Source organism: Rutilus rutilus (assembly GCF_951802725.1).
Source record: "Rutilus rutilus genome assembly, chromosome: 11".
Taxonomy (NCBI): Eukaryota; Metazoa; Chordata; class Actinopteri; order Cypriniformes; family Leuciscidae; genus Rutilus; species Rutilus rutilus.
Window position 1 is genome coordinate 13681726 of NC_140216.1, and position 72089 is coordinate 13753814.

At 36.3% G+C, this 72089-nt stretch overlaps 4 protein-coding genes across 10 annotated transcripts; 1 reads left to right on the forward strand and 3 right to left on the reverse strand.

The window, feature by feature from the left end:
* Positions 1–13010: 13010 nt before the first annotated feature.
* LOC311299113 (XK-related protein 8-like) lies at positions 13011–16556 on the reverse strand. Its single transcript, XM_084422499.1, has 3 exons — positions 15902–16556; positions 15245–15438; positions 13011–13974 (listed from the first exon to the last, which is right to left on the reverse strand). Exons 1-3 carry the CDS (start codon positions 16543–16545, stop codon positions 13247–13249), a joined length of 1566 nt encoding a protein of 521 aa, XP_084278625.1. The 5' UTR covers positions 16546–16556; the 3' UTR covers positions 13011–13246.
* Positions 16557–18882: 2326 nt separating this feature from the next.
* LOC311299363 (XK-related protein 8-like) lies at positions 18883–24587 on the forward strand (the record flags this gene model as incomplete). Its single annotated transcript, XM_084422879.1, has 3 exons — positions 18883–19025; positions 23727–23770; positions 23860–24587. 3 exons carry the CDS (start codon positions 18883–18885, stop codon positions 24585–24587), a joined length of 915 nt encoding a protein of 304 aa, XP_084279005.1.
* Positions 24588–25578: 991 nt separating this feature from the next.
* Positions 25579–46872, reverse strand: eya3 (EYA transcriptional coactivator and phosphatase 3). Of its 6 annotated transcripts, none has more exons than XM_084422896.1 (19): positions 46734–46872; positions 39587–39710; positions 38931–38980; positions 37741–37844; positions 36653–36739; positions 36476–36545; positions 35201–35310; positions 34840–34977; positions 34519–34598; positions 33743–33923; positions 32806–32975; positions 31838–31921; positions 31632–31721; positions 31493–31551; positions 31143–31303; positions 30634–30748; positions 29723–29844; positions 28974–29074; positions 25579–28116 (listed from the first exon to the last, which is right to left on the reverse strand). In XM_084422896.1, the coding sequence occupies exons 2-19, from the start codon at positions 39617–39619 to the stop codon at positions 28036–28038; spliced, it is 1836 nt and encodes a 611-aa protein (XP_084279022.1). In that variant the 5' UTR covers positions 39620–39710; positions 46734–46872; the 3' UTR covers positions 25579–28035. The 6 variants fall into 6 exon arrangements, with proteins under 6 accessions (XP_084279022.1, XP_084279024.1, XP_084279025.1 ...); XM_084422898.1 differs by having other exon boundaries at positions 36476–36542; positions 46734–46865; XM_084422899.1 differs by having other exon boundaries at positions 36476–36542; positions 36653–36736; positions 46734–46856.
* A 3501-nt stretch (positions 46873–50373) lies between these two features.
* LOC311299829 (serine/threonine-protein kinase Sgk1) lies at positions 50374–64203 on the reverse strand. Of its 2 annotated transcripts, none has more exons than XM_084423692.1 (12): positions 64050–64203; positions 56107–56182; positions 54952–55059; positions 54779–54836; positions 54605–54688; positions 54391–54522; positions 54180–54292; positions 53937–54060; positions 53287–53382; positions 52848–53003; positions 52676–52765; positions 50374–52101 (listed from the first exon to the last, which is right to left on the reverse strand). In XM_084423692.1, the coding sequence occupies exons 1-12, from the start codon at positions 64081–64083 to the stop codon at positions 51934–51936; spliced, it is 1239 nt and encodes a 412-aa protein (XP_084279818.1). In that variant the 5' UTR covers positions 64084–64203; the 3' UTR covers positions 50374–51933. The 2 variants fall into 2 exon arrangements, with proteins under 2 accessions (XP_084279818.1, XP_084279817.1); XM_084423691.1 differs by lacking the exon at positions 64050–64203 and adding an exon at positions 56859–57092.
* Positions 64204–72089: the final 7886 nt, after the last annotated feature.

Consider the following 72089-nt stretch of genomic DNA (forward strand, 5'->3'; position numbering starts at 1 on the left):
CCGACTGAGTGTTTATGTCAGAATGTTTATTTTTAAACCAGCATAGCTGACTTACAGAATCACTCAACATCCACAAATGAATAAGCGCGTCGATTCAGGGAGCAGTGCAAAGTGCCCGTGCAAAATCAGTTTTTGTGAGCTGATTGCCGTCAAAAAAGTTCAGAAGATATTTCTTAGCGATGGCTGATTCCAACAGTTTCAATATGATAAAAAATAACTTTTATATGTGAAAGTTTGAAACAGAAAATAGTGGTTTTCATCTTGCCACTTTCTTGGTAAAGAAAACACATTTTTACTCAAATTAATCAAAATGGATTTATCATGTTCTGGAACCAAACTATAATATTCAGAAGTAAACAGTGTAGCTGACTGAGTGTTTATGTCAGAATGTTTATTTTTAAACCACAACCTTCTTGGGGCTTCTTTGACCGATACAACCCTCTAATGTCAGAATGTTTATTTTTAAATCACAACCTTATAAAAATGATATATTTAACAATATCTTTTGCATTTCTCATCCAAACAACATCAAACTTGGCACTGCACTTACTCATGCCCGTAGCAAGACACCTGTCGAATTTGAAATCCATCGGACTAACGGTTCGAGAGATATGCGGTTAACAGACACACACACACACACACACACAGACAGACAGACAGACACACAGACAGACAGACAGACAGACAGACGTTTCTGTAATTTATAGATTGATTGAAATCCATCGGACTAACGGTTCGAGAGATATGCGGTTAACAGACACACACACACACAGACAGACAGACAGACACACACACAGACAGACAGACAGACGTTTCTGTAATTTATAGATAGATAGCCTATATATATATATATATATATATATATATATATATATATATATATATATATATATATATATATATATATATCTTAAGGTCCTGCCCTCACTCCCGCAGAAACGGTTAATAACAAATTTACTGTGTGAAATAAGTATAAATTAAAGTTGAAGCTCAATCTCTTCCCGAAAATCCCCCAAAAAGTCAGTTGGTGCCTCAGTGACTACTTCGTTTAGAGAAGCTGTCAATCACAGCTGTCAATCATGATGTCACATTTCCGTTTTTATAGCATTAAATAACTAAGTCCAAACTTATTTTCCCCCCAAAAAAAACAACAAAAAAACGAACACTTAAACTTAAATCAGTGTGATAAAAACTATCTAAAATGACAGAAAATATAAAAAATAAAATAAAAAATAAAATGTATTTGAAGTGTAATTTGATTGTTTCGTTTCCAGCCACCGGGGGGAGATCGAGACTCTTTGGCTTCACTTTTCAGCACTTGTGTGGCACGCTTGGTTCCAAGCAGTCTAGGGGGAATACCAAAGATCATGGTGGTTTAGAGGTTTTTAGTTTTGATGCTTTGAACAATGTATTTAAAATAAATTGGCTTATTCAGTATTTAAAAAATAAAGACAGTATTTGGAATTCCTTTCCTAACTATCTATTTAAACGATTGGGCGACCTCTCATTTTTATTGAAGTGTAATTATTAAATTGAAAAAATACCATTTAAGCTTGCAAAATTTCATAAACAAGCTGTCATGGCATGGACACTGGCCTACAAACATAACTTTACACCTAGGAGATATTATATTTGGAACAACAAAGATAAAAATAAATCTCTCTTTTTTGATTACTGGTTTGAAAACAATATTATATTAGTTAGTCAGCTTTTGAATAATGATGGAAATGTATTAACATATAGAGAATTTTTTAATAAATGTAAAACACCAGTTAGACCTAAAGACTTTGCAGTTGTAATGGATGCAATTCCCAGGAAAGTATTGATCCTTCTTAGAAATGCATCACAGGAGGAAGATCTAAATTTTACAGATATCATGGGTGGAATATTTCTTGGTAATACAAATATTTTACAAAATAAAGTCTCAAATAACTACATTAGGAATATACTTAATAATATTGTTTACCCTCCAGCTTGTGGTCATCTGTTGTTGGTGTAAATTGTAAATCATGTAAATTGGCGTAATGCTTGGCGAACAGTAGATAAATTCTACATTAATAACAAAGTAAAAGAAGTCTCTTTTAAAATAATGCATAGAATATATCCAGTAAAACATGTGCTGGAACATTTTAAATTAGATATTGATTATTCCTGCAATTTTTGTAAAGGTGAAAAGGAAACAATTTTTCATTAATTTTTCCATTGCATAGATACAAAAATATTTTGGATTGATGTGGAGCGTTTAATTAAGAAAAAAACGGAACATTGATTTACAGCTGAGTGGATTTGACATAATGATACACTTCAATGATAATGGGATTGAGAAAGATAAGGCATACTTCACACAATTGTTAATATTAATGGGGAAGTTTCATATTCATAAAATGAAATGGTCTGACTCCAAACCTAATTTTTCTTGCTTTAAAAATGATTTCAAGCTTTATTGTTCTGTTTTGTGTAATTGCAAAAGTAAAAAGGCAATTAGAGCTTATTGTAAGCAGGTATGATGTTGTATAAAGTAGCACCCTTTTTCTGTTGTTTGTAATACTTTTTTCTTGTCCTCTGGCACTGTTCTTATTTTACTTAACTTTATTTACTTTGTATTTGTTTTACTTTGAATGATTATGTCTCATTGTATTGTTCTGGTTCATGGCATTAATAAAAAATAAAATAAAAAAAACAGTCTAGAGGAAGCAACATTAAAGTTAATACTACTGCCACCTAGTGGACTGACAACACGACATGACGCTTTCAAAAATATAAAATAAAAACAAACTACATCTTAGGACGTAACACCCCCACTCTTAAATTGCAAACCAGATGTTTGTATACCATACAATACAATACAACACAGTACTCCAATACTTCACCATCATAAACATGAGACAGGGCGTCTGCAATAACATTCTCAGCACCTATCTTATAATGAATGTCTAGATTGAACTCCTGTATAATGAGCGACCCCCTCATTAAGCACTGGTTTGAGTGAGACATCAGAGACAAAAAAATAAATAAAACCCAAAGGATTTTGGTCATACACCACAATGGGATTACAACTTTGCCCAACTTCAATGTGTACTACATATACTTTATATTGTCTTTGACTCTTTGTAAACTTTTTAGAAAAGTAACCTTACAGGGTGTGTTCAATACCAGAGTCATTATCCTGCAGCAGTACAGCTCCAGCTCCTCAAGCACTGGCATCCACTTGTATCTTGAAAGGAAGTGAAAAGTTAAGAGCAGACAGCACTGGTGCATTACAAAGGAGTGTCTTTGCAGAATTAAAGGCCTGTTTACATTCAGGACTCCACACAAATTTTCTGGACGTACTAAGTAGGTCTGTCAGTGGGACGATATTAAGTGTCCCAAACTATAAGCAAACCAAAGGCGACAAAGGGGGAGAAGCACTTGACAGCTGGTGTTTCACACCCTTCTAATACATGTATGAACACGTTAGAAGTAAAATTGGTGCCTCTATCAGTTTACATGTATGAACACGTTAGAAGTAAAATTGGTGCCTCTATCAGTTTGGATTAGGCAATCCAAACATAGAGCAGAATTTCACAAGCTCATTAACAATCACCAGCTTTAAAGGGGTCCTATTATGCTTTTCCACTTTTTCAACTTTAGTTAGTATTCCGCCCACTGAATACACAAAAAAGCAACACAGGCTCATTGGAAAACCGTTGCATGTTGTAAAACTTGTTGTAAAACATTCGATTTATAACTCCTAAGTTTTGAATGGCCTTCAGTTATAATGTGTAAATATTATTTGTAAATACTCAGTTTAAGGTTAGGCAAGTAGGGAGTGTGACGCCATTTCTTTTGCATGTTTATTCTAATGTTTTGGGTTAAGGAGTTAGGGAAGTTGCGTTGTATTTTTTGTTTTATTTCTTTCAGGGAATTTAGAGGGTACTAAAACTAGTTATTTTTGTTTGTTGGCCTTGTCCACTCCTGAATTTAATCCCTTTGTTTCTAGTTTTCACTATATTTTGTAATAAATAAATAAACAAGTACATAAATATTTGTTTGAACATCATCTTTGTGAGTGAGGGCATTCATTTATGCTGTGGCTCGATTTGATTATATTTTATGTACATTATATATTTATTAATGTTGATTTTTTTTAATTTTCAGTTTTTAATTTTTGTTTTTTAATTTTAGAATTTTCGATATGTGCTTTTGTTTTGTTTAACTTTTGTTTTATCCTGTTAAGCTTTATTTAATTATTTTTTTTCACTTTTAATTTTAGTGATTTTAGTGCTTTAACTTATTTTATTTGAGTTATTTGCCAAGGCAGTATTTGTACTTTTCATTTAGGTTTAAGTTTTTCATCTAATATTTGTATTATATTTTAAGGTTTATAAAAAAATAAAAAAATAAAAACACGAAAATGATTTTTAATGGATTTAGTTTATAATAACACATTGCTAAACACATTCATGTTAGTTAGACTTTATTAAATGCATTTTGCATTGTTTTTTATTTCTGTCTATGACCCAGCAGTAGAAAACCACTGATGTGAATGGAAGAACATTTTTTAAACTGAGATTTATACATCATATGAAAGCGGAATAAACAGGCTTTCCAGTGATGTGTGGTTTGTTATGATCTGACAATATTTGGCCGAGATACAACTGTTTGAAAGTCTGGATTCTGAGGGTGCCAAATCAAAACATTGAGAAAATCACCTTTAAAGTTGTCCATTTATGTTCGTGATTGTGCTGCATTCACTCATTAAAGGCAGGGTATAGGCAGGATTTTTCTAAAATCTTTTCCCCAAATTTGTTTAAACTGTCTTTATATACCAATACACAATTAAAATGTAAGTACTCTGAAAAAGAGAGTATAAAAATCGAGTGTCTGTAGTCCTCTCAGGACTGCAATAAACACAGCTACTTATTCCATTCACTCCCACCCCCTCCCTTCTGGGCTCCTTCCAAAGCCACACCCCCAAAACACATGAACGCGCGACGCCGACCGCTCAGCTGGAGGAGGACGCGTTTGCCAGCGCCGAGCGGAGAGGAGCACAGTGCATGTAGTGACATCATGTCAGAATCACATGTCATAAAATACCTAACTTTATCATTATGAATATAAACAACTAACATGGCTGGTTAGTAAATATATTGAGTTTGATTCGGTAACGAGCTAGTAACATAAGGCAAAGCTAAAAACAGGTTGCATTGATACACGTTTTCCCATTACCATCAGTTACACTGTGATGAGGGTGAATTTCGTGTAAGATTCATAACATATACGGTGTTTTGCATTTAAGAGCTTCCACGATGAAAGCACTGTTGGCTCTGATGAGGACTAACGTTACAGTCCGGTGACAAGTAGCTATACCTTTCTACCTTACTAGTTCCTTTTTTTGCCTTGGCTGACTGTATATGCAGGTACTGAGAATTTTGACTGCTCTTTCTCTGCCATAATTGTGATTCTTCCTAGCTTCCGTGCCTCTTCGCCTCTTCGAGTCAAACTGGTGGGCATGTGGGCAGCTCCTGTAGCAGCAGGGGTGGTAGCCATGGTAGCGAGGGAGACTGACAGTCGCCCAGCCAATCATTTCATTCGGTCCGAATGGAAATAAGTAGCTGTGTTAATTGCAGCCCTGAGAGGACTACAGACACTCAATTTTAATACTTTATTTTTCAGAGGACTTACATTTTAATTATGTATTGGTATATAAAGAAAGTTTAAACAAATTGGGATTTTTTTTTTTTTTTTTTTTTTTTTTTAACTGCCGACCCTACCTTTAATTCACAAAAATAAATGTTTTATATTTACGGTTGGAAATTTACAAAATATCTTCATGGAACATGATGTTTTCTGCTTTTTGGCATAAAAGAAAAATCGATAATTTTGACCCATACTGTTTGGGTTTTGTTTCTTGTTCTTGTCAATAGGTGTGTTCGACATCGGCTGCGGCTGGATGTAACCGATCGGCGAGAGTAGCCGCGTGCAGGCGGGGAGGAGCTGCAAACGGAGACGTGAAGTCAGACGCTTTCTGCTTCCCGTAGTGACCGCTCACGTGGTGTTTGCATGCTTTACCACAGCTGAAGTGAAATAAATGCAGTATTTGCCAAATAATGTTTCAGAGACATTTTCATTCAATACTTTATGTACTGCTTCATACAGCGTCTGTTTGAACAAGAATAAAGTTAAACATAAGCTATAGCTACTATCAATGAAGTGGAGTCTACGTTTTTTAATCAGTTTTAATTTAATAAACATAACACAATATAACATCGCAACTACATGAAAAGAGTGTTTACTGTTATAAAAAAACTGATTTGTGAGCGTTAGAGGAACTAAAGGTGTTCGGATAAACACGAAACACACTTGATCGTTGTCATGCAGTGAATCCGGCCAACCGTGGAACAGCTGTGTCGTCATCAGCCCTCGTGCAGCCGCTCTTGAGAAGCTGCGCTGGCTGAGTTCTCTGGCTACTCTCGAATCACTCTCGCGGTACTTTGATGGCATACGTCACAGTCACGTGGCGTCGGCGCTGGATCAAGTCGGACACAATTTCTAACCGGCATGCACTGCTTTAAGTCAGCCACCGATCGGATTGGGCAGAGCTGCATGAAGTCGAACAAGCCTATTGTCATGTTTCTGTCTTGTCATGTGATCCTGCCATGTGTCTTGTCATTGGTTAATCGTCTGATTCACAGGTGTTCCTTGTCTTGTAATTAGTCTGTGTATTTAAGCCTTCATGTTTGCCCTGTGTCTTTGTTGAGTATTGAATGTTTGTTCAGGTTCTTGTTTTGAGTTCTGAGTTTCATGCCTTGCCATGCCCTTGTTTTATGTTTGATTATGTTTTTGAAGTAAAGTTGCATTTGGGTTCATACCAGCTTGCCTCCAGTGAATTCATTACACATACAATGTATTGTTGGCTATTGCCACAAATATGATGATCCAGGTTTTATGATCCAGGGTCACATATCTTGTGAAAATATACCTTGTCCTCATCTTTTCACTATGGATTGATCTGAACAGCACTGTTAACGATTATGGTCTACACTTTCAATATATTTTTCAATACGTTTCCTTTTTGTCAGAACAAATGTCTGACTGTAGAAGTTCTTAGTATTCAATTGGGAATATCCCATACTGTAAGTTCATGTTTTTGTTTTTTATGTCTGTGGTTTCATTAGAATTGGATGTCATGAAAAGCCTGTAGGTTTAAATATTTGTTAGTTCATTCAAACATGTGTCCTCTTGTCATGAGTGTGGAATGCAAGCTAATACATCATGGGTTATGATATATGTCTCAGTTCTGTTCAGGTAAAACAGAATTTTCTTTATTTTTTTATTTTTTATTACAGGTCTCCATTGAATATGTTGTTTAACAAACTAGCCAGACTAGTCTTTCATGTGTGGTTATTGTGCGTTCTTGTGTTTATTTGCATAATTTGTTTCCGAGTAACTATTAGCTGGAACTAGTAGCTGGAAAATGTAGGTGCATATGAATCTTAGTCAATAAACTCTGCTGTCAAGCAACCAAACAGGCATGTACAAGCCTGTTTGGTTGCTTGACAGCAGAGTTTATTGACTAAGATTCATATGCACCTACATTTTCCAGCTACTGTAGACATGAAGCTTTAAATAATTAAAATCATGGCTGCACCTCAGGTATGCCTTGGCTTTACCTCCCTCTGTTAGACAACTGAGCTTTAGAGAATATGTGCCTTTTACAAACTTTGTTGCATTATTTTCCTGTTATCACTGTAAAGCTGCTTTGAAACAAACTGCATTGTAAAAAGCAATTTATAAATAATGGTGACTTGACTTGACTTTTATTACTAGTGGTATTTGCTGAGGCAAGCATTACTGTTGTTCAACGTAAGGTTATACATTTGAACAAAACATTAACCTTAAGTATTAAACTTTGTTACATAACTTGTTTGTTCATGAATGAGACCTCAAATTGTGCAGCTTATTGGGGAGATGATGATAGTGGAGTGTACTACACTGAAAACATCCTAGAAACACACTCTAAACCACCAAATATTCACAATATCAGTATGTCTCGTTTATTATTGTTTTTGCTATTTACCATTGCACTATTCCATTGTAAATCTCCCACTCATCATGGTCCTTTGTTTATTCAATTCCCCTCTTCTCTGTAACTTCATCTGATTTAACTGGTTTCTCTAGAGATTCAATCACCTTTATTGTCACACAATGCTTAGGTTCACTTCCATCTCATATTCAGCCTGTGATATCCCTATCTGTCCATAAAGCTCTGTATATATTCTACTATGTCCATAAACCCATCCCTTTATTTTACTTCCACAAGTGTACCAAACGGCCAGTTCTCATAGCCATTAGCCAGGCTCTTATTCTTCTCCTTCTATTTTCCTCAGGAGATGCTCAGTTAAATCCAGGCCATGTAACCCTTGTTGAAAATCTAATCTTCTGTAATTGTAAAAGCCTTGGTTTAATGCATATTAACATTAGAAGCCTCCTCCCTAAAATTGACTTAGTCACTGCTCTGACACACTCAGCTAAACCTGACATCTTAGCTGTGTTTGAATCTTGGCTTAAGAAATCCATACAAAATTCAGAAATATCCATCCCAAACTATAATATCTTCCGTCATGACAGACCTGCAAAAGGGGGTGGAGTTGGATTCTACTGTAGAGAAAATCTACAATGCTCCGTCGTTCTATCCAGGTCTGCAACCAAAATGTTTGAGCTTTTACTTATAAAAATTAATTTTTCCAAAGATAAGTAATTTACAGTAGCTGCTTGTTATAGACCTCCTTCAGCCCCGAGTTGTGCTCTAGACATGCTATGCGAATTGATTGCCCCATACTTATCCTCTGAGTTCTTACTGTTTGGAGATTTAAATTTGGACATGTTAAATGCTCCAAAGAATTTACTGTCTAAGTTGGATACCCTCAACCTTACACAAATGATCAAAGAACCTAGATACAATTTAAAATCTGTAAACAAAGGCACTCTAATTGATAAAGCTCTGACAAATATGCCTTCAAATATACCCCAGCAGTCTTCAGTCAGGATCTTAGTGATCACTGCCTCATTGCCTGTGTCCGGACTCCGTAACGGCTCTGCAGTTAAAAGGCCTCCCCTCATCACCATTAAACGCTTTCTAAAGCATTTCAGTGAACAGGCCTTCCTAGATCTCAATTCAATTCAATTCAATTCAATTCAATTCAATTCAATTCAATTCAATCAACTTTATTGATCCCACAAGGGGCAATTAATTAAGAGCTGCATGTATACAACAATACATAACACAAATCACACACATTATTCGCAACATACAATCGTCAATCAATATGTGCACTTTTTTCAGAAGGAATAAAAGATTTGGAATGGCGGATCATCTTACACAGAGGAAGCACATAACGACGCCCAGAAGGCAACAGAGAAAATTCACCTGCCATAGCATGTCCCGGAGAGGCAAGGATACTCACTGCCCTCCGAACTATTTGTTGGTTACATAAGACATTAAGGTCTCTCTGTTTCACACCGATAATTTCTGCACAGATTTTTACAATGTTGTTCAGGCTATTCCTGTCTTTAACTGTCAAGTTGTGGAACCAGAAGATACCATAGAAGATATCTTGCCCAGGTATCCTGGAAGGACATTGACCTGATACCACATGTGGAGGATGCTTGGTTCTTCTTTAAGGATGCTTTCATTGCCATCCTGAACAAGCATGCTCCTTTTAAAAAGTTGAGAACAAAAAACAGAGACAGCCCTTGGTTCTCTCTGGAACTGACCGCCCTCAGCAAGTACAAAAACACTCTGTGGCGGACTGCACTAGCCTCAAATAATCCTCACGATCTGCAGCTTTATAAGTAAACCAGAAACCGGTACACACAGGCAGTTTGGGAAGCTAAGGCTAGTTTTTACAAACATAAATTTGCTCTTTGCAGTACTAATTCTAAAAAGTTCTGGAACACAGTTAAATCAATGGAGAACAAGAACACCACCGACCAACTGCCTACTGCTTTAAAGCTAGGAGACACTGTTACCACCAACAAGTCCGCTATAATAGAGGGCTTCAGTAAGAACTTTGGTATGGCAGACCATGTATTCCATCCGGCTACCTCCACCCGGAATAACAACACAGCATCTACCTTAGCCTCTGGCCCTAGCCCTCCTCAATTCTCATTTGCTGAAATCCAAACCGAAGATGTCTTGAGAGAACTACAAAACCTTGACCCATACAAATCAGCTGGACTTGATAATCTGGACCCTCTTTTTGAAAATGTCTGCTAAAATGATTGCCTCTCCCATTACTAGTCTTTTTAACCTCTCCCTTGTTTAATCAGAGATACCTAAAGACTGGAAAGTTGCTGCAGTTATCCCCCTCTTCAAAGTGGGGGACACTTCTGACCCAAACTGTTACAGACCCATCTCCATCTTGCCCTGCCTCTCAAAAGTCTTTGAAAGTCAAATCATTAAAAAGATATTAGGTCATCTTGAGTCCAACCCTTTCTGACATGTAATCCGGTTTCCGAGCTGATCATGGGTGTACCTCAGCAACCCTTATGGTCCTAAACGACATCATAACAGCTATCGACCAAAGACAACATTGTGCTGCTGTCTTCATTGATTTGGCCAAAACTTTCGACTCTGTCAATCACAGCATCCTTATTGGCAGACTCAAGGGCCTGGGTCTCTCAAATGCGTGCCTTGCCTGGTTTTCGAACTATTTCTCTGATAGATTTCAGTGCATTAAGTCTGAGGACCTGCTGTCCAGGCCTCTGGCTGTCTCTATGGGGGTGCCTCAGGGTTCGATCCTCGGGCCGACGTTATTTTCTGTTTACATTAATGACGTCGCTCTTGCTGCAGGCAACGCTCTTATCCATCTCTATGCAGACGACACCATTCTATACACATCAGGCCCTACATTGGAAAATGTGTTAGAAACCCTCCAAAAGAGCTTTGAAGACCTACAATTTGCCTTTCGTGGCCTCCAACTGTCTTTAAACTCTGGTAAAACAAAATGCATGATCTTCAACCGGTCACACTATGCACCTTCCTGCCCAGTAAACATCACTACCCTGGATGGGTCCAAGCTGGAATATGTGGAGAAATACAAATACTTAGGGGTCTGGCTAGACCCCTCGCTCTCCTTCCAGACCCACATAAACCATCTCCAGTCCAAGATCAAGTCTAGGATTGGTTTTCTATTCCGTAATAAGTCGTCATTTACTTTTCCTGCAAAACATGCCCTGGTGAAAATGACCATTATCCCAATGCTTGACTTCAGTGATGTTGTCTATAGAACTGCTTCAAATTCCCTTCTCAAGAAATTGGATGCTGTTTATCACAGTGCCATTCGTTTTGTGTCTAATGCCCCATACAACACTCACCACTGTGTCCTCTACTCACTAGTTGGATGGCCTTCGTTACACACCCGGCGCCTAAATCATTGGTATCATTTAATCTAGGCAAAACACCATCTTACCTAAGCTCTTTAATATCTATAGCAGTACCTACACTCAACCTACGCTCGAGTAGATACATCTCCCTAGTCGCTACAAAAGCCCGCACCTCATTTGGTCGCCTCTCTTTCCAATTTTCTGCTGCAAATGATTGGAATAATTTACAAACATCTCTCAAACTCGAATCCACCATTCCTATCACTACTTTTAAAGTATTTCTTTCAAAATTACTGACGGACCGCTGCACATGTTGACATTCTATGCCCTTTAATTGCCCTAGCACATTCAACAAAGCTTTAATGCTTCTTGCACATATCCAACTGAATAGCTGTCTTTGAAACAATTTGCACATTACCATGTTAGTTAGGTTGCTTCATGTTATCTATCTATCCTTATGCTATTCTGCTTGTACTGCCATTTTATATTTTAAAAAATTTATCTTTCTAATTTTTTATTTTTGCACTTAATGTCCGGTACCTTTTAATTGAATCTGAATATCTTTATATGTGTGACTGTATACTTGAATGTTTGTACACTATGTGTAATTTCATGTTGCCTTGCAGGCTTGCACCTTTCTCCTTATCTTGGCCAGGTCGCAGTTGCAAATGAGAACTTGTTATCAATCAATTAACCTGGTTAAATAAAGGTAAAAAAAAAAAAAAAAATACACTCAAGAGTAGTGCTGTCAAGTGCGATTTTTACTTTGATGCAACGTAATGTGTATAATAACCCCAAATCACAATTTCTCATTGAGCAAAATTCGCAGATCAGCAAGGAACTGGTGCGCGTGTGTAAAATGTCCATCCTGAGCTTTATTAGAAATTGTATGTTGAGTCAATGTAACTCAATTAAGTTAAAACAGCATTCCCTTGTTTTATGCTACATAAAACTGATTGAAGTATGTTACAACAACATTAGAACATATCATTTATAGGTAGAATCAGGTAGAAATACCTCCTTGACGCAACAACTACACGTTCACTTTTTACAGTGTTTCTGGTTTTGTGTAAGTGAAGTTCATTAAATACTTTGTGGCTGGCCTAGTCATGGCTTGTTTATCTCTGACTCATAATTGTCTGACTCAAAATGTTTTTGGCATACTTTTAAAAAGAGTACTTATATACTCATAAATAATACATAACATAAATAAAATACTTTAAAAGAATAATCTAATGTTTTTGGATGCTTAATTGCATGTTAGTTGCATGTAAATGTAAATGTATTATTGTTTATAATTGTAAAATATATTGTTTATAATATAATTTATATTAAATGCAGTTATCTGAACTTTACAGTGCTTTTTGACCCACTTACTAAAGTACATATATGTAAATTCTTAATTATTGTTTTTGAAATAAGGATGAAGTGCACTATCAAATGTACATTTAAAATATATTGCCTTTAAATGTAATAATGTGTAACACTAAAAATTATAATTTAGTTTACATGTTCTTTAGTATGTTAATCAACACCTAAAAATAAGTACATCTTTAAAGCATGACAAAAATATATATATTTTTTAGACTTTTCCACAGTATTTGCGAAAAGAAAAGGTTAATAGTATTTTTTTATTTTTTATTAGCAGTTGAATTGAACAGAGCTAATAGAAAACTTTATTCCAAGGTAGAAATAATTGAATGTTTCAAGGATTTTTTCCTCTTAGCAATGTTTGTTTTTCTGCACTCTTCTATAAAGCCACCAAAACAGACATATGAAAATGTCTGAAATTAACATTGTGTATGTTGTATAACTTTGCTCTCCAATATCTCATCCAGAATTAGTAGGTTGGTATATTTACATTGTATCAGTTATAGAACTAGTAGTAGAAATTAGCAGCCATGTTCCTCCCCCTCTTCAGAACACCAGTGTCACGCTGAGCAGAAGCTGTATCTTCAGATAAGGATTCCATGGAGCCTGTATTCATGCTATAAAATTCTTCATCGTGTCTCTTCTTCTGATGTTCACTGGGTTTAGCTATTTTCTGTTCATCACAGTTAGGATGGAACCATGTGTAGTATATCATTTTCACAAGAATTCCAACAACGTGCAAACCTAGTAGTGTCGGGATCACTATGTAAGGATTTAAGGAGCTCCAACAGCCTGTATACTCAAACACCTTCCAGCACCAGAAGCCCAGAAGCATCGCTGTGTCCAACCCCATGACACAATTATAGAGAACAGCCTTTAATGTTATGCTTCCTGTTGATATTTTAAACCAGCTGAAGTACCAGATTATTCCAACAGTAGCTCTGAAGAGCCATTCCAAACCAGGATTTTCCATGTGATCTGTTTTTTGGCTCCAGACCCCTAAAACCAGCAGCATCCACAAAGACAGGAAGTGGGCGATGATGTAACATGGCAATACACTGCAAAAGAGTGCCAGAGCGGTCACACGGGGAATGATCAGCAACAAGTTCCACAGAAAGTAGACACCAGTGGGGATCCAGCTCATCTCACGATTTTTGTGAAGAAAGGAACGCATGCTGCGGTGGTACAAGGCTTCTGTATTGGCTATTGAAGCAGCTGATGAGAGGATTTTTAAAACTGAAAAAAAAAAAAAAACATTGCATATTATTAAACAATATCACACAAGCAATAGTGTTCTTCTGAATATATGCGTGAGATGCATATAATCACAGCCATGCTGATGCTGAGACTCTGAGAAACACACATTGGCACTGCTATGTATGGAATTAACAGTTTTTTATTCACATATCAGCGCAGACATAGAGCACATCAAATATGGTAAACATGCTTGACACACAAGAACCAATCAGGTTTGTTCTCACAGTTCTTCAAATTTAAAGTCACCATTAAATCAAAATTGACGATTGAGATTTTTTTATGGAATATTGCAGTGTTTTCTGTAAATGGTTTATACGTGCAGATATATATACTGTATATATACTGTATATATATATATATATATATATATTTCTTTTAAATTTATGTGACCTTGTAATCTTTAATCAAAAATAACATGTCACTCACACACAAGCAGGCAGCATCCAACGGTGCAATCAATTCCCGATGGACAAAATCAAGTCCCACCCTACACTTTTTATCTTGTTTGAGAAACCATTTCACTCGGAGATACATTACAGTATGACGAAAACAATCGATGATCAAAACAAAGTGACGATCACAATTTCCATTTCATGCAACATTACAGGTACTTTTTGCTTTTTTGGTGCTTGATAGCATCAGTTACAATCCACTTTCTTTATATGAAAAAAAGGTAAAGATCTTTGCTAAAGATCATCTTTTGTGTAAATAGAAAAATCACAGAATTACAAGAGGGGTAAATGATGACAGAATGTTTGTTTTTGTTTTGGCTTAAATATCACTATAAAGTCTGCATTAAATGGAAGTTGCAATCATCTTTATTCCCTTTGACATATCAGAGTGAAATGGCTTCTCGGAAAAGAAATAATATATAGTGCGGCCCACTTGATTTTGTCCATCGGGTATTGATTGGATCGTTGAATCATTGTGGTTTGCTATTGCTGTGATCTCATGTGATTGACAGGCTGTCCCGCACTTCTGCCAGTAAACATGTTATCAGACAGAAGATGAGATGTTGCTGCAAGGTGAGGAATGTATTTTGATTAAAGACAATGAATTCATTAAAAAATAATAATAACAATAATAATAATTTGCATGGATAAATCGTTTATAATAAATACGCCAATATTCTATAAAAAATACGATTTGTCAAATTTGATTTCATGGTGGCTTTAAGTGGTTCAGAGACACATAAGAACTATAATATGAAAGAAACAAAGATTTAAAGTGTTCTGGATTTGAGACAGACCTGTAATAAGCTCCAGCTCTCCTCTCTGTAAGATTCTACACATCATAAGTATGAGTTGTGGGGCACTTTCAGAGAATGCCTCAAATAGACGAAGCATCTGAAGGTCCTGGTTCAGGTACACAACCACACCATTTCTGAATCTATTAGTTTTTTTAAGAAAAAGCATTGTGGAAATCTCTATCATCCCAGCATACCTGTGAACACAAGGTGCATGCATTTACTTAAGCAACACTTAATACAACAAAACTTTACAATAGCAGAAGCCACAATTTGGATTTTGTTCTCCATTATAAAGTACTTGTTCACCACTCTGGAGTTGCCCATGGTGAGAGGCGGCGGGCTGGTGTGGGTTTGCTTATATAAGGATTTAAAAAGTAAATAAATAATAATAATTATGAAATTACATACAAAGATGTTTTTAAGTCCTATTTAAGTGGGTCAAAAAACAAACTATTTGCATAAAAAAACTATAATGCATTTTCATGTAATTGCAATTAACATGCAGTGAAGCAACATTCCATTCAGTTTACAATTATATTCTTTTAAAGTATATTATTTCCATAAAAAGTACTCTTTTTAAAAGTATGCTTAAGTGTGGGCTACTTTTTTTCACACAAGACTATTTGAGGGAAATTAAGAAGCAAATATATCACAGACCTGAGGTAGAGTCCAAGCTGAAGGAAGTGGAGTGGTTTGATCAGTTTATGCCTGTCAGCAAATGTCTCCACCTTAGTCTCAAGCTTAGTCTCCTCCACCTTAGTCTCAAGCTTAGTCTCCTCCACCTTAGTCTCAAGCTTAGTCTCCTCCACCTTAGTCTCAAGCTTAGTCTCCTCCACCTTAGTCTCCTCCACCTTAGTCTCCTCCACCTTAGTCTCAAGCTTAGTCTCCTCCACCTTAGTCTCAAGCTTAGTCTCCTCCACCTTAGTCTCAAGCTTAGTCTCCTCCACCTTAGTCTTAAGCTCCAGAGAATCTGAGTACCAGAGCCAGCTGAACACCTGTAACAATACTGAAGAGCCCAGCAGCAGAAAGATCATCACCGCCATATACACATAGTCCCCATCCTGATAAAATGACACAACAGTCCAAATGTCCAGCGCTATATCCAGCAGGAAAAGTACCAATCCCACCCAAGTAAACAGATATTCCAATAAAGAGTAAGGAAAAGGGAAGCTTTCCTCCATGATTGATCCAGTGTGAGAAACCTTTACAGCATGACAAAGTAAATACAAAAACCTCCTTCCTACGTGGATATATACTGCTAAAAAGATCTGAAAGAGAAAGTCAACTTTACACCCAGACATAAACTCCTCCCATGTCTAGGTGTAAAGTTTACTTTCTCTTTCAGATCTTTTTAGCAGGATATGTAGAAAGGAGGATTTTGGTTTTTGAGACATTGCAAAAAGTGTACTTAAGTGTGTCATGAAAGTCTATTAGATTTACTTAAGTGGCCTTTTATATTATATTATAATATACCATTAGTTTTTATATACTGTATATATTTATATTCTTTTAAGATTTGAAGTAGACTTACAAGTGAACATTCAGTACAACTAACTTAGCACACTTTATCTATAAAACTATGAACACCTAAAGGGATAGTTCACCCAAACTCTCATAATTTACTCAAAATGTATATGATATACAGCTTTAATTGAGGCTTTTATTCCCATATAAACACTGATCAACATATACACAGAGCACATAAAATATGGCAAACAGAGGTTTGTTCTCGTGTCATTAGAAAAATCATCATTTGTGTTTCAAAGAACAGCATGAGGGTGAGTAAATGATGACAGAAAGTCATTTTTGGGTGAACTAACCCTTTAAAAATCACCATTAAATCAAAACTAATCAGAGAGCTATTTCTTAATCCTTATTGAGATCAGTTGATTTGGTCTGGAGTCAAACCGTTTACATATTTAAATAAAACAAGTAGGCCTACTTCATAATGGAGAACAAAATCCAAATTGTGGCTTCTGCTATTGTAAAGTTTTGTTGTATTAAGTGTTGCTTACAGTTTTTCTCGATTGCTTAAACACATTTCTTGAAACTATGCCTCAGATTCTCAAAACTATAAACACAAATCCATAACGTCTCACCCAATTCCCCAAACATCCTATTTTCAGGTCAAAATGAAGCTCTACACTCAAAACCATTCACTCTTGCTGAAAAAACAAACTTTGCCCTCACACTGGACACACAAGCCCTCAAAATCACACACACTACAACATAGTCTAACACACTGGTGCAATAAATTCAAAACAACATTTCCAAAACTGGTAAGTTATGTTACTTGTGGTTCCCCGCCTCACAAACCTTTTCACATGATGAACACAAAAGACACAACCAATGGATACACTGGCACATTTTTATTCATTCATGTACTACACAGTACAACACACACACACACACACACACACACACACACACACACACACACACACACACACACACACACACACACACACACACACACACACACACACACACACACACATACACACACACACACACACACACACACACACACACACACACACACACACACAAAAATTATATATTTTTTTACTCTCTCCTCTAAATTTTTTTTACAGTATTTACTTACTTACAGTAAGATGTGTGTGACCATCATATGACAGTAAAAGAGCACACACAAAACCTTATTCTATGTGGAATTGGTATTGGAATGGTAAAGAGTGTTAGTAGGTGACAGGAGGGCCTCGATCCACTCAAGGAGACAATATGATGAACACGTCTAAGAATGTTCCACGTATGGTTGAAATACCATAATTTGCCTAGAAAGATAACATTCTGGGAGTCAAGACTATAAAGGATGAAGGATGGCCAACCTTCACTGTTACACTCTGCAGCCACTCTGTGACCCTGTACACCTGCTGGCCTTTTCTTGCAAGAAAATAAACCTCATCAAAGACTATTGGAAATGTTTGTCTTTTATTCAGTGATAGAATTCTGTTTGCCACCACACTCCTCCCTGAAGGTTCTCGAGGCAACGGTAAAGCGACTCAAATTTGGCCTTACTCGTAGCCCAGCCTCCCTCATAGTCATACCATTGACAAAGACATGGGCAACTAGAGTGGCTTGAATTTCATCTGAGACTGCTTGTCTTCTTGCCCTTCGTCGTCGTCGTCGTCCTCCTCCTTATCCCTCCTCGATCTCTTCCTTCATGTCTTTCTGGATCCATTGTTCCAAAACTCAATAAACTGATTTGGGCCCCTTTATCTCTCTATTGAAGGATCTGATTGATGTGTGTTAAATTTTGACTCTTAGTGTTTCCACCTGGGTAATTGTGTGCTAACTGAGCTGAAGCTGTGCTGACTTGAGTGAACAATATTGAGTGCTAGTGCTTTATACATGACAACATGGTGTAGGCAATGAGAAATGAAGGGATTTGTGTGTAGAGTTTTGCAGTGACAGTTCAACAAATTTGACTCATGTGTCAAAACAGGGAATAGTGTTTATAGTTTAGTGAAATGGGTGTGCTTTTTGATAAATGGCATTATGGTTTTGAAATTTTAGTTCAAAAGCCTGGTCATAGTGTTTAAGCAATCGAGAAAAACTGTAAGTAAATGCATGCACCTTGTGTTCACAGGTATGCTGGGATGATAGAGATTTCCACAATGCTTTTTCTTAAAAAAACTAATAGATTCAGAAATGGTGTGGTTGTGTACCTGAACCAGGACCTTCAGATGCTTAATTTTTTTGAGGCATTTTCTGAAAGTGCCCCACAACTTACAGAGAGGAGAGCTGGAGCTTATTACAGGTCTGTCTCAAATCCAGAACACTTTAAATCGTTGTTTCTTTATAGTTCTTATGTGTCTCTGAACCACTTAAAGCCACTATGAAATCAAATTTGACAAATCGTATTTTTTATGGAACATTGGCGTATTTATTATAAACGATTTATCCATGCAAATTATTATTATTGTTATTTTTTTTTTTTTAATTAATTGATTGTCTTTAATCAAAATACATTCCTCACCCTCTTGCAGCAACATCTCATCTTCTGTCTGATGACGTGTTTACTGGCAGAAGCAATATTATGAAGCTGCAGACTCGGAGCCTGCATCTACAGTCCCGCACCCAGAGTCGCGCATTCTCAGACCCCTCGTTTTTCGAGACAGCGCCTCCTGCTGTTCAGAAGATCGTATAACACCCTTATCAAAATGCCATTGAAAACAATAGGATGCAATATGACAGTCTCGTTTTTAAAGTTATCCAAATAAATATTTGCGTTCCCTGCTTAATGCATGTGCCAAAAAAACTTATTGTGTTCTCTGACTAACAAATTACCCAGTAGTTTTTGAGCGTGGGTGTAATTGAAAGAAAATTACTGATGGAAGGGATACAATTAGCCTACTATGGAAGCTTGTTTCCGCCACTGAATAATAAATAAATAATAATAATTGCGACTTTTTATCTCACACTTCTGACTTTTTTTTCCTCACAATTGCGATAGGCTAAGTCAGAGTTTTTGACTTTTTTCTCAGAATTGCGAGATATGATGTCAGAATTGCGAGAAATAAAGTCACAATTGCGAGATATGAAGTCGTAATTCTGAGAAATAAAGTCGCAATTGCAGATTGAACTATCTTCTGAAAAATATTATGTGATAGCCTATTATATTGCTACGTTTTTTTTTCAAATTCCAATTTTTCTTTCAGTTCAACCTATAATGGTGTAATTAACATTATACCATGCTAACATTACAAAACCTATTTTTTGATATTTTGAATGCGAAGCAAAACTCAAATAAGAATAGACAAAACACCAATAATAAACAATTCTATACTTTATTTAACGATCACCTAAACATCATCTTGCTGTAAACAGGACAAAGCAAAGAAAAAAGGAAAGAATTGTGTTAGTGACTTTACTTTTCTTCTTCAATTGCATTAAAAACAACTCCTCATTTATAAGTCGCTTTGGATAAAAGCGTCTGCTAAATGAATAAATGTAAAATGTAGGCTAATGTAAATGCATAAGGGAAAATAATTTCTGGTAGGCGAATGTTCCTTCTTTTTTAATTCTTTTTGCAATCACTCTGTCAAATTCCTCGACTTCACTAAAATAAAAGATGAATGCCATTGTCAAAAATATTGTGTAATAATAAATAATATTTTTTTGCAAATGCAAATTACAAGCATATCTAGGGTGATAATAAGTCGGGCCACGGAGGAAATGGCTGGCAACAACTTCATATTAGTTAAATTATTATTGATTCATTTTAATACTTACGTTTTATAAGAACTAATTTAAAGGGATAGTTCACTTTGAAATTAATTTTTGATATGTTTTAGCTTACCTCAAGGGCATCCAAGATGTAGGTGTCTTTGTTTCCGCAGTAGTTTCAATTTTGATATTTTTAGGTCAAACTGTTCTTGTCTGTCAGTCATATAATGCATGTCGATGGTCACTGGCTCAAAACACAAGCACAGAGTCCAAATTAAAACAATTCCCCATCGTCCAAATGAAACAATTCCCCATCATAAGTACACATTGATGGCCTGAGACACGAAACGAGCGGTTTGTGTGAGAAAACGAACAGTATTTATATCGTTGTTATCTCTTGAAAACAGCACACGTCCAAATGATCTGACGGCGCGGGCGGGTATAGATATATACATAGTGTCGCCTTGGCTACTGCAGTTCATTGGAACGAAACCGTAGCCAAGGCGACATCTATGTATATATCTATGTATATACCGTCAGATCATTTGGACGTGTGCTGTTTTCAAGAGATAACAACGATATAAATACTGTTCGTATGTCTTAGGCCATCAATGTGTACTTATGATGGGGAATTGTTTCATTTGGACGATGGGGAATTGTTTTAATTTGGACTCTGTGCTTGTGTTTTGAGACAGTGACCATAGACCTGCATTATATGACTGACAGACAAGAACGGTTTGACCTAAAAATATCAAAATTGAAACTACTGCGGAAACAAAGACACCTACATCTTGGATGCCCTTGAGGTAAGCTAAAACATATCAAAAATTAATTTCAAAGTGAACTATCCCTTTAAGTAAGAGGCGAAAAAACATACATTAACGGCTCAAATTTTGTTACAAACTATCTTTACAAATATTAAATGGACTATTCATATGTTGGTGTATCGATGAGCTATAAAGTAGTTTGATTAAAAAAGAAACCGAATGAGGTATGATTCGCTAAATAAAATTGACGATACTCACGTTCTTCACATGTTTATCCGATCTAATTTACAGTTTTTTTCGATTGCTAAACGACAGTGAGCACAACTGGAGCTACATGTGCAAAACTCTAACTACAGTCTGCACTACCAACAGTCACCTGAGCTAAACAGTTCACATCACCTGCAAAACTCACTCCAAGCAACACAACTCTTAACACATGGCTCAAAACAGGCTCAGTGCAGCCAAACACTATGAACAACCCTCACTGAGATAACACACACTGTCACTCAGAACACACTGAGAGTAAAAACACTAGCATCAAACACCAATACAGAAAATACTAACTTTTCATCTTTACAGTTTGAACAATTTCATTGACTTCATACAAAGTAATATTTTCTTCAAAGAAAAAATTGACATTCTTTCACATGATTTATTTAAAATTTTAGAACATAACAATTCTTTAAGGTAAATGAAAATGAGCAGTTTGCTTCAATAGTAGTAATTTACGGAATTACAGTAATGAGAAAAAAAAGGTAGAAACTGACAGTACATACTGTAATTCGAACAAATAATTGAGGGGCTAATCCTGCCTCTCTCTAGCATCAGGCCACAGGTTTTCATCAACATCACATCTAATGTTCTCTCTTGCCATGCACCTGGGGAAGAACCTTCTGGAGTGCCTTATCCATCCCTGGCAGTCCTCTGGACTCGTGTCCTCACATCCGGCACGCATGGCTTCCAAAAGAGACATTTGGTCATGTGGGTGGTGACCAAACACTTTCCACCTCCACCCATACAGAAAAAATATATATATATTGAAATATATTTTACGTAAAGTGTTGAAAATATATGTGGCATATATTCCAAATACATTGAAATATATTTGCATTGTTGGTCACTTATATTTATCATTTTGAAATATATTCTGAAATATAACAAAAATATATGATGTTACAGTAAGTGTGAAATATATTTACATATATTTAACTAAAATATATTTATTGGGCCATTTCGAATATTTGCTTATATTCCAAAAATATATTTATTTTGTGTATGGGAGCCTTTCAGATGAAATTGCAATCAGCAGTGTTTGAAAGGCACAAGGCTGAAATCTATTCTGTTTTGACTGTGTGGTTCACAGTTTTGACAGCAGTGTGTTAGCATTTGAACAAAGTGCTGTAAATCCACAGTGTTGTGCAGGTTGTGGTTAAAGTCATGGGATGAGTGTGTAGAGTTTTGAAAACTGTGTTCAATGAAAAACGAACTAGAGTTTGGTCCACATGAACTGCTGCTGTGCAGACTGTAGTTAGAGTTTTGCACATGTGACTCCAGTTGTGCCCACTGTCGTTTAGCAATCGAAAAAAAACTGTAATAGGAGGCGCTGTCTCGAAAAACGAGGGGTCTGAGAATGCGGGACTCTGGGTGCGGGACTGTAGATGCAGCAGGCTCCGAGTCTGCAGCTTCATACTACTAGGCAGAAGTGCGGGACAACCTGTCAATCACATGAGATCACCGCAATAGCAAACCACAATGATTCAACGATCCAATCAATACCCGATGGACAAAATCAAGTGGGCCGCACTATATATTATTTCTTTTCCGAGAAGCCATTTCACTCTGATATGTCAAAGGGAATAAAGATGATTGCAACTTCCATTTAATGCAGACTTTATAGTGATATTTAAGCCAAAAACAAAAACAAACATTCTGTCATCATTTACCCCTCTTGTCATTCTGTGATTTTTCTATTTACACAAAAGATGATCTTTAGCAAAGATCTTTACCTTTTTTTCATATAAAGAAAGTGGATTGTAACTGATGCTATCAAGCACCAAAAAAGCAAAAAGTACCTGTAATGTTGCATGAAATGGAAATTGTGATCGTCACTTTGTTTTGATCATCGATTGTTTTCGTCATACTGTAATGTATCTCCGAGTGAAATGGTTTCTCAAACAAGATAAAAAGTGTAGGGTGGGACTTGATTTTGTCCATCGGGAATTGATTGCACCGTTGGATGCTGCCTGCTTGTGTGTGAGTGACATGTTATTTTTGATTAAAGATTACGTCACATGAATTTAAAAATAAAATAATATATCTGCACGTATAAACCATTTACAGAAAACACTGCAATATTCCATAAAAAAAAATCTCAATCGTCAATTTTGATTTAATGGTGACTTTAAATTTGAAGAACTGGGAGAACAAACCTGATTGGTTCTTGTGTGTCAAGCATGTTTACCATATTTGATGTGCTCTATGTCTGCGCTGATATGTGAATAAAAACCTGTTAATTCCATACATAGCAGTGCCAATGTGTGTTTCTCAGAGTCTCAGCATCAGCATGGCTGTGATTATATGCATCTCACTCATATATTCAGAAGAACACTATTGCTTGTGTGATATTGTTTAATAATATGCAATGGTTTTTTGTTTCAGTTTTAAAACTCCTCTCATCAGCTGCTTCAATAGCCAGTACAGAAGCCTTGTACCACCGCAGCATGCGTTCCTTTCTTCACAAAAATTGTGAGATGAGCTGGATCCCCACTGGTGTCTACTTTCTGTGGAACTTGTTGCTGATCATTCCCCGTGTGACCGCTCTGGCACTCTTTTGCAGTGTATTACCATGCTACATCATCGCCCACTTCCTGTCTTTGTGGATGCTGCTGGTTTTAGGGGTCTGGAGCCAAAAAACAGATCACATGGAAAGTCCTGGTTTGGAATGGCTCTTCAGAGCTACTGTTGGAATAATCTGGTACTTCAGCTGGTTTAACGTATCAACAGGAAGCATAACATTAAAGGCTGTTCTCTATAATTGTGTCATGGGGTTGGACACAGCGATGCTGCTGGGCTTCTGGTGCTGGAAGGTGTTTGAGTATAAAGGCTGTTGGAACTCCTTAAATCCTTACATAGTGATAACAACACTAGTAGGTTTGCACGTTGTTGGAATTCTTGTGAAAATTATATACTACACATGGTTCCATCCTAACTGTGATGAACAGAAAATAGCTAAACCCAGTGAACATCAGAAGAAGAGACATGATGAAGAATTTTATAGCATGAATACAGGCTCCATTGAATCCTTATCTGAAGATACAGCTCCTGCTCAGCGTGTCACTGGTGTTCTGAAGAGGGGGAGGAACATGGCTGCTAATTTCTACTACTAGTTCTATATATTATATATCTATATATATAATAACTGATACAATGTTAATATACCAACCTACTAATTCTGGATGACTATTGGAGAGCAAAGTTATACAACACACACCCAGACAATGTTAATTTCATACATTTTCATGTCTGTTTTGGTGGCTATGAGAAAAAAGTCCTTGAAACATTACATTATTTGGTTACACTTTATTTTAAGGTGTTTACTTACAATAGGGTTAGGGTAGGATTAGGTTTTGGTTGAGGGTTAGTTGCATGTAATTATGCAACATTTACTATGGTAAGTACATGTAACATATGTAACAAGGACACTGTAAAATAAAGTGTTACACTATTTCTACCTTGGAATAAAGTATTCTATTAGCTCTGTTCAATCCAACTCTGCTAATTCAAGAAATGTACTATTAACCTTTTCTTTTCGCAACTACTGTGGATGTTAACTAAATCATTCTTGAAATATCCCTGGTGAAAAAGAAGTGCAGTTAATTGTACTGAATGTGCACTTCTAGAGTACTTTAAATCCTAGAAGTATATTTAAAAAAACGTTGTACTTAGATATTGAAAAAATTTCCACTTTATTACTTTCATGACTAGACTTATACACATTTATTTTTCAAAAGTGCTTTAATATTTGTTTTTGTCATGCTTTAAAGTACTTATTGTTGACTAACATACTAAAGAACATGTAAACTAAATTATAATTTTTAGTGTTACACATTATTACATTTAAAGGTAATATATTTTAAATGTGCTTTTCATCCTTATTTCAAAAACGAAGTGGTACCCACTTTAGTAAGTGGGTCAAAAAGCACCCTAAAGTTCATATAACTGCATTTAATATACATTTAAACAATAACACATTTACATTTAATTGCAACTAACATGCAATTAAGCGTCCAAAAACATTATATTGTTCTTTTAAAGTAAATTATTTCTGTAATAAGTACTCTATGCTAAAGACATTTTGAGTCAGACAATTATGAGTCAGAGATAAACAAGCCAAGCGAGTAGGCCAGCCACAAAGTATTTAATGAACTTCACTTACACAAAACCAGAAACAGTGTAGGTACAGATATTTAATTCTCCAGCCAGTTTCAGTTTGAACATGCCAGAGGTTCTCCAACTAACCTAAGAGCACAAGCGTAATTCCAGGGCTAGATCGAGCACTTTTTCTCTAGAGCTACTACATCCCTTGATTGTCTATGCATTAGTAACAAATCCCTAAATCTCATGATACAGTCATGCATCTTCAATTAGGTGTAGATAATAGACAGTATACAGGGACTAGATCATTGTTTTGTTTTTCCTGAAAAATGCAGGAAACAAAGTAGGACATAGAAGAAAAAAGCACCAGAAGAGCATTTTTTTTTTAGATTCAAGTGAAAGAATAACAGCATCTGATTGGTTGGGTTATGGAGGAAAATTATTTATGCAGAGATGAAGTCGGCGCACATCAAAAAGTACCAAACTTAAAGAAAATGACGGATAAACGGCATAGGCCTTTGAGTCAAAGTTAACACTTCACCAAAACAAACAATACAAACATATGTTTGTCATATTGCATATGTTTGTCATATCTCAGTAATTCCCTTTAAGATAATACATTTACTGAATGGTGATTATATTTAAAAGGCACAATATAAATATGTACAGGAAAAGAAACACACAGACACGCACATCTACGCAAACAAATGAAGAGTACACATTCTTAATTGTCAAAGCTGCTTGAGTAAAAATGCTTTTTCTTCAGGCTCAGTAATGTTCAGTCATCTCACAGCAGCCGGGAATATTAGACCCAAGCTGCTCGTAAAACCACCTTCAACCATAATTGAAACAATCATTTATCACTGATCAGAAATGTATTGCACACTATCACACAGTTTTTCCTCCCAAACACGTATGAACGAAAGAAAAAGGTCACAGGCTGGGGCCCCGTAGCTTCAAATCCATGGGTAATTTTGGCTTTATGCAAGAGGTAATATTACAAAATCCCACTCAGCCACACGACTCGCCTCGGGGGACAATAATGCAGTTAGTTCATGTGGCTCGTAATTGCATTATAGACACATTTAACAGATAGATTTCTAATGGGACGTTTAATTCCAGGAGCTTAAGTTTCCCTCAAAACAACACCTTTATATTGATTTTAAAGAAATAGCTCACCCAAAAATTCTCATCATGTCGATTCAAACCTATATAACTTTCTTCTGTGGAACGCAAACCAGGAGGTGTTAAGCTGCTCTTGTCCATTTAATGAAAGGGAGTCTACTGCAATCCAAAAGTCATCAAAACCGCCTCAAATTTAGTAAGCCATTCATTGAAAATCCTCCCCTCTGTCATAGCTTCATCCCCTCTGAAATAGACTTAAGAGCTACAGCAAAGGGGAAGGCTGTTTGTGAATAACTTAAGTCATTCATAAAATAAAATAAAAGATTTAGGCAGGTTGCTCATCATAGGACTTCAATCATATAACATGGTGGACGTATTTGACTTCTTTTAGTTATGTTATGGTGATTTTTGGAGTTCAAATTTCATTGTATGGAAAAGAGCAGCGTAAACATTCTCCTTTTGTGCTTCACGAAAGAAAGTCAATCAAACAGGTTTGGAACAAAAGTTAACGCAAAAGATGACAATTCTCATTTTTGTGTTATTAATTCTTTCAAGAAAGAAGACAAAATGTACTGAAAGAAATAAGGTTTCCCTTTGTCACTCTCTAATTTGTAATATTGCCCAATTTAAAGCAGAAATTAAGTGTGTATGAAGGGTAAAAATGCATGCAGACCCCTGGAACTGAGGAAAATTCATATAGATACAGTAAAAATGAAATGTGATCTATGCTAAACCCTGTAGATACCATCTGAAGACAGATATTAAACGGGACACGTCTGTGATCCGCTTTAAGAACTGAAATAAATGCATCATTTCTAAAGCATGTAACCTGCCATCTCATAAGAACCAATATCCTGACCTTTGGAATGAGCGCAAATCAAAATGACTCCAACTTACTTTTCAGCCCTTTAAAAAGTTCGAAAAAAAGAAAAAGAAAAGAGAACTAAGTTCACTCCTAAGTTTCTGTGTCAGTGCAGACTTTTGGTCATGGGTTTTTTCCTTTGGTGAATCCAGTTCCGTTGATGATGGTAAAGCTACATCCTTTTTCCAAGAGAAAGATGCAGTGAGAATGGGAGACAGTGTTTTCCTCTTTTCTGCACGTATGGTGGTGTTGTCCCAGTGCAAGGTTCAACCTAGGGGGAGGATAGCTGCCATTGAGGGAGTGGAGGGCTTTTGAGATCGTGTCGTGTCACAGATCTTCTTGAGTTCTTGTCTATGAACGCTAATATTCCAGACTCTACTTCAGCTGCTCCACTGATTCGATGGGTAAGGATGGGTGGATGGGATTGCTGATGGGTGCAAACAGAGAGATCCTTATCTTAGCTCCAACTCAATCTATAAGAAGTCCAGTTCCAGAGCTTGGTGAAGGGAAATCAGGTCTCCATGAGAAGAGATTCGCCAAAATGGCATGTTGTGCTAAACAGTGATAGGGCAAACTTGTTAGATTACAAATGCATAGAATAAATTTGAGAGAACTGCCCAATAAAATGTATTAAAATGTTAAATCAATACAATAAAGCAACACTTGTGAAACTTTGTGTCAGGCCTATTGAACTGGGAGAGTCAAAACATGACAATTCACTAGCATTCAAAAGTTTGGGGTCAGAAAGATTTTTTTGGGGGAAAAATATAATACTTTCATTTAGCACAGATGCATCAAACGGCATTAAAGACATTCATAATGTTACAAAAGTTTTCTATTCCAAATAAATGCTGTTCTTTTGAACAGAATCCTGAAAAAAAAAAAGTATCACGGTTTCCACAAAAATATGAAGCAGCACAACAGTTTCAACCATGATAGTAAGAAATGTTTCTTGAGCAGCAAATTAGCATATTAGAACAATTTCTGAAGGGTCATGTGACACTGACGACTGGAGTAATGATGCTGAAAATTAAGCTTTGCCATCACATGAATAAATTAAAATTTAAAATATATATAAAAAGAGAAAAAAGTTATTTTAAAATTGTAATAATATTTCACAATACAACTGTTATTACTGATTTTTTGTAATCAAATAAATGCTGCTTCAGTGAACATAATGGACTTTTCAAAAACATCTTACTGACTCCAAACATTTGAACGGTAGTGTACCTCAGGGTATACTTTAAGTAAATAATTTAGATCAGAGTTTGAAAAAGAAAAAGTTTGGAAACCCCTGAATAGCAGTATCATTAGGAATCTCTTGCAATTGCATAATATGAGGTATTATATTGTGATGTGATCACGTTGACAGGATTATGTAATACTGTATGTCCAAATGCTGGTATTGTACCTGCTTTGCAGCAAACTCTTCATCACGGCCGTCCCCTATAACAACATAGGTCACTTTCTTCCCAAAGCGAGCGATGATGCGTTCAAAGCAACTTTCTTTTCCTGTTAACAGACGAGTCATTCAGCGTTACTCTAACAAGTGTTAGCTATACCATGTGTAAATGTACCCTTGTGCTCAGTTTCAGTTTGATACCAATGATTTTAAAAGGAGAGGATGTTTAAAATGAACATACTGGAATCATTTATCAAGCCTCACGGTTGTTCAAAACCATTTAAATTTTAATACCCTGAAACAAAAGGTGAATTTTCAAAGAATATTGTGACTACTCTTCTATATAATGATGAAAGTGGATGAAAGCTCCAAAATGAGCTAAGCCTTCATTCCAAGTCTACGCAAGACATACGACCTCTTATGGTCTACGGTGATGTATTATTGCTGAAACCCATGTTTTCCACAGATTGTTTTGTCAGAAGTATGTATGTGGAAAAGTTTTTTTTGTTTTTTTTGTCAAAAGTAAGAATGTGGAAATGTTTATTTACAATGTTTTGACAGCTGAAGGTCTATTCGGTTGTAGTTTAGTTTACATTTTTGGAGCTTGACAGCCCCTGGTCACTGTATAGAAAAAACAGCAGTTTGAACAATTTTTTAATCTTCAACATTCTCCTTTTGTGTTCTGCAAGTCTGGACCATCTGGCTTTGGAATGACATGAGGATCTGAATTTTAATTTTTGGTAAACCAAAACTGTTACCTATTTTAGTAGCACTGTAGATGTTCTCGATGGGAAAGACGTCACCCAGGCCATAGAGAAGCACTTTAGCTAAAGCAGGAACTAGCTGAGTGGTGGTGACCAGAATATTCATACATCTGCCCCTGTGAACAAACAAATAGCCAATGTTAGCATGTATACTACATTTAAGCCAACAGTTCCGCACGGAGAAATCTGTTTAGCATGTTGTTCTAGCTAGCACTTCACACACAGTGTTTAATGCCTAGAGGCAGATCTGATGATTTAAATATAAGATAATTCAAAACGTTAAGCCTTTTATGTTCAAACCGGAGTCAGACAATGATGGGGAGACTCAAGAAGAAGTGAAAACATGTAGAAAGCAACAGGACATTTCTGTATGGTTAGTTGAAGAATTTATGCAGCTGATGTGGAGTTAACTATCTTCTAGTCATTGATTAGCATATTCAGTAATGATAATCTATAAATCGCGTTCCCGGGGGCGGGGTTTATGTACATTTTAGGGTAAGTGATGTCACTAACCCGGGGGGAATGTTGTGTAGTCCCTACCAGCCGTTTGTTGTAGTCCTTAAAAAACAATTTCTTTAAAAGCAAATATCTTCCTTTGCTTTGAACATGCTCAAACAGCAACATTACACACTAACTAAAGTTAGAAAAGTGAAATCATAATCAACCACCCCTTTAAAGTTTGCATCATAACCTCTCCTTAGTTGCAGGTTCCCCTGCCTGACTTCTTGCGCTCCCTATTGTTGAGGCGGGTGTATTACTGACATGTACAAATCTAGACCCTGAATATAAGACGACCCTATTTTTTCAGATGCATTTCTAAGAAAAGAAAAAATATATATTCTGAACAAACGGTAATTGAAAAATAAATTTTGCCCAGCCCTAGATGCAGGTTTAGTGAGTCGTACCTTGACTGTACGAGCAAGAGTGATTTGAGGGCAGTGCTCCGCCAGGCATCTGTAACGGTCTCAATCTCTGAGCGAAGCCTGAGCAATAGGTCTCTCTTCATTGGGCTCAGCAGACCTAAAAAACAGCAATGTTGACATTAAAACAAATTATAATATAATATAATATAATATAATATAATACGCAGTAATCTAAATATACTACTGGACTTTGTATAATATAATATCATGTCTTGAAATATAATATAATACCGTATTGTTCCAAATTTAAGATAATTCAGAAATAAAAAAATGAATATAAGAACTCAAAATTAGATAGTATACTCCTTAGTTATACTCCTAGATTTAAGTTTAAGACTTCTTGAAATGATAATTAAGACTTTTATTATACCTTTCAGAGATATTTAAGATAAAGATAAAACCTAATTTAAGATGTTTTAAGTACCTGCGAGGACCCTGCCTGTGTGAATGTGCAGCGGGATTTGAAATAGAGATACGAGACACACTCTCACCTCCCACATTCCCCTGGAATCCGTTGTAGATCTCTTTGAGACGGCGATATCTGAAAGCCAGCTTACGCATCCACTCTACTCCTCCCTGTACCGCTGCGGTGGAACCCGGACCACCGCCCGCACTGGGCCCGCTAAAGCCATCGCTGGAGAAGTTGTAGTTGCTAAGCCAGAATGATCAATATTAGATACAATATAGACTAATCAAAAAACTATTACAAAAAAAGAGCTTTCACACGTAGCCTTTGTCATAAATATAACAGCAATGTGTGTGTTTTGAGGATATAAGCAAAGCACAATTGAAAAGCAATTTGCTGGTGTAAGAAGTTGCTGGAAAGCTCAAGTTGCATTACCTCAAATCCTGCCCATTGTCATCTGAAGCAACGTCATCAACATGGACTTGATCACATTCCTGTTTTGACAGCAGAGGTAAATGTTATTTTCATGAACCTAACAGACAGCAAACTGACCCTTGTGTTCCGCTACACTTACCTCCAGATCATTGAAAAAGAGATGCGTGTCTGCAAGCTCAAAGATCAACTCTTCCATCTGAAGACCCAGATTGAGAACTGTTGCGGGGTCCTGAATAAATAAAACCATCCCAGAAAACAACAAGAATGTGAAAAGCGAAAATAACAGATGATCAACAAATCAACTGCAAATACCTTTAAGATTACAAAAAAAGCAATTTGCTGTACCTTGCCAAACTTCTGTGCAAATGAACCAGTAAGAAGAGAGTGGAAAATGATAATGGTTTCATCCAGATCCCACAAGAAGATACGCTGATAAAAGAAAAAGACTTGTGTCATGTTTGCTGCACAATACACATAGTATGTTCATCTCATGATTAAACACTTTATTTTGTACATTTAGCAAATATAAATAAATTGTAAAGCTGACCCTCTGTTTAGCTAAGCAAGCTCAATTTAAAAGGATGGTTCACCCAAAAATGAAAAATCTGTCATCATTTACTCACCCTCATGTTGTTCCAAACCTGTATGAATTTCTTTTTTCTGCTGAACACAAAAGAATATATTTTGAAGAATGGCGGTAACCAAATAATTGATGGAACCCACTGACTTCCATTGTGTTTTTTTCCCCACACTATGCTAGTCAATGAGGCCCATTAATTGATTGGTTAGAGGTTAAATTACAAGTTAGACTGAGTTTTTTTTTTCACTAATTGCATCCCTGTTTCTCTTGGGTCTACTTATTTATCTGATATTTCTTTGATCTGTAAATATTTTGCTTACTATTATCCAAAAAATTTTGCAGTTATTTTCACTTATGCATAATAAATTACTTTTCTTTTGCATTACTTCGTTTCGTGTTGTCTCTTGCCACCACCATCACTCCAAATCATAATCTCAATGTTACTTCTTTTAACCCTAGACCACAAGAGGTCATAACTCCCATATTCTTCAAAATATCTTCTTTAGTGTTCAGCAGAAGAAAGAAATTCATACAGGTTTGGAAAAACTTGAGGGTGAGTAAATGACAGAATTTTTTTTTTTGGGTGAACTATCCCTTTACTGTGTCAGAATGCAATGCAAGTACAAGTGAATTTTTCAGTGCTGTTGCAAGGGGTTTCTATTTAGTTTCCACATGGGCATACCTTTTTAGAGGTTAGAATATGTCTCTAAAACTATGCAAGCTGCTGCATTACCTCAAGGTCATTGTCTGTGGACTGGGAACCGTCTGGTTTCTTGGCTTTGCCTTTAGCTTTGCTAGGAGGGTTTTTGCGGTTGGGCTCGTCCTGGTCTTGTGCTCCTGTGGGAAGGGCCATCCCAGCAGGCAGAGCCACACCAGTTGGGAGCGTCACACCTGGGGATGCATCTGGTGGAATAAGCAAAAATATGAACTTCAGTGAGAGCCAGAGAAGAATGAGGAGCATTCACAATGACAACATGATCTAGACCAGGACCTGTACAGAGAAACATTTTTGCTTGCATTTACTATTAAAACTTAAAAATTACTATTAAAATTATTTTTATTTTATACATTAAAATTATTATATGAATGAATTCATATATTAATGCAACTTTTTTTTAACCAGTCATTTTGACTAAAGTTTGGGAGTTTATAATGTTTTATTTTAAACATCTCAGTCTTTTGTAGCTCACCAGCTCACCGTTTACTTGATCAAAGATAGTACAAACAATAATATTGTGAAATATTATTAGAATTTAAATAACTGTTTTTCATTTTAATACAATTTTAAAATCTAGTTTAATCCTGTGGTGACAAATCTTTGGTGTCACATGATCCTTCAGAAATCATTCTAATATGCTGAATTGCTGCTCAAAAAACATTTCTTACTATTATAAGTTTACAGCTACTTAATATTTTTGTTATTTCAAGACTCTTTGATGAGAAAGTTAAAAATTACAGCATTTATTTGAATAAGAAAGCTTTTGTAACAAGTTTATTTACTGTAATTTATGATCAATTTAATGTGCCCATGTTGAATAAAAATATTTTCTTAATAAAAAATGCTGACACCATTATAAATTATATTTAAAAAAGTCTAGTACTCGTATATAGAAAGTTTTAAATAATTGAAAATGTTTACTGCAAATTACAGAGAGAAGATGATAACCAACCTGTTGTGTTGGGCAGGTTTGCAGAGGCACTGCCTTCTGTCTTAATGGCTGGATATCCAGGTGCCACTACACCTGCTCCATCTCTATCATTGCTGGGCAGCCCAGCGGACAGGTAACTGGGAGGAGGGACGTAGTACTGGGAGAACTGACTCTGGCCAAGAGAGTTGTAATTTGAAAACTCCTAAAAAAATAAAAAGGGGACATCAGAAATGTGACCACTCTTAAGAAACAATATACAGCATTCATATAAATTAAAATCGTGTTCATTGTTTGTTCAACAAAAAGTAACCAAAGCAAACTGATTGTTTCAAGCTTTTATTCCCAAATGTAAAACAACCTACTTTTCTGAAATCTAATAAGTCTGTCAAAATGTAATGGTTGAAATGATAATTAACTGTTTGAAATCTGAGAATCTATTCTCAGAACAATAATCTATTTTTTTACTATCTATTTTTTCTTTTTCTATTTTTTGAATCACTTCCTAAAAAATTATATTGTAACATATCATGATCAAGAACATGTTTCTGCATTTTTAACTTTGTTCTACACTATATAATGTCTTAGTCATGACATCACATACCTCAGCTAACTAAATGAGCAGAGCATTGCATCTACAGACTCACAGAATTTGTAGTTAAAGTGAGACAACCTGTATAACAAAATATGACTTCAACTTAGGTCAAATAAAGTGTGCATCTAATCCAAGAAGCATCAACAGCATACTCAAATGAGTTACTCTGTCCTTTCCAGTACTGAGTTCCTTGCTCCACACTCACCTGATGTGTGCCAGCGGCTGTGGTCACGGCAGTTCCTGGGGGGATATTAGTGTACACACTGGATGTAGTGAAACAGGAACCTGAATGAGGAAGAATAATTATTATAAAGGATGCCAAAAACACATGCAGTGAACAGCTCAGTACTAAAAATTATTGGCGATCATGATAAATATTTCTGAATGAAATGCTGTATGAGTGTTAATGAAAAGGTTTTGGCGGATGGAACCGGTCAGATCTTTGTCCTCAGCGGTCCTGTATTGATAAGGCTGTGAGGTGCAGAGAGCGTGTAGAGACACACACAGAGAGCAGTAGCAGGCTTGCCTTGGCTGGGGTAGGAGTAGTGGATCTGGTTGGGTTGGGTTGAGGTATAGGCTGAGCTGAAGCTGAGAAACCCCGTCTGGCCAACAGAGGGCGCCTCGGGCAGCCGCGACTCTGTCTTTAAGCCCGGCCACATGGAGCCTGAGGCCGTGCATGGATAGATGGCGCAAGAGAGGGCAAAGAGTGGAGGAGAAAAGGGATGCAGAGACGAAAGTGGTGATTAGAGGGAGGTTAGGAACTGGATGTAATGTAGACGTGAACTGATCTGACTGCCAGCGTACAGTGTGAATGCAGGGTGAGAGTTTAAGTGGAATGAGTGTTCAGATGAATTAAAGCACAGACAGCAACTGGGTGAAGCACAGACCAAATGGTGGCAGTCCGTACGTCTGGCCGGACTGAGGAAAGCCGCTGTATACGGTCGACTGGCCCAGGGAGGGGAAAGCCACTTGGCTGGCATATGCAGTGACAGCCGTGCTGAAGAATAATGGAGGAGAGTTAATAGCTGAACATTCAAAATCACCACTGTACTTAGGGAGGCTGCTATAGACTTTAGTCAGGGTAGACAACATATTCAATTTGACTTAAACCAACCGTTCAATATGTGGTATGATCTTAGTCAACGTGTATTCAAAACTGACACCATTTACTTTCTTAATAATGTTACTAGTCTTATGAACAATTCATCTGTGCATGTTATTTCAAAGAAAAACAAATGCGCTTAAAAACTTTCATTAAAATGTCTTAACTAGGGGTGTAACAATATATTGCTATACAAAAATGTAAATGTGTCATTGGAAGTGACAATCTGTCTTGTGCATACTTCACCCAAAATAAAAATTACTATGTGAGAATTTTTAGCGCAATTTTCCACCAGACAAATTGCGATTGTTAACTCATGATTTCTGTTCTGTGCGTCTGTGCGCACCAATCTTGCACTTCTATCTACTCCTCAACCAGACCACCTAGAGACTTCGGGTTTTCGGCATTATGTTAAGGAAGGTCTAATCTCGGGACCGCACAAAAAAAATCCAGGAAAAGATTTACTATCTCTTAGTTTTGTGATCCCATGAGGTGAGAAAATTGCGCTAAAACACTCACTGAGTTTTTATTACTTGTTTTTTAGTTTACAGAGTTTTAGTGTCAGTACTACATTAAACTACTATATATAATGTTGAATATACTGTATAATAATGCAATGGGGGAATATTTGTGGATCCTAATAGTGCCAAATGTCTTATGTTACCAGTAAAAAAGTGTCATACATTATTTTAAATATATCTAGTCAGTAACAGAGTGCAAGCATATACTTCTAAAATAATTCTGTATTTCCAGCTTCAGAATCATGAATATTTTTATTCTGGTGTCACCATTGTCCTGTTCATTGGGCTACCAGCACCAAGTCCAAGCTATATATCACTCTCATACATAAAAGAAAAACCCTATCATGGATTGAAACAACATTTATGGATATATTATGTACATGCACAATAAGTCAATTTCTTAAGCAAGCAAAGAGGGTCGATTATGATCCCATATTGATTCCAAATGACATGCTAGACTATTCAGTTCAGGTTTTATTAAACAGATGTTTTTATTAAACAAAATACAAACCCATTTTAAGATAACTTTCAGTACTTACTTGCTTCCTTGGTAGATCTGTGAGGTATATTCAGTGGCTGTGGTTGTGGTGAGGTCTTTGCACGTCACTGCTGTTAAAAACAGGGAGGTTCGGAACAATGGTATTATGCTTTAAATCAAATCAACATCTGAGCAAGACAGCATCTCTTGTCCTCCTGATATAGTAAATGGGCCTTACCATTATGAGTATATGCATTTTCTGTGACACAGCCCTGGGATCTTGATATTGTCTCTTGATTTGACTGTTCTGGACCCCCAGGCACTGCTGGAGACATTGAGGGGGTGGATAATATTTACACGTATTTTTACACAAATACATGTGGGGCATGACAATATTGACAATATTCAATATCTATCTAAAATAACATACGTGTTTCAATCAGATGAACCATCAATTCAATAAAGCAATTATAGCAACAAAATATATTTAAAAAGTGTAATATAAGTAAAACAGTAAAAATTAAACTGTTTTAATTTAAAAAAAGTTTACACCTTTTTTATAACAAATAAAAATGGTGAAACCAATATATTTAACAATACAAAAATTGAACCTCAGCTAAAAGTTTGCTCCTGTTGTGTAAATCAGAAATGTGATCTCGTTACTATCACTCTCATACTTAATGGACAAATAAAAAAGGTGTTAAAATCATTGCAATATTCACAATGTTGGTAAATGGTTAGGGCTGTTGCGGTGAAGGAATTCGCCTTGCGTGGATTTTGAGTGGCTCAATATTGTGATATACGATATTATCGTCATATTTAAAGATTATTTTTCTTTTTTTTGCTATATAAATAAGTGCAACGATGTGGTCAGCAGACACAAAGACAGATTCAAAAACAAAACCGGCTTTATTAAAAATCCAAACATTGAATGAAAAGACAGGAGAATAACGCAAACCACAAAATGCTTAAAAAAGAACCGACCTAAAACAACTGAAACACAGGAAAAAATGTTTTTACATTCTTCACTCTTATTATTAACGTATTTAACATTCAATACACACGCATGTGTAAAAGTGTAAAACAAGAAGGGTATAGCATTATGAAAAAACGTGAACATCACGGTTGCAACGGTTGCTTGCATTCCTCTGCTATTGGCTTGTCAGTATCGCGGTATTACAATATTGCGGTTATCAAGACAGCCCTATAAACAGTCAACAAAATATATTTGATATAATTGCCCTGCCCAATTCACATGCACCTTTTACCACCCTGAAATAAACAAAGTATTTCAGATGATGAAAATTAAAGCAGAAACCTACTTACTTAAGTGCAAGTGAGCCACAGATGATGGTGGATATGAATTGACTTCTGACTGTGCTGTTGATTCGTCCTGGTTTGGGGAGTCACTGCTGTCATTAGCAACCACACTGCAAAAGAACGACTTTTAGAAATGTATCCTGTTGTTCTCTTAATGTATAACAACAACAATGAAACATGAAATGAGCCTCTGAGTTTTGGTTTGAAAATTGTCAGCTTCCAGATTTCGCATGAGTGGCCAAGAGTAGCTAGCTGTTCTGATACTAAATATTTTCTGACATTTTGTTAAATATGACACCAAATGACATCATGCTTTAATCTGACAAGACACTCTTTGTTCTTTCTCTTTCCCCTTAATTGCTCAAGGGTACAACAGTAATAGAGCAAGATTATGATCTTATATCCAGTTCCTTGTATCTGTACTGCTTAGAATAGCATGTTCACATCCTAGCAGTCTAATCCTTAAAAAATAATGTTGTAAATAATGTTCAGTTTCTTGCATAGACCAATTGTTTGGCTTCTTCAGTGAGGTCCACTGTATTGTCAGGAGCCACAGGTATTAATTTTGTTTTGTCTGCATATGTTTTTTTGAATCTCAAAGTGATGGCACCTATTGACTTGCATTATATGAATCACAGAGGACCACGGTTTCAATAGTAGTAATAGTATTTGAGTTTATTGCCATATCAGCATCACCGGCTATTCCATGGCAGATACATATTAAACATTTAACAACATAATATCATAAGTACAATATAATGAAAACAAACTTAGACAAAAAAACAAAACAAACACAAAAATAAGTACAAGTACAAAATGAGTACAATTCTATAAAATATTCTTTAAATGTACTTGTGCAAAATCTGGATCCATAAATAAGTCCTTAAAAGTTTGTCCTGATAAAAAAAATGCTGTCTCATAACATTAAAGATTGGGCAGGACCACGGTTTCAGCTAAAAATGTTATTTACTGTTCTACTGAAGAAGAAAACAAGTCCCCTACATCTTGGATAGCCTGAGGGTGAGTAAATTAACAGCAAATTTTCATTTTTGGGTTAACTATCCCTTTAACTAGTATGCTATAGCCTATATGCAGGCTACACATAAGAATATGAAATACACCACACCCTATAATGAAAATGCATATGAAAATATGTAATGAACCATACACTGTAATGAAAATGCACATGAACTTACCGTGAATCTCCCTCCTGATTCACTTCTGGATCATGCCGAGCTTTCTTTGTCTATTCAATCAAAACAACAGAGAAAAAGAGCATACATTTATATATTACATCTCTCAGCGTGTTTATTTACAGTGGCTGATGGCATTTGACATAATAATGTGAAGCATTTCATGCAGTGACAGAAGAATGCAGTAGTGTGACATGCTTTACATAATCTAAACTACTAATTAGGGTTGTGCACAACGACTGATTTCATTAACGTTAAACAGAAATTTCACAATCAACTAGTCAAGTCTTTTTAGCAGTTCACTCAAGAAAAGTCCTCATCAATTTCCCATTTGTCAGACTGCAGGGCTATTTTTGAACGAAATACAAAAGCTAAAAGGCGATTAAAATGCACCTAAAATAAATGTCTTGATGCCGAACAAGAAGAAATTCATTCTATTTGTCAGCTACTTATGAATCTGTCTTCATTCCTGTACTGGTATGATTAAGTGAAACAATATAACAGTACATAGTAATAAACAGCTATATTTACATGTATTTCTTTTTACTAAAAACTTTCATGCTTGAAAAAATAGATTTTCAAATGAATGATGAAATTTGTGTTTTGAACAAATTCAGTCATATGGACAAATATGAAAGATGTCAGTGCAGTGTACTCACAGGTAGCTCAGGCACCTCTTGCGACTCGTTCATGGCTGCGAAAGATGACGTCTTCACCGTCGGCCAAAGTAAATCCGCGCCGTCAGTCTCTGCAGTTGCCGCTGCTTCTGCTTTGGCCAAGGCCCTGCGTGAAAGACATAAGCCAACACTGTGAGACATCTTTATATATGCTCTCCACCTCACTGGGGTTGATCCTTGTCATTTGTCTGTGTGCGCGGTTACGGTGCTGAGTATCATGGGAAAGTCAGGGGAACAAGTGGGGCTTGCGGGGCCTAATCCCACTCTCACCCTCGTGGCAGGTGAGCTCGGCACCGGCACGTGAGGTGCCCCACAAAAGCACCAGATGTTTCCCCCGTACCCTCCCACTCTTCAGCGCACATGCCTGGGTTAGATGTCCGCCTCTCCTTACATGTTTACTAACCTACATTTGGTGAAAACTAGGAAGCTTGTATTCTTTCCTGATTATATCAAAAAGGCATTAGGTGTTTCTGCGCAAGCTGTCACATCCAAAGGGTGGGCGAGGATAAGATCTAACCTAATTTTATTCACCTCATGCCTTCTTTAAACTGCATTTATATAATTGGTATATGAAGCAGGAAAGGGAAAAGCAGGTCAGACGCTCACTTACACTTGAGCCAGTTTAGCAGACGCTTACCAAAGCGTCATTCATGTAAATATGGGACTACGATGTTTAGTAAAACACGTGAAGCCCTGAGCGATGCTTTTGCAACGTACAGCCCAATGTCCCAGGAAAGTGATGTGGAAATGGAAAAAACAAGTGAAATGAAAATCTGAAACACTTTTTGAAATAAATTTAGAAAGTTACACAGACCATCTATAGACCCTTTTTGCGGCGACATCACAATTACGTCACGGGCTCACGGCAGAGGCAAAACGGAGGCAAAAACAAAGGGAAAACTAGAGGCAGCCAATACAAACCGGCACAGATTCAGTTATATAAGGAGCTTAAAATGTCACCTTCTTGTGTTGTTGGGCGCAAGAATCGACGGTGTAAAGGCTCCAATTTGAAATTATCGCATAATGTTTCCTAAACTATTTTGATTATTTGTGAATCATCTATGATTGTATACATTGTTGTGATTGATTGTGACTAGACTTTTTGAAGAACCTGTTAAGAAAGAATAATCAAATACATAGTTAAAAAATGAATTTGCTGTATCTGGAATTTTTATTTCTAGAAAATATTCACATCATTAAAATTGCACTGTAATGGACGGTGAGTGACCTTACACATTAAGATAAAATCGGATTTTCTCCAGTCATTGTTAAAAAACAAGCTAACAAAACTTGCTAACTAGCAAGTGAAGCGGCCAGAGGAATCGCACTGCCTCAACCTAAGCTCCGCCCACAAAAAATGTCACCATGTTTACTAACTGAAAAGGGATCTATAAAGTGATAGTTTACCCAAAAGTGAAAATTCTGTCATCATTTCCTCAACCCAATGTCACTCCAAACCTGCTTATGACCAAAATATTCTGTTATTACTCATACAATGAAAGTCAAAGTCCAAAACAACACTGGACCAGTGACAGACAAACAAACAAACATACATTTATCAAAATATTCCATTATATGTTTGGAATGGCATAAGGGGGAATTGGTTTCAATGAATTTACTCAAATTTTATTCAGTTTGTTTCATGATTAAATGTTTTAATTATTGTTGTTATATAAGTGTAAATAGAGGAAATTTGTGTTCATTTTGTGAAAAGTATGAAACCGCTTATTTTTACCAACATTTTACTTCATAATACTTGTATTAAGCATTATGAATTTAATTGGCAATAATTCCAGTTTAGTTAAATAAAAAATGTTCTATATAATTATCATTAAACAAAGAATATTGTTGACGCGTTCACGAGAGCACAACACATGCACATGCGTGTCATGAGCAGACGTTGTGTGCACGCGCGTTGGAGATGATTATTTTGTAAATAGTGGCAAATTATGTTTTTTTTTGCACAAACAAAGCACTCGTGTCACTACATAAAATTTAGGTTAAACCACTTGGATTATTTAACCTCAGTTTTATGAAGTAACACGCATGTGTCATGGTGCTCTCATCAATGTCAATGTCTTTTTATTACTTTTAACATCAATGTCTTTTTACCACTATTCTGGGGCTTGAAAGTGGTAGTTTCATAGGCTGTCAATAGAAGGACAAAAAGCTCTCAGATTTCATTAAAAATATCATTTTGGGTGAAGTTACCCTTTAAAATTGTAACAAGTTTGCAATAAAACTCTACATACAAAAGCATCAGACATTAAACTTCAGCTTCAGGCTTCCAAGTTTTTAATACATCTGCAAGCAAAGACAATTTTCACATAAACATTTACTTACTTATGTATGCATGTATGTATGTATGTATGTATAAAATGCAGACGCAGGAGTCCCCTTAATTTAAATAGTTTGCTATCTACAATTAATTCAGTAAATAACGAATTCATTTAACAAGTTCAATTTTGGTGCGTTCATCTCGTATAGATCGTATTTACGAGTTGAACTCACTTGAACGCCACCACAATGTCGTAAATACCAGTGGGTAGCTCGGGATTTTCTCTAAGACCCGATCTTTACGAGTTGTGGGCGTCTCACTGAGAAACATGGCGTAATACCACAATACTTAAAGGTATTAACAGAGATATTGTCAGGCTTTTCAATTTTTCACATCAACCCGATCACATGTTTAGCGTTCATGTAAACACTACATTCAGATTCATCAATCGGAATGAATTCAGTCCGACTGAAACAAAAGTTGTGCATGTAAACTTATGCCCCTACCCCAGCAACATGTGTTCTTTTGTTGATCACTCGTTTTTATGCAACTCTGAGCACTTTTCATAATCTTTATCCTGGCTGAAGCACTTTTGTTTCAATCTATAAGAACAATATAATCAGCCTATTTTATAGTTTAAAGTTAAAGATATTAATACGTTGAGAGTCTTGTGTTTATTTGACGATGATTTTACATTTCTTGTTTGTATCAAGGCTAAATACAAATAAAAGGTGAACATTCATTTATTTTTTACTGTTTATTTCTAAAATATTATATAGTTTTATTGGAGGAGGTTTCATAGACTTGGCAAATAAAATTTTCAGAAGTTTGTAGATACAGACATCCGTGGTGTTCATCAGTTTTTCTGAGGCTTTTATATTGTTCATATCAATATCGGAATTATATCGTATCGACCGAAATTAAGAAACATATCGTGATATAAATTTTGGCCATATCGTCCATCCCTAGCCTGGACCCCTCGACAAAAACCCAACAGGATTGTCTCATAGGTTGGATTATCACAAAAACAAGCTCTGTGATCACAAAAGTTTTTGTCCATCAAGATAACTATCACAGATGAACACAGCTTTTATGAATTTTGAAGCTTAGATGCAGTTGCCAGAAGTAAAAAGCTAAAGGTAGGCTATAAACAAACTACACAATGGCCCCATGAATTCAACGTCATAACCATCATGAAGCTTTTGACAACTCTTTCAGTTTTTATCTAAAAACATTTTCCCAGAACGTTTGAGTTAGAATTAGTTTGCTAGAGCACAATTATAACCATGACGATGCTGTAAAAGCGGACTGAGTTTACATTTCTGCCATTTACCTTTACTATTTCAGCCATTTAACCAAAACCCCATTCAAAAAACCTATTGACTTTGGGACGATGGAACCCGAAGTGCTAAATAAGTGATGTCACACCTGCACCACTCTATTTCAAAGGCATAATATGACTTAATTAAAATACAAAGTAATGGACCACTTGCACTGAGCTTCGTAATGCGCAGCACTTCCGTTTGGAAATAGTACATCTCACTTATTTCCGGTTATGTTTACTTTCAATGTACTGTGGTCAATGAGTTGAACAAACGAGTGTCCGCAATAAGATTTAAAAATGTGGAAATTTGTATTAACAGGAGAATGGATATTCTGATGTTTACTGTGTGCAGAATTATTAATCCAAAGTTTTAATCCAAACCAAGCCGATCTGAGAAATCTGCGGCTGTTAAAAATACGCCATTATTTCACCACAGGGTGTCAATGTTCGTCTAAACTAGTGACCGCGACGCTGAAGTGTGCGAGAACAGGTGAATAACATCAGTACGAACCACAAACATTTATCATTGTGTCATTTTTCAATGTCAATCTTTTTACTATTTACATGTTTATGCCCAAAATGCTTAATTAACATTCAAAGTAGTTGACTGTCATTATCCTCTATGCTGTGTGTGTTACTGTTTAAGATTAATTAAATAGCCTATAGCCTATTTAACATCGTTACAGGCACCTCGCGAGCATTCATTCATTCATTCAACTATTTTAAAAGACTGGAATAAAGCAACAACGCACACAAGCCATCCTTTATATTAGTCAAATTCATTAAAAAATTTAAACTCAACAGGCAGTAAGAGAAAAACACTGTTAATGAGAAAACGAGCATATAGGCTGCAGGTTAGTGGATAAATATATTTAGCCTATTTATTATTCAGAATGCACAGTTGGAAAGAAAATATATTTATAGGAACATTTCAGCAGGCTCAAGATAATTAATACAGAGATCATTATTCATTGTTTTAATCAATTGGTATCCATAAAACGTAGTGATAATCTGCATTCTCATGTATGCTCTAATGCTGGGTACACACCAAAGGATTTTTTCCATCTTATAAGATTTTCAAAATGTGATAGACCACAAACATGAGGACAAAAAATCCTAGATTTAACCGTTTTGCTCCACACACGAACAGATTTTCAACTAGAGTATCGACTGTGAACACAGGAAATCTCGCAAAATCTCGCGAGACCTCAGAATAAGCATGGCGGACGATATGCAGGAAGAAATTGCGATGATAGTGTTTGGAAAGGTTTTACACAACACGTTGTATAAACATTTGTGCTGTTGCCACAAATCAACAAGCTGATCCTCCATCTCTGCTGTCCACATCAATTTCACTTTGTGCTGCGCCATGACTGCGTTTGTTATGCTTCTGTCTTCCATCATCTCGCTTTCTGATTGGATATTGTTTCGTTTCACGAGCTAATCTCCAGAGCGTGCGCGCGTTTGTCCTCGGGGTTCCCCCCACACATCAGGATTTCTGATCGTAAACATGTTGAATATTTACGATTCGCAATCGGGGCGGCTCCGACGTTCTTCCGATCAGGTTCGGACACTCTTAACACAGCTCACACACCAAGGGAAAATCTGATAAGATAATCTGTAGAACCATCAAGATAATCGGGACATAGCTAGGATTGTCGGAAGGGGGGAAACCGGCCCAAAATCAGCCCGATTATCTTTTGGTGTGTACCCAGCATAACCGGAAACTCCCGATATGTAGGGCCTAAAAAGTAGAACGCGGAAGTAGTTGTGCAAGTAGTCCATTACACTACCTTTTGAGATCAGTAACATTTTAGTGTCATGTGTTATTTATTTGATCAAGAATCTGAAAAAATCTGATTAAAAAAATATAACGTTATATATAATTTTTATTTTCTATTAATTATTTTTTTAAAGTAATATATTCCTGTGATTAGTTATTCCTAAATTTTCAGCAGTCATTATTCCAGTCTTTAGTGTCACATGATCCTTCAGAAATCGTTATAATAAAAAATAATAATAATAAAATAAAAATAAAATAATTTTTTTTTTTTTTTTTAAATGTGGTCGATTCAAAATCCATTCTCAAAGGCCGTGAATCAATTTTTTCCACATTTATTTATCTATCACCCAAAAGCCAGTATTAGTTTTCCAACACTGTTCATAGGCTTGCAGCCTCCATGTTACAGCTAATGCGGTGAGAATTTATGTTTGTGTTATCTTAAACATAAAACAACCTGATCCTGTTTGATCAAAGCATGCGACTGTTCTGACTTGTCCAATTTTCAGCATCAAATTTTCATCTTGCATCAAAATCCTGTCTATTCATTGTATGCATTTGAAATATAGAGTTGGGTTCAGCTTTAATGTACCCAAGTGTACCTAAAATAAAAAGAGTTTAATAGTAAACTTGTGTTCACTCTTCTTTTTTATAAATATAAGATTTGTATTAAATCTATATCCATTGAGTCGAATTGAGAATCGAATAGGGAATCGAAAATCGAATTTAGAATCAAAATCGAATTGGGACATGTGATTTGACACCCAGCCCCATTTCTTATTATTGTCAATGTTGAAAACAGCTGTGCTGCTTAGTATTTTTGTGGAAACCGTGATGCATTTATTTTAGGATTCTTTGGTGAATAAAAGCATTTATTTGAAATCTATATTTTTTTGTAACATTATAAATGGTTTACGGTTTCTTTTCATCCTTGCTGAACAAAAGTAATAGTTAGAAAAAAACGTACTGACCTTACATTTTAACATAAAAAATATAAATGTTAAAACTTCACCTGCATTTAGAGATTATGACAAAAAGCAATTTGTATTTTTTAATCTGGTTTTTATGTAGGCCTATTTTACTTTTATATATAGTTTTAGTTTGAAAAAAATATATAGATCAGTTCAGATAGAAGTATTAGACTGCATGAGCTGTAGATCAGTAGGTATAAAAGTGTGCTGACTGTACACAGTACAGCATAAACCTATCAAACAAAACACAATAGCAGGAGGATCACAATGGCAGGAGGCTTAAGTAATGTAAGTTTAAAGACATCCTCAACATACACTAAACAGGACTGACTCAAAGACGGCTGATCAGTGAAGGTGAGGATCTCACATCTTAGTATTTCGTTACAAAAACAACGTTTTGCTCCCATGACGCCGAAAAGTGCTGCCTAGGTAACGCTAGGAAGATCAAAAGGATCTGAGACACAGCCAGTGTTTCTCTCCAAAACTGTGGCTATTTCACCGGAGATGTCCACATACCACACACATTAAATGCGACCATGTTCGGAAACACGCATAACGTTATCACTGCTGGCGCACATACTATAGGAGGAGAACTATAAACTGTTTCCCAGTGGTCGCTGTGTTCATGGAACGTTAGCGTTAAGCACAGTTTGAGCAGTTAGCCAACGTGTGTTATTTAGCTCGCGGCTCACTGACCTTACCATTTCACACTAAACCGCTCATTAAAGCACTCAAATTCACAGTGCATGACACACAAATGGGAAAGAAACTCTTACCATCTCACCAAGTGCTACTTTCGAGGAAACTTTATGTTTCCTTGAACTGAAATTCCCTCGGTGGGGCGCCGTTACCGTATAGTGTTAGGGACAACTATTTGGCAGGAAGTCGCTAAAATTCCCGACGCGCATGCGCAGAAACGACAAGCGCTCCTTCGAATCACAAAACGGTAAACCCTTGCAAAAATGTGATGATTGCCGAGTGCTGAGGTAAGCATTTCTGTTACTACTGATTCGTAAACTACCATAGAGATGGGGGTTAGACTTTACTTTGTAAGCTCCCCCAGAACATCATATATTTAAAATGCAGTTTAATTAAAGAAGTATTTTTGTTATAGTAAAAAAAAAGATATGAACGGAAATGACAGAAAGATCCTGAAAACCAAGCAAAGTTTGTTATTTGTGTGTGTGTGTGTGTGTGTGTGTGTGTACAAATAACAAACTTGGCAAATAACAAACTTACTAACATTTGGGGTCAGTAAGATTTTTTGAAAAACAAAAAAACACTTTCATTCAGTCAAAGTGTAAAAGTGACAGTAAATAATGTTATAATAAATGATTTATATTAATCAGCCTTACACTACCAAAATTACTATACAGACACATTTAAACACACAATATAACACATGTACAGTACAATATAACATTATACAATATAAGTCCAATGGCAGTTATAAGCAACAGAGTAGAGAAAAGTCTTCAAATGAGAAGTTAAGCACAAGTGTCAAGATCTAATGTGGAGAGGGAGGCTGTTTTAGAGGCACGGGGCTGCAACAGAGGCACTTATTAGAGGCACGCTGAGCAGATCTTAAAGGTCTAGTAGTTTGATAATGATGTAAAAGGCCAGAAATATACTCTAGTGCAAGTCCATGTCTAGTGCGAGTCCATGTAAGCCCTTTAAAACCATTGACAGTAGTAGCCTACTTTTTATTAAAATGTATATTATTGTCACGGGAAGACGTAAGAAGAACTCATGTGCAGGGTTTTTTGAAAGGTTGGTGGGTGGTAATTAGGGTGCTAACGATTAATTGACGATCGATTAATTGTCGATAATAATTTAACCGATAAAACTTATCGATCATCGATTAAGGTCAACCGCGACACACTCGCCGGAGTTATGTTTGGGATCATTTTACTTTAAAAGGCTATAGTTACACCTTCATGACTACAAGTTTGCTTGTGCATTCGCAGCCTTGTTGTTTTGTGCAAATTGTGCAAAAAAAAAGTTATAATATTGTGTTTATTTTGTATATATCTGATTAATCAAATATAGGATGTGTTTTCGTTGAAATAACCCACTAGCAAAGGGCTTCAGTTTACCGGTGTTTATTTACCACTTCAGTTTCAGCATGCACAGCTCAAACAGCAATGCACGACTTATAATAACTATGATTGGGACTATCATGTTACATTATATTATAATGAGAACACTGTTTTAATAAATCATTGTGAATTCATTGGGTTTAGTTGCCGTGGAGCGCGTCCACAACAGGAGTTACACATTCTGACTAGCAGGCATCTGAGGTGTTGGTGACAGTTGTATTAGTCGTCATTTGATTATTAAATAAGTATTTTAATTAAAGGATCAATCACATCGACTCATTTTACAATCCTACTAGCCCTTTATTTAGACTAAAAACCCTTCACATTCATTTGGTGAGGAACATAGCATTTTGAGCAGCATTGCAGACTTGTCATGCTGTTGGCTATATATGTTAAGGCTAACTAACGATTAATCGATTAATTGATAATTCATTTAAATGACGATCGATCATGGAAATTTGTGTAAATTGACATTCAGTACAGGTAGTCACAGGGGAGAAACATTGGAGAATTGACCATGGAGAATCAATGATGGAGAACAGACATTGGAGAATCTGTAGTCTTTGATCGCTAGTTTGACATGTTCGCCGATAGCCGATTAATGACCATTGCGATCAAATTTGACCTCAGATGAAATTCTGCCAGTGTCAGTCCTGACGCAGCACGGTCCTGCAGTGTGACTTCTCCTACGACGACCGTCAAATCAAAAACCAATAGGATCACAGGTTGGTTTGGTTTTGGTTATTTTGGCAGTGTGGGCAGGTGCAAATCCTGCTGGAAAATGAAGTCAGCATCTCCATAAAGCTTGTCTGCTGAAGGAAGCATGAAGTGCTCTGAAAATGTCCTGGTAGACGGCTGCGTTGAGTGGACAGCACAGTGGACCAACACCAGCCGATGACCAACACAGACTGTGGAAACTTCACACTGGACTTCAAGCATCTTGGATTGTGTGCCTCTCCATTCTTCCTCCAGACTCTGGGACCTTGGTTTCCAAATGAGATGCAAAATTTGCTCTCATCAGAAAAGAGGACTTTGGTCCACTGTGCTTTATTAAATCCAGAGTCAACGCAGCCGTCTACCAGGACATTTTCAGAGCACTTCATGCTTCCTTCATTTTCCAGCAGGATTTGCACCTGCCCACACTGCCAAAAGAACCAAAACCTGGTTCAATGACCATGGTATCACTGTGTAATTACTGTGTGATTTCATGTAATATTCTAATTTTTGGAAATCCTGTTTTTGTGGGTTTTATGAGCTGGAAGCCCAAATTATGCACAAATAAACAACTAAATACTTGAAATCTTTAAGTTGTGGGCCCTGAATCTATAATCTATGGAAGTTTAACGTTTTGAATGGAATTATGGAAATAAATAAACTTTTACATGATATTCAAATTTTTTGGAAAGGGTCTGTATATATATATATATTTATTAAGCAGCGCAACTGTTTTTAACATTGATTATAAGAACCGTTTCTTGAGCAGCAAATCAGCATATTAGAATGACCATGTAACACTGAAAACTGGAGTAATGAATGAATGAATGAATGAGCCATTTATATAGCACTTTTCATATGTACTACTGTACACCCAAAGTGCTTTACATTCATATCAGGTAATCTCTCCTCAACCACCACCAGTGTGCAGCATCTACTTGGATGATGCGACAGCAGCCACAGTACAAGGCCGCCACTGTGCTCACCACACACCAGCTATAGGTGGAGAGGAGAGAGAGTGATAGAGCCAATTCAATGGATGGGGATTATTATTACTAGGCCATGATTGGCAAGGGCCATTGGAGGCAATATGGCCAGGACACCGGGGTTAAACCCGTACTCTTTACAAGAAGTGCCATGGGATTTTTAATGACCACAAAGAGTCAGGACCTCGGTTTTACGTCTCATCCGAAGGACGGACGGTCTCATCCGGTAATGGCTGCTGAAAATTCAGCTTTGCCATCCATCACAGGTATACATTTTATTTTAAAATATATTCAAATATAAAGCTTGTTTTAAATCTTACTAATATTTCACAATATTACTGTTTGTACTGTATTTTTATAAGATAAATAAATCCTTGGTGAGCACAAGAGACTTTTTTTTTTTTTTTTCTATGACTCCATCCATTCAACCATTTCCCATGTCACTTATGGTTGTGGAGATTCCGTGATCCCAGCATCTCAGGCCGTGGGCAATGAAATACCCTGGATGGATGACATGAGAATATTCATAACCCAAAACTGAACAATTAAAAAAAATGTAAGTGAACAAATTAAACATCAAAACAAAAGTGAAGAATAAGTAGACGTGTATGGATCAATTTTTCAAATATTTATTTTGCATTCAAATAGATCATTCTCCAATATTTCATCAATCTAAGAATTTAATACTCTGATCATTAGAGGTAAAATATGTGACATGTAAATAAATATACATGGAAAAATATAAAACAATATATGAATAACTTCCAAAAATGGAAGAAAATAAACATTATCAATATTGCCATGTTTGTAGTTATCTAAAAAACAACGTATAGCACATAACTGGTCCAATGATATGAAATATATTACAATTAAAATAGGGATGCATTTCATGAGGGCATCCAAACCCCTCTTCTTCATTAAGTCGATGCCACTCAATCGTCTCAACAACGTCTTGCATGACAAATTGTTCACATCTCTTTCAAGTCACCATTTCTATTGCACAGCATTCCATGTCCCTGTCCAACCCAGAACGATGCAGACAGGAATGATAGACACACGTGGAAATGCATCACAACATACATAAATTAGCTGAACAGGCACAATTTGAACAAACAAAAAAGACACAGTTCCTTTTGGGCTAGTACATATGACTTCTATACATGATGCAGGTGGTTTCAATGCGATCTAATCGACATGCTGCGTTTTCGGTAAACATCGATCGCTTCAGATAGTGATGACAAATGGATGTTTAAAACATGCATCCATCTCACTAAATGTATGATAAAAGAATGTGATGTATGACTAGTAAAATTGCCTTCCCAAGAAACAGTGTCTGGCATATTGTGTAAAAGTGCTGGCATTGGAGTAAAAAGGAAAGAAAGTGCTTGTAAGACAAAATATTCATTTTTGGAGGAACACGGGATGTCTTCTACTCAATCAGACATATAATCACAGCTAAAAGCCTTGTGGCTTCGTAATCTAAACTAATTTCCCTTCTAATATAAATCTGAGTAGGACCAAAGAGTTAAGCCAAACCACACTAAAATAATGCAGTATGATAAATATTGCAGTTATTAAATTAACAATTGTCAATAGGAAGAATATAATAAATGTACTCATTAAAAATGTATTGATATTTGAGTCGTACAGCCTGTGTGTCCTCTTGTACTGGTAGGGGTTGATGTATACCATCCATATATTTTGTACATTTCTTGATCCTTTACCTCCACTGTGCAACGATGCATGAAAAATCCAATTAAATAAAACATCATCCAAAGACATTTTGATCAAATGTAAAAGATCACAGAAGGCGTTTCGCCCAGTAGCTGGTGCCATCATCTCCGGTAAGCCAAAGTCAATTTGCCCATTTCCCTCCCCTCACAGATCATCCGTTAAACTCTCAGGCACTTCTAAGCTCTCTCTCTCTCTAGGAGCCCAGGTCCTCTTTGCAACCATTGGCACACATTTAATCTTTTCTGGAAGTTGTTACTGTGTACTTTTTCCTATAACGTCCCATGTTCCTCCTGGTCATGCACGAGTATCCGGGTTGTATCAGTGTCCCTTTGTGCTGCCAGGTCGTACTTGCAAATAAATTGGAAGAGCTAGGTGTCCCACCCTGTGGTCCTTCTTCTGTCCCGATGCTGGAATGGACATTCTGGATGGTGTCACGGAGGCTGTTACTGGAAGGCATGATCAGCCGGTGGACCATAAGAAAAACCTGGGAATGCTCCAGCTGCCTCCCGTACGCTGCTGGTCATGTGCAGGTTATCAGTGTTGCATAGGGAGGTCGACACAGGTAAGTGTGTGAACTCTGGGTCAAAGTGCCGAAGGTCAGTGGGACCACTCTGTAGATTTAATAGAGACAATTTATTACATCTCTATGCACAGACAAGGATTTATGGTAAACTAAAATATACTTTAAGGCAAGACACTACAAGCAAAACCATTTTTTCATGCACTGGTCAATTTTACGACTTTGGGCTATTTTGCTTCCATAACACGTAGACTACTGGAAAGAAAGGTGTTTATTATTATTCTTTATGTATTTGCATCTGCAGATTTCAAATAATACATACCTTTAAAGGCCTATTTCTAAAAATTTATTTTAAAAAAGTAGCACTTGCATACACCAAACATACTCTATTCACCCGTGGTGTCTTGCCTTAATGTCATTGCTTATATGTCATGTATTTAAAATATTTTTGTAATTACACATTTGTAATGATGATGTTTATTTAAAAATATATTAACTTTAAATGTAATATTGAATAACACACCACAGTACTTTACAAGTGCTTTAGTGTGCACATCAACACTTCAAAATAAGTGTGCTTCTTTAAAGCTCAACAAAAGATTATTAAAACATACTGATTTAAAATGTACTAAAATTATTACTATGCAGGTAAATTATTAACTTACCACTGAAGGAATGAAAGGAGGGATGATCTTTTTAGCCATGAGGTCGTCCCAGTTGATGGGAGAGAAGAAGCTGTGGAACTTCAGTTCCAGCTACAAATAAATTTAAATTAGAATTGCAAATCTCATGAAAATAAACCATATGTGAGTAGCACTGGTGTGTTTTTCCACTTACAAAGTCATCTTTGGACCCCAGTCTCTTGGTACGGTCCTTGTGCAGCAAACCCTCCAGCAGGTCACGGCCAGAATTGGACACATTAGGCTTCAGGACTAGAGGCTTGTGAAGGATGTTGTTGTACATCTCGGCAGTGTTGCGACTGTAGAATGGAGGCTAGAAAAACCAAGAGCGAGAGATTAATTGTTTGCTAAATGTATCCTTTGCTACCCTGTAAAAAGAATTGTTGTTTCAATTTAAAAAAGTAAGTGTTCGACTTCGTGCTGCCTTAAAATTTTAAGTTTAGTCAACTTAAATATCCAAGTTATCTCTTAGTTCAAGTTGACTAAACTTACAATTTTAAGGCAGCATGAACACTTACTTTCTTAAGTTGAAATAACTTTTTTTTTATACAGTGTACAACTGATCTAGTCATTTTCCATGCAAAAGGTCTTCTCACCAGTCCATACAGCATCTCAAACAGTACTGATCCCAGGCACCACCAGTCTACTGTACGATCATAGGCCTGTTTCTGGAGGACCTCAGGTGCCAAGTACTGTGGGGGAAAAAAAGAAAGAAAGAAAGGAATCAAAACACTGTTTAAATCCAAATTTCTTGTTAAATACAAACTATCTTATATTCCCCTGTAAAAAGAAGTACACTTTAAGATACTTTTAAAAAAGAGTACTTATTACAGAAATAATATACTTTAAAATAATACACTTAAATGTGAACTGAATACAATGTTTTCAGACACGGGAATAAATGAAAATGTAAATACAGTATGGTTATCTGTACTGCTGAATGTACTGAAACATTTATGGTAAACTAAAATATACTTTAATTTCATTTCTATTGAAACCTATTTGTTTAACATTTAACATTTAGTTTGACATTTAAAAAGTGTACTTAAGGTGTGTTAAACAGTCAAGAATGTGTACTCTCTTTAAGTACACTTAAGTTGCCCTTTATTTCATTATTATAATATCATCTGCAAAAACAGTTTTTGTTTTAAAATATACTTTTAAGTTTGAAGTACACTGCAAGTGCACATTCAATACAATTAAGCACACTTCTTTTTCACAAGATAGTATTTTATGAATGACTCACCTCAGGAGTTCCACAGAACGTTGTGGTTGTGCCATTTGATTCCAGTCCCTCTTTGCACAGACCGAAATCTGTCAGCACAATGTGGCCCTGACAGTCCAAGAGGATGTTCTCTGGCTTTAAGTCTCTGTGAAAATTGACAGGTAAAGGTAAGACCCCATGGTCATAATGAACAGAATAATGAACAGAATCGAGAACTCAGTTCAACTGCTTCTCCACTAGAAGGCACTGCATGCATTCACATACCTGTAAACTATGTGCAGTGAGTGGAGATAACCGAGAGCACTAGCTATCTCAGCAGCATAAAACCTTGCCCTGGGCTCCAGAAACACCCTCTCACGCTGGAGGTGGTAGAACAGCTGCAGGAGAAAAACATACCAAGAGTTCATGAATTCAGTCATCTATTTTAAAGCTGAGGAGTGGCCTCTTTCAGGCTATGAATGCATTGTTTACTAACCTCGCCTCCATTGACGTAGTCTAGCACGAAGTACAGTTTGTCTGTGGTTTGGAAAGAGAAGTGCAGCCCAACCAGGAATGGATGTTTGATATTTTTCATTAATACACTCCTTTCCGCCATTATATGCTTTTGCTGAAAAACATTTGAAGTGTCATTGTTATGATTGTGGCGAAGTGCTTTCACATCTATATGAGAACATTGCAATAGGTCTTACCTCTTTCTTTTTCAGAATGATTTTCTTCTGTAGCACCTTCACAGCATAGTATTGTTCGCTTTCCTTGTGCCGCGCGAGCAGAACCTGTGGAATAAGTTGCCGTCAGCATTCTCAGTTTAGAATATGACATAAATGTTTACATCTTGACTGTATAAAAAATTAAACGTTGCCCACCTTTCCAAAGCTCCCCTTCCCAATGATCTTTAAGTAGTCAAAATCTGAAGGTTGGATCCTGTTAAGGAAATTAAATAACATCAGTAATGCAAACAGCAAATGGCCTGACTGACTGAAATCCAATTAACCAAACAAAAGATTGAGAACAGAAGATGGGAAGAGTAACTACGTACTGAGTTTCTTCAGCCAGAGAGCTCCTTGGATTGGTCAAACACAGGTGATTCTCTTCCAGCTCCTCATTCTGGTTTTCATCGATTTTTAAGAATGAACCAACCTCATCACTAGAGAAAAGAGAAACATTTAAAAATGTTTACTTCAGATAATCAACTTTGTTCAAAACCCACGGTTTGTAAAAACAAAAGACAAACAAACTGATGGTAACTTGATAGTTACAGTGGAAATCTACGGGGCCAAATGTAAGTGTTTCTTCCATTAATAAAGTTTTTTATTAAAGCACGTATTTAAAACTTGTGATTAATTTTACCTATATTGGCACTCCCAGTTTCTGTTAATAATATGTTATACTTATTATATTATAGTTACAGTACTATATTATATAGAGGGCGTTAAAATATTGTGTTAGGCAGTGAGTCAAAAAGGTTGAGAACCACTGCTTTAAATTAATAATTTCTTGTAATGCCTTTGCACACCGATAGATGGCATGGCAGTGTTGTTAAAGTTTATGTGGGGCTATATCTGGTATTGGAACATTCATAAATCTACAATTAATAGATCAAATAAGATTTCGTTGAAACCATTTGCCTTTATAAAATCAGTCCTCCTGCCCAAAATTATGACTTTTAGTCAATTGAGGGACACCCCCCCGCATCTTCCAGCATGAATGAATATTGTGGGGCATATGGAGGGTAGAGATGCGGTGAGAAATTTTCCACTGGTCCGACCTGAATGGCTCTAAGACCAAATGGGCCGCACTTAATTGAATTAGGCCCTTATCCTCGTCTAGGGGACATTAGGGATTTTCTCAAAGGTGCTTACTGCAGCCAAGCAGCGGCCTGGACAGCTGCTTTTCACAGAGCACTATTCTGGTGCTTGGCTTTATCCTGCCGGTACAGATTAACCTACACAATTAGCAGAATGAACATCTAAAGTCCGATGATGGGATTACAGGTTACACCAGAGGTTACAGTGTTGCCTTGGCGAATGAATGCTGGAAATTTCCTGTACCACTTTCTTGCTGATTTTGAAACACAGAAATCATCTATGATCTTATTTGTTCATCGTCAAATCTACATGTAGGCTAACTGTAAAAGCAGCATCATGCTTTTTTTTAAAAAAAGTATCATATAATTAAATATTGGGATACTTACTGTTGACAAATGGGAGGGTTGGAAACAAGCTTCTGGATGAAGTCGTTTAAGCCCATCTTCCTTTCTTTAATAAAAGCTGAAATGGAAAAATAACCATTTACGTCAGAAGGAAATCCACAGCTGACGTCATTAACACCTTGCATTTGAACTGAATGAAGTGGCAACCGTATGAGAAGGGAAACCCTTAAAAAATCTTAAAGGTTATCGGTAATCATTTGCACGTCAGGTCTATATCAGAAATCATGTTTTATAGCCTACATGATGTGATTCAGAATCCGTGTGAATGTGGTTTAATGTCAAGAACGTCTCAGTGTTACACAACACACCGCATTGCTCACAGTATGCAAGCAACTGTAAACATATCACGAACGATACTCATCATTTCCTTCATCCTCATGAAACACCTACCACATAATTTAATTAACCAATGTAAAAGCAATTAAACCCGAAGAAAAATGCAATGCAATATATATTTTAATTATGTTTTTTTTTTAAATGAAGTATAGAAAAAAAATGCGACTAACGAAAAAATTAAAATAAATTATAGACCTAACGTTAATTAAAATAGACTGTACAAACACAAAAACGGCTATCACCTCTACAGTTTTCTCCCATTACAGTTGTTTAATTGCATTTTTGATATATTGCATCCTTTTTTTTTTTCTAAAGCATATAATCAAATAAGCAAAGTCTTTTATAGACATAACTCAAATAAAATAACTCGAATAACTCAAATCTGTTGAGAGACGTACCGGTGAGAACTGACACGATTCCCCTCATCTTGCAGTATGTCAAGTCGCATCCAGCCTGAGTAACTGCCATCACTATTATTTTGTAAGAGTAAATCCACAGGAGGAATGTATTCCTTTAGAAGCCTTTTATTGCAACTCACTGATCTTCCAGCAGCGGACCGTTTGAGTTTGACGAAGCGCACTACAGGGTTTTGATGCCAGGCTGTTGGAAGGACAGCGCTACTGTCTTTCCCCGCCAGTGCTGGACCCGTATTTTTATACGGAACACGTGGTTGTGGAGGCGAGGCTCTGACATCACTTGAGTAACCGAGGAGACTTGCGGAATGTGACGTCACGGGATCCCACGAATCTCTGTTTCACCGGTAGGGGGCGATGCAAGGGGAGGGGGAGCGGAAGCGCTTCCATTCAAGTGAACGAGATTACACGCTCCGACAATTGAAATTGCTACACAGCTGGCTCACCATCTCATCATAGTGTGACATATTAACTCCTAATCCTTATCAGTAGGAATGGTGACGCAGTAAAAAAATGAGAAATGAAATGCATTCAGTGAAATTAGGGCTGTAGGCTCATGCACATTAGGCTACATGAGATTATGGTTTCTCTCTGTTAATGGAAGACATTCCTGTGCTGAACAGATGTGCTAAAGAATATTCTCCACATTTTCTGAGAATGACGCACAATGTTAATCTGTTAAAGCCTGTGTTTTAACAGATTCTCATCTGTGTGAACAAGCCACCATGTTCAAGCAATCCGACCAGGTCAAGGGTGTGAGGAGGCTGCGCTATTAAGGGTTACGTAAACCGATACTCTGAGCCACATCATTTATTTTTCAGCCTGTTCTCCATGTGGTCCACTGACCCTGTAAGTTATATAAGTGTGTCATGATGCCATCCTCGATCTTATAATACAGTATTTGTCCGGTTAGACATCAAGGAGGACAACTAACCCAGGGATTTCAAATTGGGGCCGCAAAAGAGTATAAAGGGGTCTGCAGAAAAGTGTATGTTTACAGTGAATATGTATATAAATATAATGTAACAGTGTGTGTATGTATGTGTATTTATATATATATATATATATATTACTAAATAAATATTATTTTTGTATTATATACATGTTTACAGTGAATATGTATATAATGTAACTGTATGTGTATTTATATAAATATATATTATTACTAAATAAATATTATTTTTGTATTATATACAGTTAGATTTATACATATGTATATAAATATATATATATATATATATATATTGATATTTTCACTTTAAACATTTTTCTGCAGACCACCTTATACTCTTGCGGCCCCCTGGGACCCCAGTTTAAATTTTTTATATTTTCCATTTTCTTTTTTAATAATTTTGTTGTGAGATTCTGTCATTTTTATTAGGCTAGTTTATTTTTTATTTTATTTTTTTATGTATCTATAGGCTAAAGTTTCATACATTTTTAATATTTGGTTGTCATTTTAGTAGCCTGCATCAAGTTAAACTAAATAAAAAAGAGAGATGTTGCTTTAACAAACATAAACCCTGGTGCACATGATTTGCATTTCCACTTCCATAGAACCATTTGGGACTTCTTCTGGAATGTATAACCTGTTCTATCTGTAAATCCAGTCTACACATAATGCCGCTGGTATCCTTTCATTTTACACAAAGAGGTTAAGTTCTTTTTGAGAGCTTTAAAATCACCTGTAAATGAGGAGCCTTGCCAAGTTCTGTTTACGCAAGCAGGATCGGGTGGCATGACATTATCTGACTTAAGAGTTACATGCTTTGTATCCAACCAAACATCCTTTCAGATAGCAGTTAGGAGGAACCATGCAGGGAAATTCAGCTGGAGCAGGTTTCAAATAACAAAAAGATGGGGAAGGTATTCAGTGGAATAGTGCTTATCAGGTTCCACTGTATTTCAGCTCATAATGGATGAATAATAGACAGATGTAAGCTTTCAAGCCATTTCAATGTATTCCTATATTTTACAGTATATACCCAAAATGTCTTACTCTATGAAAATAAACAAAAAATACTGTAAGATGAAAACACGACTGATGATTACTTGCAATCTAGATTTTTTGGCAAATCAAAAGCTAACCTAAAACCCTTTCAAATAAGTAAATATGTGTTTGTTTATGCTGACACTAGGACAGAGTAACAACGATATTATCCAGCCTATCAGGTGACTATATCTGGTGTTTCAGCGTTAAAACATTTTCTTTTTTTGTCTCGTCTCTCCCTTCCACAAACTTCCCCATATTTCCACATAACCGTGTTAGTGTAACAGTTTCTCATATGCCAAGAGCACAGGTGGCAAAGTCTTTCCGCTGCTCACCGAATGTCCTTTGAATGAGTCATTCTGTCATAGTTGTCAGAGATCCAATTATTACTATTTATTTCCTGTTACTATACACTTGCCACGTTGCCGTGGAGACGCAGGTCGACCGAGAGTGTGCATTTGCATAACAGGCCGAGTGTCTTTTGGTCAGATACCGTCTGCCACACTCTGGTGGGCAGGAAGTGAATCATCTGAAGAGAAGGGGGAGTTTATTCTTGACTTCTGCACCTCCTCTCACTGCTCAGGGCTGATTGCCTTTCTGGCTTGCGCCAACCTCATGCCCACACACTCATGTATAATAGATCGATTTCTCTAGCTGCCATTAGCTTAGTCCGACCCATGGTCTTGATGTTTAATGTCTCAGTTCTGTGCTTGACTAATTGATTTGTGATTCCCCCATTTGCATTTTTATCTCTCTTATCTCATCCTTCATATGCCACATATGTATTGTTCTCTGTAATGTGTTTGTGTAGAGCTCAATGGGAGCTGTGTAATGGGCATTGAGGCATCTGCAGGTGGGTGTTCTTCAATTGTTAACTATCAAATGTTGATTACAGGGGAGATATGAGTTAGAAAACAAGTTACATGAATATTAGTAGGCCTGTACCATTGGTGGAGCACTTCATTGCCATTTTGGGGTGAATCCTGCATTAAGACAATCCATAAATTTAATATAGCTTATATCAAATAGATGCAAAGAGGAAATGGAAACCATTTACAATAAAGTTCAATAACATTAGTTAATGCATTATTATTAACTAAAAACACAATACTTTTATTTTACAGCATGCTGTAAATGATTCAAGTGAAATGATTCAAGGCCTTCTTAGGTATGACACATTTAAATTGTGTTCACTTTATTTAAATATATCTAATTGGGAATAATACGTATATATATTTAATAAGTCTAACGTAAAATGTATAAATAGTGTCATCTATGAGATTTAATTTAATTTGGTTAACTCAAATTAATTTGGCTTCGGAGAGCGCCATTTGCGCATGTGCAAGACAAGCTCAGAGAAGAACATGCTCAGAGGGTGTGGCCGCCATTTTATCGTCTGCCGCCGCAAGGACTGCAACGTCGTATTCGTTATTGGTAAGTATTATCTTGTTTGAGTATTTGTAATAAAGAATTTACCTCACTGTAAGAGGATGTGTAACTTGTATCATCATTTTGAGTGAAATATGCAACAGCAGTGAAAGTTATGCAAGGTGAATTGTTTTAAGTGTCCCTTCGATAGCTTAAACTTACTCACGCAACGTGCAAATTCTGTGTTAGACCAGTCTAACGATCCCGAATTTGACTGTAACTGTGCAAAATTGGTTCTTAACTTATTGGCTTGCTAGCTGGATTGATATATCCGTCATAAAATGAATTGGAGGCTTGCGATCGCGCCGAGTCTATTTTTAGCTGCGTCACTCACTCACGCTGAATTGGCCACAGTGCGTTTTTCTTGATCAAATTTGCATTTAGCAATTAATGTAAGTTTATAAATATACTGTTGATTGTTAATGTTCGTCCTTTAATGTAAATTTATGCAAATTGAAATATTATACATGTATTAGTAGGCTACTATAAGTTAATTCAATATCAATTTGAAATTAAAGAAATTTTAATTAAAGAAATTATTATTTGTAAAATCATTAAATTATAAATAAATAAATAATCATTAAATAATACCTAAATTAATGAATGTACAGTATAAGCTTGTTCATTGTTAGTTCACGATACCTACAGTAATTCATTAACTAATGCATAACATAACCAACTGAACCTTATTGTAAAGTGTTAGAGAAAATCTATTGAAAATGGCCTGAAATAGTTACTTAGAAATATATAAATAATGACATTAATTTATATAGATTAAGGTTGTTTTTTTTTACCAAATAATCTCATTAAATAATCTCAGTATATCCCAAAGCTAATCTTCTTTGTTAACAATTGACACTGATTGAGTCATTGCTATAACAGAAAGTCTTCTGAAATCTCTGCAAAATTCCAGTGTTCATAACATCAACCGCAGTTTGGGGGTTTCACGTTTTTGTATTTCCCCTAAAAGATTCATATGTGTGAGGTAGCCTAACTGTTGTTTCTCTTTCTAAGTGGTAAGAACTGAAGTTAACATGAAACAGCATCCACAACCAATTTTACTTTCAGTCACACTTTATATTAGGTGTCCTTGTGCACTTATACAAAAACATAAGTACAATGTACTTAATGTGTTGTTGAATTGTTATTGCTATTGAGGTGGGATACAGGTATTGGGTTGGTTAAGGTTTAAAGGAAGGGTCAACAGTGTAATTATAGATGCATGCAGTTACAGAAATTAATTACAGCTGTAATTACATGGTATATTTCAAGTACAATGTAAAAAACATGTATGTACACAATAAGTGCATTGTACATTAAAGACACCAAAGGGACCTTATTTTCTAATGTGATGTACACCTGTTTCTAAATTAAACAAGATTATTACAAGAGGGGAAAATAATCAATAATCAAACATTGGAATAAAGTGCACTGATAAATCATGCTCAATTAAGCCATGTATGTGTATTTATTATATGTGTCGAAGGCTTATGTAGGTTGAATGTAAAAGTGAAACAGAGCATCCTCACCCAGGTAACAGATGAAACAAACAAAGCCAAAGAGATCAAAGCCTAGACAACTAAATCAGACTAAAGTGGATTATGTCTGTTGTGATTAATGAATGAATGGATGGACTGGCAAAGCTGATCTACTGAACACAATATGTGCCGTGATAATGATTTTATCGGTAATATTGCTTCCTTTTTGCAAAATGAAGGACTTAAAATAGGTACAAAAAGTGAGGGCAAAGGAAGGAACTCCAGAATATAAATAGAATATAAATATATTGACCTTTTTATAAAGGCGTTGCAAATGTCACATTTGAGAACATTTTATTTAACCTGACATGAAAAATATACACATCCAATGACTTCTGCCATCCTTAAAGTGAAATCTAAAAAGTTCCTTCCCTTGAATGGTGTTTCTTTTCTAATGACGTCAGTTTGACGGCTTCTGCTATCAAGCCCTGCCCTCTATTTCATACTCAGTTTTCCTCAGAAATACATGAAGTCTACCGCAACATCCGGTTCATTTAACATGGGAATTTTATGTGTGTCTTACCTCAGAGGTTTTGTCTTTTCAACTGGATCCTACAATTCAAATCATACAGCATCACAATCCATCGCTATTTTTAATTATGAACTCATTTTAATTACCAAAAACACAATATTTTGTAACCTTGTTACCACCTGATTTCCTCTCATTACAAAAAAGCAACTTCAAAATTGCGACACGTAAGAGCTAACATATTCGGATCTGTTCTACAAGATGACGAGAAGTACATTTTCTCGTTCCATTACATTTCTTTTAAATATTGAGGTGTTAGCTGTATTTGTCAAGAACAAGTATTCAACCCTGTTACACAAGTTACTGTAAATGTTGTTCTTACATTCATTACTAATATATATTTGTAAATAAATATGAACAAGCGTTTGGTCCTCAACTATCTAACCCTACTTAGTGATGGCTTAATTTAGGCCAAATTTACAACCCTGTTACTGTTATCCTGTTACTCATAGTTCTTTATTTTATTTTTTTTAATGTAAATATTGTCCATGTAATATTGATGTTTATTTCATGATCATAAGCATCACACAGAGCTTTAAGCTTTATTTAGACATGTCCCACATATTTGGAAACAGGGTTGCAAAAATTGCATAAACAAATGAGCCTTGGCGCACGGCATCACAATTCCTTTGTTACAGCGAGTACAGTTTACAGTCAACCTGTATATTAGGTGTCTTTAACTACAATGTACTCAGGCCTAATAATAAAAAAAAAAAGTACAATGTACTTATTGTGTTTATGCTGTATAGGAAATCACTTTTGCTGCTATTGAGGTGAGATACAGGTAAAGGTAGGGACAGGTTTGGAGGTATGGTTAGGTTCAAGAGTGGGTTAAAAGGGTAACAACAGTACAACAGTGTAATTACAGTGTAATTACAGAAGTAATTACATGCAGGTAATTTTAATAATACAAGTATAATGTAAAACATATATTTATACATAATAAGTGCGTTGTATCAAATGCATGAATTTAAATGTTAGTACATAGTAGACCTTTTTTTAAGACCATTACCTACTCTTTTTGACCCTTATATAAATAAATGGTCCATTTTCTAATGTGATACAGTATGTTGATACAAATGTTTGATGCAGTTCAGTATTACGTTTCTACAGCTCAGTTTCAATAAATTGTCATTTTGGTTCTGAAATTGACTCTTTAGAGTGCATCTCCTTTTCTCAAAGATCAATGAAAATATAATTTCATCTTGATAAATCTCATAAAATTGGAGATTTAGAAGTAACATTTCACATGGTTAAACAGGACAGAGCAGGACTCTGTAAAGGTAAAGTAAAATGGTAACACTTTACAAGAAGGTCCCATTACTTAACATGCATCAACTAACATTACCTAACAACGAGGAATACATTGCAACAGTATTTATTTATCTTTCTTAAGGTTAGTTATTAGACATACAAGTGAAATAGAAAATACAACTGCATATTGTTAGTTCATGTTAGCTTAGGTACAGAATATTAACAGATATCCTACAGATTTTAACTATGTATTGTATGTTGAAATTAACATGAACTAAGATTAATTCATGGTTTAGAAGTATTATTCATTGTTAGTTCATGTTAACTAATGTAGTTACCAAATGTTAACAAACGGAACCTTGTTGTGAAGTTTTACCTGTAAAATTGACAAACTTATAGGGTGATACGGGTACGTTTTTAGTTGAAAAACTTCCTACCTATGAATGATTTCTTCCCAGTCTTCATGGTCATTTAAGAGCGTATCTCTCAGTCCAAAGTAGATCCTTCTTCTTTATTGTGCTTTGACAGGAATCCTTTTAAAAGCTGATTCTAATGCAGTATCCTCAGCAGTTCATCATTTTGAAACATTTTGCATGTGAACAAGCATGTGTGTGCGGGTGTGTGTAGGTGTGTGTCTAAATCTCTCTAGTGCTGCAGTATTGTTAGAGGCGGTCTCATCGCTTCAATTTCAAAGATCAGCAAATTATTGGCCTCATCACTCTTAGCTCTGTATCTCTTCGCCTCTCTTTTGCTCTCCTTGTCTTTCTCAATTCAATGATAACTGAAACCAAAAACTGGTGACGTATCTCCAGCCTCCCTTGTTCTTGAGTCTTGCAAACAAAACAAAGCGACAGGTGTCGGATAACAGCTCGTCTCACGAGTGTCCTGGTACCGCCCTATAGGGAAACCAGTTTCCAGGTTACAGCAGTCACTAGGGCAATGCCTGCACCATCTTCTACACTAGCTTAATTGTGCCATAAGCTTCTAATGACTTCCCAGGTCCATTGCTACGCTCTGGGAATATCTTACATGAAATAAAAAAACGAATAAAAACAATGACTTGGCAAGTTTTACTAGTTTCTTGCTGTTAGAAATTGCGTAGTCAGGCAAATGTGCAGCTACACCTGGCCAGGATGATTTGTGTAAATAGGCCAGAGGCGGTGCATTTATTACATACACAGGCTAATATATTATACATAATCATATATAATATTACACATATATTACCTAGTCAAAGACCTAATGTCCTAATGACATCAAATGGTTACAATTTCATTCAGCTTTATAAAAAACAAAACAAAGCTAAATGTGGAAGTGCTTCACTGAAAAGAAGCACATTTCCTTATGTAAAGGTTACCTTAAAGTTTCCTCATGAAGACGATCCAGAGATTTTTAAAGAGACAATCAAATTTTTATTACTGATTTCCTGCCCAGTGCACATTCATCTCCACTGTAGAATAATTGTATGTTAATGGCCTTTTGGGTAATTGAGAGCACCTCAAATGGCATCTGCTATGTTCTTTCTAAACGGCTGGCTTAATGGCACACTGGAAGTTTAATGAAACCATTATATCCTTATTATTGCCTAGCCCTTTCTATAGGACACCTCAATATTTATGTCTTCATGCGTTCTGCAGACCAATTCAGTTAGCCTGGAATCAAAGGAAGGACACAAAAGCAATTTCAGCTAAAGCTTTCTTATCAAACTGTTGCAAGAGACGACACGCAACTATAAATTAGGATTTTGTTCATTGTTCATAATGTTCTTATTCAGGTTTTTTGAGTGGTGTAAAGTGCAGGGTGCATCATTGTATTTATTGACTTCCTTATGATGACTGTGGTTATTATTAGCACCAAATTAGAAAATTGCTTTGACTTTAAATTATTACATTTAAAGTGAGGAAATGACATGCAGAACAATGAGCTGGTTGTCAAACCGAGAGGATTTTCCACCTTATATTGACATTTTCACATCTTGAGGTCACATTGTGTTTTTTTAGCCACACTGTAGATAATTAGAGCATTGCCCCATGACGCTTTCAGCAAAGGAACTGAAAGTGTTGGTAGTTTTAATCAAGCAATGGCAGTCACTTGCTGCGTTACTTAGAACTTCCTGTTTAACTAAATTTAGCTCAATGTGATAATTCCATGACTGGAACATTTTTCCATCACTTTACAAGTAACTCAATTTAGAACTAACTTACTACAAGTAACTCACTTTACAACTAACTAACTAACTAACTAACTAACTAACTAACTGACTAACTCACTTTACAACTTACTAACTAACTAACTAACTAACTAACTCACTTTACAACTAACTAACTAACTAACTAACTAACTCACTTTACAACTTACTAACTAACTCACTTTACAACTAACTAACTAACTAACTAACTAACTCACTTTACAACTTACTAACTCACTTTACAACTAACTAACTAACTAACTGTTGTTGTTGAAAATTGTATTATTCTTATTATTATATTTTAGCTCCTTAAGCTAACAATCATAGGTTACTACTTTACAGTGTATGATACAGTATCTGATCGCTCAGAAAAGTAACAGCTCTGAACAACTCTTCAGTAAGCCACAGCATTACTAAGGGGCGTGCGTCTGCAGCACAATAAATGACATGTTACACAACTAAGTTTAATACTTAGGTGGGAGTTGGTTTGAAATCCCTGAGTAATGAAAATAAAGAGGTCAGCCATGTCCTGGGATTGTAAAACCTACAGTGAAGACGTTTGTTACATCATGGTATTACAAAGAGCAAAATAGCTTGAAATAAAAACAAGAAGCAGAACAGAAAAAATGATTTTATCGTAACTGATTTAAATTGTATTCATATTTTCAGACTGCTATGGAATGTTAACATTTGCAATAATCCGTGACTGGGGCTGATGACAAGCCAGCTGGAGTTTCTTGTAAGCCCAAGAGAGTCAGTACTGTTTTTTTTTGTATCAAAGTTCAGACAAGTGCAACTACTTTCAGTTCCTTCTACTGTACTGAGAAATACTGATATGTACTGAGAGGATGGAATCAAAAAGAGATAAAAAAAAAACCCACATTATCTAACAGCAAAACTAATTGTATGCACAATGTCCTTCTGACTCACTAAACATCTTGACACTTTGATGTGTAACTTTTCTTGTTTGCTACAGACACCCTTGTGAAAAAGAAATGTATGCACTTAACTGCACTGAATGTCCACTTGAAGTGAACTTCAAATCTTAAAATTATATATATATTTAAAACTGTACTTACAAATTATATAATATTAATTAAATAAATGGCTACTTGAGTGTAGAGAGTACACTTTCATGATTGAAGTACTTAGTACACTTTTAAAAAAATGCCTTTTATAACAATGTCAAACTAAATGCTTTACTTTAGAGTACAATTTAAATAATTATGTTTTAATAATATTTGCCTTGCTTTAAAGAAGTACACTTATTGTGATGTGTTGACTAACATACATAATTTATACATAATAAAGTATTATTATCATTTTAACTGTGGTGTGTTATTCGATATTACATTTAAAGTTAATATATTTTACAAGTACTAAATTGCAGCATCATAACTACAAATGTGTAATTACAATTTTAAATACATGACATATACAAGTTTCAATAGATATTATATTTTTGTTTAACCACTTTAACCATATCAAAGACAATAAAATATGTGTTTAAGTCCTACTTAAGTGGATTAAAAAGCACTCTAAACATGCATTTATATATATTTATATATTGCATTTAATATAAATTTAAACTATCATTTATTTTCATCTAATTGCAAACGTTTCATATAATTGCAAGTGTCCATATTCATGTAATATGCTAAAGTGTACTTCTTTTTCACAAACTCATGAATGACCCAAACCATATCTTGGGACCTACCATAAAAGCCTAGTAACCACCCACAACCCACGATTAGCATAATGCTGTTGGGTTTTGCGCTGGTCACTCACATTTTTCTCAGAAAATCCAGTTGTCTTTTAACACTTACTTGAACTGTGAACTATGAACTCATGAATAAAATGTAAAACGCTGTGAGTACCGCACTTCAGTAAACAGCATAATCGCCCAGTGTGATAATTAGTTCTAATCATTCAGTGCTATAGGAGCTGTTTGAGGATTGCTCACTCATGCTTATTCATGATGAAGTGTGGGGAGCAGAGGAGAAGAGAGACAAAGATGACATTTTAAACCTGAACACTGTCTAAGACGCTCTTTAAATAGCCTTTGACCGTCTCTAAGTTTGTACTTGGGACTTATAGACAGGATTGATTGGACTTATGGACAGGCACTTGAATCACGCTACCCTTTTTAGCACATGCAGCATCATAGAACAGCTAACTTCAACAACTTATTCACTTTTCAATTTGACTTAAGTGTGTATTATGAAATTGATTTAGCAAACTAAAAATGATATTACAGCTCTGCCCTGACCTCACACTGATCCAGATCTCACCTGATCTGCAAACTTGTGCCAAAAATAGCCTCACACTTTTTCCTGTCCCTAAGATAAGCTGTTCCCTTTGAGAATAATCTAAGTTAACACACAGTGAGAGATCTGTTATGTGATGTCCTCAGAGGGCCTACAGATGTTAATTAAACAATCTATGGCTGCTTGACATAAAGCAATGCAATATTGGCTGAGATTATAATGATCATGGTGTATGAAACGTATATAAGGAATTCTTTTCTGGAACTAATAAGGTGCAAAGTCAAATTTATGCTGCTTTAATAACTCATATTGGGATAAAATAGAGCACATGGTATTTATTAATTTTAATCACTAGAGGCCTTTTAGATTACATGTTGCATCGCGCATACTCAAAGCACTGTGAATGGGACGTTAAAATATAGCATTTTTCATATTAAATCAATTTCCATTGCAATTCAAATTGTGTCTAGTCACACCTTTGAGTATATGTATTATAATGTGCATTTGTAGCATAGTTGTCTGCATGTGTTTTAGGTCGCATGAATCTTTCCGCTCTGGACATTGTTGAGTTCTAAGAAAGACTCGCCATTCATTCCAGATTAGGAATGAAGGATTATTGTAAGTCCATGTGAGAGGCATGTGCTAGCCTTCATGAGAAAGGTTAAGTCTATATATTCTCTCTCTCTCTCTCTCTCTTAAGGTCAGTGTTATTTCAGTATCACTGAGATACTTGTTTTTTTGTAATTTTTATTAGTTTTGGCTGTGCACATTTTATTACGTCGGTCTTAACGTCTTGACCAAGGCTAAATTGTCTGGGGATGAACCTCGAGGGAGTTTCATTGAATATGTGGATTGAGGGGGTGTTGGAGCTATGCAGTTCCCCTCTTACTGTCTTCATTGCAGCAGAGGAAAACACCAACCCCACTCTGAACCCAGAGCCTAGCCCGTCACGCCCCCCATGGACTTCAAGTCAGAGCCCACCGCAGACCCTGAGCCGAACCCTGCCGAATCTGACCAGGTGTGTGAGCCGGCATCAACATCCGTCCCAGAGGGCGTGTTAGTGGAGTATGAGGGAATTGAGTGGAGCCCCGACCATACTCTCTAGGCTGACAGGACTGAGTGAAGCTCAATTCCAGTTGAGGAGGTGGAAAAGATCTGTTCTCCGAGTATGTTGTCAGCGCTGATCCAGCCCAATTCCAATTCTCCTTCGTCAGCCAGTTCCAAGTCTCCTCCGTCTCTGGTGCTCCCAGTGTCCCACTCCCTCCTCCTTTGTCTATACCATCCAGTTCTTTGGCCCCATCTACAGTGGCTCCCTCCCATCCCATCGGCTCCTCCTTTAGTGGCATCACCCAGCTACTCGGATCTGCCTTGGGCTTTCCGGTCTCCAGCTCCGCCTTGGTGGTGATCCCCCTCAGAGCCCGTTGTTCCAACTTGGCCCTTTGACCTGTCAGCTCCACCAGGCTCCATTGTCCCACTGGTTCCGCCTTGGTCAGTCATCGCTCCATCTCTGCCACGGATTTCCAGGCCTCCTGCGATGCCTCATCTCTCCACCACTTCATCTCCATTGGCCTCCTCCGTCTCTCCGGCTCATTCTCAGTCCTCACTCGCCTCAGTCCTCCGGCACCCTGGTTCTACCTCGGCCCTGCCTTGTTCTCCTGGTCCTCCTGGTGTCGCCTGGTCTTATAGTCCCTCAGACTTCGCCCAAGTCATCACCACGCCAGGCTTCACCTCTGTTGGGCAGACCCCGGACTTCACCATGCCTCCTCCAGCCATCAGTTCCAACGTGGGCCCTCGTCCTGATGGCTCTTTGCTGGGCCGATCTCTGGCTCCTCCCTCCATCGTCTTCACTGTGGTGTTCCCCTTTGCAGGCTCCTCCGGTTTCCTATACTTCTCCTGCTCCTCGTGCACTGCCGGAACCCCCTCCCTCCTCTTTTGGGCTTTTTACACCATGAGGACGCGTTTTCCTTGTACCTTTTACCTGAGTTCTCGTTCCTTGTTTATTTCCTTGGTTTCTAATTTGTTCAACACCTGTTCCTGGTTACATGGATTGTGATTCACAGTTTCCCCAGTTTTGTGTTCGTCATCATCAAACTTTATGTGTAGTTGTTTTGTTAAAAAGTCACCAGTATCCTGTTATTCCTGCGTTTTGCTCTTCTTTGGATTTAACTATATACATGACATTAACCCTTACTTAACAGTCCACTAGTCTACTAATACTCTAATGAGAGTTAGTTCAGTTGACATAGTTGCAAAGTTACTTTTAGTTTGTAGAGTGTCTAAAGTGGGCCATCGAAATAAAGTGTATCCTTTTTTATATTTTATATGAAATGTCTTTCTAAAATCTAAAATCTACCGTCATTGTAACAATTTCCTATTTAGATTAAGTAGCTCTTAACATTTTTGTTAACTTAAAAAGAGCTCAGGATTTTATATTAATGAATTAATTTAATTTCATGTTTAATATGAGAAATGTACGTCATCGTTATCACAGTGCTTGTTTTCTACTATTAGCAACATCACATGAATTCTCATGAATGCTCCAACTCATTAGACAAATAACAGCCAACCTTCAAACAACCAGGGTTATTATTCAACTAAAATAAAAAATATATAAAAAAATTGTTACTTGAAATAAAACAAACATTAAGTGAAATAAAATAAAATAGAAAGCTTATTTTATTTCAGCCATAGTTAAGAAGACAACATCTATCATTATAATTAACTTGATGTATTAAACTAAAACTAAAGTAAAAATAACAAAAAATATTTAGACATTAAAAACTAAATAGAAAAGACAACACAACAAAATTAAAACATTACACAACTTATAAATATCCCAAATATTAATAAAAACTATAACAGCATCTCAAAAAAGGACACTACAACTACTATGCACAAACCAAGAAAATAATTAAGAAACTATTTTGTAGTTTTTTGTAGCATTTTTTATTATTATTATTTTTATTTTATTTTATTTTTTTACAATTGATAAAATAACCATTTTTACTGTGTACTTTAATGTATTATAACTTTAAAAACAATTATTTACAATTAAAGTGTGCTTTTATTTTGCAGGCAGGTTTGCAAGACCATTTTCAAGGTGCCTTTAAAGTTCGACCTTTAAAAATTCTGTTGATGTATTCTGTGATCCTGACATGATGGAAACTTCCTTTTTGAGATGAGCATGTCTCTGCGAATCTGTGACAGCTTAGCACTTTAGCATTCAGATTAATACTTTGATTTACTGTGTGTCTGAAGAAGGGCACTTGGTTTAGCGCTGTGCACAATGTAAAGGATGACCTGACATTAAAATAGCCCATGCCCACATGTTACTAATGCGTCAGCAGTTCTCAGAAATCCAATAAATTGGACTGGCCTGATTAATAAAATGTATTGCCAACAATATCATTGCATCACAGTGTTCCATCAGTCTGTACAGGGGCTAGTGCTTTATCCCCCACCGAAAATCCCAACTATTTTGGTAATCTTGACATTGGTCAAATATAATCTACCACTGTCATTTGTAGATGCAGTTATGTTATTCTGAATTGGCTGTGGGGTCTAATGTAAAGCACTAGTGTAATGGTTATGACACTGTGATCTAGACGTTATACAACAGTTCTTCAGCTATGTGCACATGTAGTGAATGGGATTATGGATTTAAGTAGGGTTAGTGAAGTAGAGAGATGTGTCATACTGATGCTATTGTCAGATGGGGTGAAACACAGCCGGCCTTCATCATATTTGCATGCAGTCACTGGAACGGGTGTGTTGGCTGCAGATCAAATTGCAAACAGGTCACTTGCATGTTACATCACAGAGTAAAGGACATCATAAAGTCATCATGCAGTTAATTCAATTGATAAAGTTTGTGATTGTTAAGTTGACATAACATCAAAATACATATTTGTATGTTGTAGTTTATGTTGATTAAATCTGCCTTTCTGAGTACTATTTTCCACATGGTCGTCACCTTCACCAGCTTGCTTTCTTTGGCAACAACACAAATGCTTCATTGAGCA

Coding starts and splice junctions, on each gene's coding strand:
- eya3 (XM_084422896.1), bottom strand. CDS start 39,619: ATGAACGAGTCGCAAGAGGTGCCTGAGCTACCT. Junction 32,976..33,742: donor AAACCTGCCCAACACAACAG/GTTGGTTATCAT, acceptor TTATTCCACCAG/ATGCATCCCCAGGTGTGACG. Junction 28,117..28,973: donor AAGAGTTTGCTGCAAAGCAG/GTACAATACCAG, acceptor ATCACTGTTTAG/CACAACATGCCATTTTGGCG.
- LOC311299113 (XM_084422499.1), bottom strand. CDS start 16,545: ATGTCTGGGTGTAAAGTTGACTTTCTCTTTCAGATCTTTTTAGCAGTA. Junction 15,439..15,901: donor CAGCTTGGACTCTACCTCAG/GTCTGTGATATA, acceptor TTGTGTTCACAG/GTATGCTGGGATGATAGAGA. Junction 13,975..15,244: donor AGAGCTGGAGCTTATTACAG/GTCTGTCTCAAA, acceptor TTTTTTTTTCAG/TTTTAAAAATCCTCTCATCA.
- LOC311299829 (XM_084423691.1), bottom strand. CDS start 56,928: ATGGCAGTTACTCAGGCTGGATGCGACTTGACATACTGCAAGATGAGG. Junction 54,523..54,604: donor TCATTCTGAAAAAGAAAGAG/GTAAGACCTATT, acceptor AATGTTTTTCAG/CAAAAGCATATAATGGCGGA. Junction 52,102..52,675: donor CTCCTTTCATTCCTTCAGTG/GTAAGTTAATAA, acceptor TTAAATCTACAG/AGTGGTCCCACTGACCTTCG.